General features: G+C 44.6%; 1 protein-coding gene and 1 long non-coding RNA gene across 2 annotated transcripts; both read left to right on the forward strand.

Moving 5' to 3' along the window:
- The first annotated feature begins 16748 nt into the window (after positions 1 to 16748).
- Positions 16749 to 20772, forward strand: INHBB (inhibin subunit beta B). Its single transcript, XM_050900284.1, has 2 exons — positions 16749 to 17333; positions 19986 to 20772. The coding sequence occupies exons 1-2, from the start codon at positions 16931 to 16933 to the stop codon at positions 20759 to 20761; spliced, it is 1179 nt and encodes a 392-aa protein (XP_050756241.1). The 5' UTR covers positions 16749 to 16930; the 3' UTR covers positions 20762 to 20772.
- A 6251-nt stretch (positions 20773 to 27023) lies between these two features.
- On the forward strand, positions 27024 to 53446 carry LOC127018622 (uncharacterized). The gene is made up of 3 exons (XR_007766793.1): positions 27024 to 27088; positions 51377 to 51473; positions 53038 to 53446. It is a non-coding gene; the product is annotated as an uncharacterized LOC127018622 (long non-coding RNA).
- The last annotated feature ends 18190 nt before the right edge of the window (positions 53447 to 71636 follow it).

Genomic DNA, 71636 nt, shown 5'->3' on the forward strand with positions numbered 1-71636 from the left:
TTGCGATGAACCAAACTGCAGCAGAGAAGCTGAGATGCCTCTGAGGCAGGATGGTTCAGGACAGACTCACTGCACTCTTATGCCACTTAATTTGGAGTGGCATAGAAATGGGATTCACAGTAAACTTTGGGTGCAGCTGGTGCTGCCGCTGGACAAGTTGGAAGCAGAACATCCCCTAGCTGATGACTTCTGGCCAAGGATTACAGCAATTTACATAATCTTGTTTACATGGTGCTTGCCTGGTGTTTGCCCTGTGTTTCAGATTGCCATGGTGGTTTACGTAGCTCTACTTTCCAGTGAAGTAATTTTTTAAATATTCTGCAGCAGAGAAAGGTTAGAATGAAAAGTGTTGTGTAGGAGGCAGGAAAGGGTTCTGAGCACAGCTGTATTACATAGCTGTACCCAAAGCCCAGAATGGCACATTTTCCTTCAGATATTCTGTGGATGCTTGTGAGGAACAGGCCTTCCTTAAGTTGCATCAGGATGAAACTGGAGAATGATTGCACATTCATAGCTTGGCTTCTGCCTTCATGCTTGCCTGTGTTCTGCCCCAACAAGAACACTTAACTAGTGTGGTTCTGTGTGCTAAATGCTCTGAGGATTCCTGGGATGGTACAGGCACCTCTTCCTGAGAACTGTTGGCTCCATCTTGTGGCTTTAAGAGTTAGAAGCTCTACCATGGAGAGGGGCTGTTCAGCATGCTCAGATGAGCATACAAGTAGCTGCTATTAATCTGCTACCTGAATTACACGTAGAAATCCACGGTAACTAGATTCTTCTGTTCTCGTTGCTCTGCTGTGTGATTCTCTCATGCAGTAGGAGACCTTGTTCTAAATTCAGATTTTCCTTTTGCATGCAAATGCTAATGTTAATTCTTGCCTAAACATTCTAGTATGCAGCAGAACACCCAATTTCTCATGAGGATGGTGGCTTTACGATTTCTATGGCATTAAACCAGTTTGCATTGCAAGTATAAGTTTGTTCTGCTCACTGAGCACTGATTTGCATGCCAGAAAGAATACTTATTGTTCTGTGGGACTGTGCAGTACTTCACAAAACATTTTGTTTCTAAGGGTAACTAAAGATGCTGGCTTTCTTTGAAATATAAAGCCTTAATGGCGAGGGGGGGGGAATATCTTATTTAAAAATCTCTTTCTCCCCCTGCCCCTCAGCCTCTCCTCCCCCCAAACTACTTAGTGTCTGTTGTGGGAATAGGATCTACTAGGGAAATGCCAGCAAATGGCCCCTTAAGCCTTGTAACTCTAAAGGGGGTTGGAGGTAAAATGCTGAGGTGAGACTGGGACCATATGCTCTGCACTTGCCTTCCTGATAAAGTTATTAATCTCCAGAGTTTACAGTAAGTTCCCTTCAATGAGCTTTGTTACTTGGCTTTGAGGCAGAATCATGTTTTTGATGTAATCAGAGTTTATAGAGCTTGTTTTTAAAGTCTAGCATTCAGGGTATCAGAGGCTTTATGTATGTTGGCTTCATAGGCCAAATACCAGAATTCAAGGACAAACTTGTGCATACATGTAGCATTGAGAGACAAGGAAAGTTACTCCCTACTGTTAATGGTGCTCTGCTTTTGTTTTAAAAGGAAAACACATACAACAAACTAAACTTGCTGTTTGGATGAGTTTCTCAATATGTGGTCTGTAAGAGTGCTCTGTAACATGATTTCCCTCCCCACAAGATGATGGCGTTACACTTCTATGTGTGTAAACAAGGAAAACAACTGTGGACTGGGGGAAGGAGTAATTATCTAAAAAATAACCAAATTCTTTCTTGTTTCTAAATTAAAACCATCAGGGCAACGTTGCCCAAGATAGCCTGCAGTTTTGCTCCTGAAAGTTTGTCTGGCTCTTTAGTTTTAGAAAGGCTGATGAGAACCTGTGAGAGATGGTTCTGGTCAGACACACACCTCCCAGACAGAATTATCCTTGCCCAGAATGACAGGATTCAGAAATCAGAAGTTAAAACTTCATTTCCTGCTTGGAAGGTGGAGCTATGAAAACCAAAATGTACTAGGTGGCTGAACAAATGTCTGCAGGGTGGACTAGGTGTTTGGTTTTAAATACAGCTGTTCTTCTAGTTAGTGCCCTGGTCATGGGTGTGGAAGAGCCTCTTTCACTCTGGGGTCTCCGTTTTCATTTCTTAATAGGCCTGCTTGGTTCTTTGTCCTTGGATGTTCATCTTTACCCCTAGGCTTTCAAATATTCCTGGTTCTACTCAGGTTCAGACAGCTTAACTAAACATGAACCCTTCTTTCCTTTCACTCCTGGTGACTGTACTCCAATTAGGTGCTGAGCAGTGCCACTGGATGACAGGCACTCGTGTCCCTAACTATGGTCAGCTGCCCCGTTCCAGCTCTGAAGACTGCAGGACAATGGAGGGTGAATCAGACTATGAGAAGAACAACTACCCACAGAAGGATTATGAGCACTACGAGAGCTGGACACTTCAGACTTTGCTAATGAAAGCTGCTTCCTATCTGAGGAACAGCAGCAGAGTATGTGATTCACCTATTCCTTCAGCCAGGTTAGAGCTTTCTTATGTGGTACCTTGAGTAAATTCATGTGAATGATGACGATAGTGCAGCAAACAGTTGTGGAGCAGAGGGTAACACCATGCCTGTTTGAGTTGTTTTGATTTGCCTTTTTTTTTTTTTTTTCCCCCTTCCCCTCCCTGAACAGTATGGAGGGAGGAGGGCAGGCAGAGCTGCTCCTGCGTGGGAATAAAGGCCACATTTGCAGCTTTGCCTCAGGAGCTTGAAAACCATAAGTCAGGCCTCCAAAACTACATTTGGTTTAGAAATAATGAGATGCTTTAGAAAATGAACTTGGAGTTCTCTTTCACAGTCTTTTTGTTTCCAAGCCTTTTGAGTACACTTGCTTCATGTTTGCAAGCTTTCTTCAACAATGATGGTAGAAGTATTTTTTCAATGAAAACAAAGATGTTCTTATGCTTGCTGATTCCAGCACCTGGGGCATAAATGTTAAAATATTGTGGCATTTGGAGAGGAGTGGAGGCAGGACACACAAAACACTCAACTTTAAGCCCCGTTTCCGCTGGGTCACCATCCTCCGCAGTAGGAATCTGAAGGATTGCAAAAGCTGCAGCATAAGGACCCCCTGTTGGTGGTCCCAGTGTCTGTCTTGGCTGCTTGCCAGGAGCCCAAGGGATGCACTTAATTTTCTTTATTCATTAGCATATTTTTAATCAAATCCATCAAACCACAATGTTTCCACATGTCTCTCCCATGGCAGATGAACAAAAATAGGTCAGTACTTAAATGCACCTTTAACACACTGCAGTTCTGCAGTTCAGTTGTCTATAGTTGCAGTTGGAGGACAGCGAATGACCTGTCCTCTGTACCTGGTGAAAACTTGTGATGAAGACGACTTCACTCTTCTCCTGAAAGAGGAAAGCATGTGGAGTTTGTCCATGATACAGACTGCTTTCTATCCACTGCCCAGTCAGAGGGCAGGAAGAGCTGCATCTGAATCCTCTCCAACTTAGCTTCAAGTTTACAGCATTTGTTTAATGTTAATTTCTAGTGAATAATCAAGCAGGTGCAATGTCCAGGGTTGAATTCCTTGGCCCTAATGAAGTTTCAAGGGTGCTTACACCTACTTTAATAATAGGCTTTTTACATTCTTGTCACCTGTAACCTACCTTCATATACCTCATGCTGCCAACCCATCTCTAGCCAGGCAAGGAAAATGTTGCAGTGTTGAGATCATGTTCACACTTGCAGCTGAGACGTGTCTTGCCTTGTTTCTTATCTCTGAATTGTTCATAACAAGAGCTAAGTAAAAATTACTCTTCATGTTTTTTACATGAGCTTTCAAAGTTGGTTCTGGGTGGGGTGAATATTGCATCAACACCAAGTTAAAACTTATCTTTTGTTCTTCTTTTTTGGAAAGAAATGGGGATATAAGTTCCAGGGGAACAGTCTTCCCCATGAGACAAGAATCGGGTAAAGTCGAAGGTATTAAATAGATTTGGAGTACTTGAAATGCAAGTCTATGACAAAGGGATGCATACTTTCTGTTCTCTTTCTTTCTTCCTGAAAAAAACACCCCAGGACTTTGAGTTAAACAAGTTGATGAAGACCTATCCTGAATGTAGAAATTGGAATGGGCTTGCAGCCTGTTCGAGCTGCAGAAAAGCGAAGGAAGCGAAAGGTGAAAAGCTCTGCAGCATCCAGGCCTGTTTCCAAGCAGCCCCACCTCTCCTGGTAACCCTTTCCTGCTGACAACACCGTCACCCCGGACAGGCTGCAGCAAGCGACACACACACGGAGCAACCCCTGCTTCCCTCTGCTGCTGGCAGATTCTCCCTTTCAGTTGTCACAGGCTCCTTTGCGGTTCCTCTTGTTTTGGGAGCTAACCCAAGGGGTGAGGGTAGGAAAGGTGTCCTAGCAAGATTGTTAATTTTGGCTTCCCAGTTAAAGGTGTTAGGCATTTCCTGCTAGGAAGGCCTTTTGCATGTATTCTTGTGTCAGAAGCCCAAAACCAGAATATAACCTCTAAAGCCTGGAAGTCCATAGTGAGAAGATGAAGTCTTCTCTGCTGTGTCCCAGGTGGTCTCTGCTAAATAACAAAACATCCCAGCTGTGGGGATGGGGACCTGTTTACTCCTTCCTTGTTGCATGCCTGTAATAGTTCACAGCAGCAGTTACGTTATAGGCAAATACTCTGTTTCTATCCATTTACTTTTCTATTCATTCAGCTCTTCCACTTCTGCTGTCAGAACTGTCTCCATTGACTACTATCAATCATTCGTTTACTTTCAAGTCTTAATACATACAGTTAAGTGTTTGCCTTGTTTAAATCCACCCTTACTTACACCTGTATTCTTTTATTGTTCTTTAACAGCTACTGTTAAACAAATTCAGCCCTGTTACGTAGACAGAAGATAAGTTACAGCAGGACCAATTTTGCTACAGGCTCAATCCTGCAAGTTTGTTTGTGCCTTGTCACTTAGAAAGGGGGAAGAGTCACTTGGCAACTTTAACTCGTGATCCCTCTGCTCTCCTGTAATGCCCACTCTTTGGGCAATGGCAGCCATGTTTCAGTTTGGGGGAAGCAGCCTTACAAAAGGTCTTGGGCATCACTGTGGAGTGTTGTAATGCCTGTTCTCGGCAGCCACCACAAGCTCCAGATCTTTGCCTTTCGTAGCAAAGCTTCCTGGGCCGTGCACCACCTCAAAATGGCAGCCACCAAAACCAAGAGGCTGCTTCGCTGCCTGAGCAAGCGATGGGGAACACAGCCTCTTAAATTTACCTTGCCTGGGGGCTGAGGATCCCTTGGGCTTCACAATTTAGGCTCTCTCTTGGCTTTCTTCCAGGAACAGAGCGTGGGTCCGTTCTTGCAAGGGAAAGGCAGGGTGGTTGGCAGCGCAGCGGTGTTTTGTATACACTACACTCGGCGCTCAAAAGGCTAGTGCCGAACACGGGGAATTTCACATGGCTCAATTCCCTTCTGCCCCAGGGGGTGTGTATGTCTCCTCTCTCAGCAGAGTGCACTTGCCAGGGTATGCTCCATGCCAGGGAGGGGACTGCCTCTGTCCTCTTAAAGCTGGTCTTATGGGAATTGGGTAGTTCCAGATGGTTTGGTTAGCAGGGTGGGAAGCAGGGAGGCCTGGCCTTGTGGGTCTCTGAACTGTCTACCTAGAGAGCTGTAGGATCATGTTCCCTTCAGTCATGCACTGACTCAGCTGAAGGCTTGGAGAGTGCTCCTGTCCCAGTATCACCCCACAGCCTGCTCCTTCTGAGGAGACCTGACCTGCCTTTCATGCTCCCCAGGACTCCTGTCAGACAGGGAAGTGGACAGAACCCAGCTCTTCTTTCATTAACTAAATTAAGGTACAAATAAAAATAGCCTACGCCCATCCCCTCCACCCACCTTGAGCTCTTTTAGAAAAAGGGAAGAAAAAAAATCATATTTATTGCTGCATTTTTGGGCACCTGATCTGGAAGGTGGGCAGGCTGAAAACACCTGCTGCACTGAGTCCTTAGGGAAGAAAGTCAAGGATGTTCATCTAGTCATTGTAAGGGACTGAAGTCCGAGATGGATGCTGTAAGCTTTACAAGGCTTAGAGGCTTTTGGCTTGCAACTGAAGCTAGTGACAGGCACCTGGGCATCTTGAATATGTCATTGTGGAAGTCACTACCATATCAGATGCCTGAGGTTTCTTCATATTTTGCTATGACGTAAATGATTTTAACATATAAAGTCAATTAATGAGAGGAGGAATTCAGCATCAGTTAAAACCACAGATTTTACAAACTTGAAGTTGCACCACCAGAAGTTGAATAAGGCAAAGCAGTGTCTTCTGTCTCCTTGAGCTTTTTCCTGACCTGCGTGCACAACATGGTTTGTACTGGGAGTGACAGGGAGTGGACATACAACAAATTTCCCCAAAGTGGAAACTCTGTGCGACAGCCTCATTTCTCATGAGATTTGTCCAAGTAGTTCATCATGCTGTGGTCAATTGACTTTGTTGCCATCCAGGAAATACAGGTAAGTAGCATGCAATCAGACTGGTGATATTAAACAAAATATTCCTTTCCATTGTGACTGCACACCATTGGCATCTCTAGTGTCCATTTTGTGGTAGGGGAAATGCTCTGACCCAAGGAACACCCAAGAAAATGAAGCAAGAGCCCGTAGAAATGCAGTGTAAGTCATCGTACCTAATGCTTGCTTTTTATGTCATGATGAGGAGACTGTCTTCCCCCCCCCCAATATGGGGGTACTGTGATGCCTAAATAATTGATTATCTTAAATTTCCCCTAACCCTGGCATCTGGAAAGAGCTGTGGCTGTACAAAATACCATCTATTGCTAATTCTTTATACAGCTCTAGCACCTCTCACCCTGAAGGACCAGACCCCTTGAACTCTGGACCATGACTGCCTTCCCATTCCCCCCCAAAAGGCCACAGTAAATGAGGTCTTCTTAGAGAAGTCCAGCTGCGTGATAGCAGCTGCTGCCTTATGCTCCCCTAAAGAGAAAGTGGGGCCTGTTTTGGGGTGTGATGAGACCAACTGGCTGCAAGCCTTGCATTTCCTCTGTCTCAGTGCCCTTCGTTGCTCTTGGAGAGGTGGCCCTGCAGAAGAGGGTCCCAAAGGATGTGTAGCAGCCAAATGCAGCCTCTGCTGGAGGGAAAATTCGTGCACGATTCAGAGCAAGTACCACTTTACAATAACCTCTAGTAAAGAGGAACTGTGGAGAATAAAACAACTAATTGGGTCTGCGCTGGGATGCTTTAGTACCCACGCTGAAATTTGGCCAAGGAAATGAAGCTCACACCTTTCACTGTTGCACACAAATAAACCAATATTTCCAAGCGATCTTTCACAACCAGCATTGGTGAGGATTTATCACGCATAATGTCCAAACCTGAATGCACCTGGCTCCGGTATGGGATCACTGGTGATTTTTTTTTTTTTTTTTTTAATATTCCATTTTCAGCTGGAAATTACTGATGTGACCAAAGTCCGATTCCCTTCAGCAGTTTCTCCCTTCCTCCCCCCACCTTTTCGCACTCCCTGAGGTCTGACCATCTGGAAATCCTCCTCCACCTCTTCATCATGTGTGAATTTCCACCTAGGGCTGAAAGTGTCACTGTACTAAAGTGTGATGCATTAACACATTGAGGCAGAAAGCAGAGGGGAGTTGGGGATTATAACACTTCATGACCCACTCTGCAGTCACTCTATGATTTAATCATCTTTATCAGCTTGTATCCTTTTCTTTGTATCCCTGTGTTTTCCCTGTATCCTTTATTAAAATAGTCCCATAATTAAAAAAAAAACCCTCTACAGAAACAAGTAAAGTGCAGTACCTTGTCTTGAGACTAGGATCAACTGAAAAAGGCAAATGTCTCAAGGAGAACATGCCTCACTCAAGCAAGCTGGGGAACCTAGATTGCTCTTTCACAATGAAGCTCACTAATTATCCATATCTCCTATTGTATATTGCAAACTTGGGGTTCTTTCCTGCCAACCCTCATGCGCATAATCTGAGCAACTGTAATTTTTATTTTTATACATATATATAAAAAGTATAAGCAGTAATAATGCTATCTTGTACAGAAATGAAACCAAATCTTGCAAACTATATGCCATGTTGGTTTATCCTTTTGGCAGAGCGGAATGGAAAATGCACTAGTTTGGAAGTCAGTTAGCTGCCTAGCCTCCTTCTAACTAAATACTGAGGCTTATTATGCTTCAAATAAATAAATATATATATTTCTTTTGTGGCTTGGTTGCTGTAATCATCTTGGATGTAATAATGTTACTAGCCTCAGGGCTATATTTATTAAGATTTTAATTTAAAATCTTTCTGTCCTTCAGCATTTAAACAGAGGAAAACCCCATCTGGAGTAGCCAAAAAAAAAAAAAAAAGGTTCATCCTTTTCTTTTTCATGCGTTCCCCTCCCCTAGGCCCTCTCTCTCATCTTTTAAGCAAAAAAACTAGAACAACGCACTTTCCTGTTGTAGCTCTGCACCCTACTAACACTTCAGTACCTGTGTAGGTTTTGTAGACCCAATGTCTGCTTAATGTGATCCATGTGCCCCTGTTCTTGCCTCTGGAGCAGTGGTTTGTTTTCTTGTCCTTGTATAATAGTACCAGTGTATTTCACAGTAATATTTCCACATGCTGTGATTTATTCTTCATAATGCTCTTGGTAAGGATCTAAACCACAGCAATAAATGTCAGGGGGCGAGACTATTACTCAGAAACGGCAAAGGGCTGTGGAGAAGTTTTAGGGTTATTCTTTGTTAATAAGCTGCCCCACTTCTGAGGAGATCATGGCAGGGAAATAACAGAACAAGAAGACCTGCTTGTAACCTGGGGAGTGAAAAACTCCCACAATGTTAAAACTCCTTTGAGGGGACATCTCAGTCGACATCTCAGTCAAGGGGACAGCCTGAGTCGTCACCGTGTACGTGCTTTTTCAGGTGTTTTGGAATGGCAGATGTTAGCACCCAAGTCTTAGAGAGTTTGCAATCCGTTTTGTTTTAATCCCATGGCATATTCAAGCTATTCTCTCATGAGGGGACAGGCAGTGCTGACTTATAAATGATAAATACTTAGCAGGGCAGAAGGTGATTCAGAAATTTTTGTTAATAACCCTCTCACGTGATTTAGCAGTACTGGAACATCAGCGACAGATGGTAGCGGAGGACCTTGCTTGTAGCTAACGTCGATGTAGAAATGTGGAGGGTGAGACAGCCTGAATGTACTTGCTAGAGGCCTGCAATGGCTAAATAGCACTGGGCAAATGACTGTAAATCATGCGGGCCAGCTCTCAGCTGGGATAAATTGATAGAGCTCCACTAACTGTGACAGTGCTACTGCTCTGCCCCAGTGGAAGATCCTTCTTGCTTGAACTGGCGGACTTTGGTGCTGTTACAGGAGCCCCTTGCTCCTGGCCTTAGCAGTGAGTGCATCAGTCAACCATATCACAATCATCTTTAAAAACCCACTCTGATGTTCTTGTGCAAACAGCCAAACTGCACAACAATTTTGGTGTGATATAACAAAAGACTCATGGAAACAAAACTGGGCAATTTAAGTACGGACAGATTGAAAATTCCTTTTGACATATAGCACCAAGGCCATGAAGAGGATGAATTCCTGTATGCTGCTTTTCTCCTCTTGATTTCAAAGCAACTTACAGAGGATTGAATGCTGTCATCCTCAACTTACAGCTAGTGAAAATGGGGTAAAGAGGAAGAAATTCAGGCCCAAGCACAGGTCTTCTGGCTGCAGCCTGTCCCACAGGCAGTAGGTCTTCCTCTACATTGTGCTGCTTGCTTGTAGAAAAGAGAAGGTAGCTTATGTTCAGGTACTTGTCAAGTGCTACTGATTGTCCATCATGAGATGACTCAACTTCTGTACCCCACTTCTCCCATGGCATTGCAAAGGTACCAGACATTTTTTGCTTCTGAACTCCATTTATAATTGGAGGAAAACCTCTCCATCTTGTCACCACTCTCTGATAATCACTGTTTTTCTCAGGACAGCTGATTATAACATTGCTCCATCCTACTGTTCATTTTCCTGATCTATTAGATGTATCAATCACAGCTGGATGTATAGAAGAAATGCACCAGTCAACTTCTAAATGCATTGCCTCAGTAAGTAGCATTCAAATTACAAGAAGTTAAGTTTTAACTATTTTGTTTACCACTTAAATGCAGATTTTATTTTCACTCACTTTGCAAGGCTTTTGGTGTGAACTTAAACAAACATGAAAATCATGTTCTTTAACAGTATGTTAAAAGTGCTTATATGTTAATGTTAAAAGTGCTCACCACAAAGCAGACACTTCTTTGTTGGGCAACCAGCACAGCTTTTTCATGTTGTCTGTGTGTCCTCACCCGCCCCAACCTATTTAGGTCAATACAAGCAACTTCAGAGGAAGTCACTGCCTGGTTATAAGGCTACAGCTTTGGACTGCAGAGGACAGACTGTGCGAGGAAAACAAGAGCACTTCTGGGCCGTCAACAAGCAGCAGATAGCTTTTGAATAAGACACGGGCTATCCACCCGATGGCATTCAGTCCGTTTACTTTGGAAATTGAAGCAGATCCCTGAACTCAGTCCCTTTGCCAAAGGGCACACTGCTTTGTGCGGAGACCTGCCTGAGGCGAGGTACCTGACTGCATCGCTTCATGGTGCACGAGATCCACCTGCACTTCGTTCCCCACAGCGAACCTGGGAGCTTGGATGCAAACCTTCCTGGAGTGCGAAGGGATCATTGAGGAGGATCCATCGGCCAACATGTTGCCGGTGAGGCAGCGCAAGGTAGCTGAGCTGAAGGGAGCGGGACTACAGCCGCGTTAAAGCAGGTGCTAGTGGGAGCGGGAGGCTGAGGCTGTGGGTATACCCCTGCAACCCTGTACTGCTGCCTCCCTTGTGTCCCCATCCTGCCTGAGACTTGTGCGAGGAGCTGGCATTCAATAGGTGCTCTTCAAAACCTGTTGAGGGCTCTATTTTATTTCTCTGTGACTCATCTTCCAGGTTCTCGTTGTACCTGCTTTAGATGAGGAGTTCCCAGTTTGGTGAGGTCCTTTGTTTCTGCCTGCTATACCCCCTTTTTCCAAGTGGTGTTCAGAGTAGGACCCTTTTTTTAGAGAGAGTAAGTCTCCGTTAACAGACAGTTTTCAGTTAAAGAAGCACAGGCAGGAGCAAAGGAGACAGATTAACCCCTTAGTGGTTTTTTTCATGAGTTAGGTCTACCTTTGCCAGTTCAGAAAATGTCCAGATCATTCAGTACAGCATTTACCTACTTGATTTTCAATAAGACTTTCCCTTCTACAGAATTACGGTGCTTTTGAAACATCCACTGTTTTTGTTGCAGCTGTTTAAAAAGTAATTGGGCGTAGTGAGGAATCAGTCTGATTACAGATACATAATTTCATCTGAAGCAAAAGAATGGCATGAATACAAATTCCAGATACAGCACAGCACTCCCAGCCTGCCCCGTAACCGTGCGTCTCAGTTTCTCTATATTTCCAGCAAGACAACAATGGCCACCTTGTAAAAAGCTCTTTCAGATATGAGGCAGAAGTATATACTTCAAGGTCTAGCCTTGAAACTTCTGTGGGATAGCAATGCTCTTCTGAAGTGCCATTTAAAACAGATTGTGTTTCACTATGTGCAAAAATCCCCCATATAGATGCAGCTATATGAGCAAAAAAAAGTGCTTTTGCCAGTATAGCCTATTTTATTTGGGAAATGCTTGCAGAAAAAGATGCTTGTGCTAGTAAAACTTGTATTTGCTGGTTATCAAAGGAGAAGCATTTCTAGTGCAAACCGGGCTTCTTATATATGAAGCTTTATTCAGTTCAGCCATTGGTACAGTAAAGAAAATCCTTCCTCAAAGGGATTAGTAAGGTTACCTAATAGATATTATTAATGGTTTAAGAGCATAGGAGGTGCTTTAGCAATATGTGAGGAGCTAGATCCTTTGCTAGTGTAAATTGTTTATGGTCCCGCTGAGGGCATCATGGAAACACAGAGCAGTGAGGGAGCTGCCTTGTGCCATCGCTGTCTGCTCAGTTTCTAGAGCTTCCCACCGACTCAGGAAGGTGCAGAGCTGCACTGACCGGCCTCTCCAAAAGCATGACTTCTGCATCTGCCGCCCCCTGAGAAAAATGTGCATAAGCAAATATCTAGGTTATAAAGGAAGAGTTGTAGCGGTTTGATGCCTCGGAAACATGCCAATTTACACTGGCTGAGGATCTCAGTTTATACTGATTTCATTATACTAGTAGCTTTAATAAGCATCAGCTTCCAGTCATGAGACTTGATGTTTCTACAGAAAATACCCTCCGATTCTGTACCTTCTCACAGCGGGGCTCGCTGGCTAACCATGTGCTTGCCCACTAAGCACAAATCCCAGCCATTTCCTTCCCAGTTTTCCCCTGCATTTGATGTATGGAAAAGCATGACCCTGAATCAGATGAATAGCAGCCGGTTTGAGAAGGTGTGTGTGAAAATGTATCCTCACGCAGATGAGCTCAGAACAAATAGAATAGAGGGGAGGAGGGGAGGAGAGCGGAGCGGGGGGAGTGTGAAGCTACCCTTTCCCTGACAGTTCAGCCACTATGTGTAAGCAACAAGTTTATGCCCAAGGGAAAGAACTGAAAGCTGAGGAGATCTTAAAATTAACAGAGCTTTATGGCTCAATCAATAGGCCGTGCCCCCTGAGCAAGATTAGAAATCAAATGGCACATTTCTTTCTGTTAACCCTGTTTGCTCTCCCTATAGGCTCTTCTGCCTGAAAGCATCTAAGGTTTGATTAAGTTCTTCTCTAGGAGGAAGCCAGAGAAGGTCCATTGTGTGAGAGCTGCCTCCAGAATGCTGTGTTGGACACACTTTAAATAACAATAGAGGTTATTAGTGTATTAGTTTGTTAGTAATTGCTAGAGAAGATAAGTCTTCCCAATATTTGAATATGCAAAATGGCTTTGGCTAACCAAAAAAGAGAGGGGAAAAAAAAAAGCCAAAACATGCCACTGCAGTGAGTAACGGGGATGATTAAAAATCACTGTATGTAAAAAAGAAAACCTTCTACTAGAAATACCTTCCCAGATTTGTTATCCCCCCAAAGACATGGTATTTTCCCTCTTTGGCATTTCATTCTCACTGGGGCAATGAAATAGTTGTTTTCAAAGGGAGAGGGACTGTGTTTGCACCTATTTCTTGTTTGACAGTGACCTCTATGAACCAGTCATCACTGCTCTGCCTGTTGTTTTCTTGTTAGCTCTTTGCTGTCAAATTAATTACTGTGAAGTACTAAGCTTGTTGCATTCACGTGCTCTCATTAGCTCACCGGATGTCAGAGTGATTGGATTTTTAGCATTATTTCTTTTTTTACATTCCAGGCTTTCCATTCAAAACCTGTTACTGGCAGGGAGGAAATACTGTATCTAATTCTGATCTCCCATCAGGGTAGCTCCAGTGATACTGAGTATTTGATTTACAATGCTGTATATGCAATTAGACTGTGTTTATATTAAAACCAAGATGAACAATCAGATTGGGATTGCAAGGTGATTTTGAAGCACAGCATTGTCTTTCCTTTTGCAGTACAGAACAAGAAAGAAAATATTTATGATGAGAATAGCATTTGTCCCTTCCATTTTTAAATCGCAGTAACGAGCTGATCCTCCAGTCGACCCGCTTTATGCTCCTGCGTTGCTTGTATTAGTGACAACTAACAGAGCGCGTGTATGAGCAGTCCAGGAATATATAAGAAGTTCTGTTCTTCTTCTAAAAACTGAAATGAGCGGAAGGGGCTTCTTTGCTGTCAGGCTTGAAATTTGTGTGTCCTGCATCTGCCCCTTGAAAACCACCATCTGGCTCAATGAAAGAGATGAAGGGCTTGAGATCTGCTTTCATGCTTGAAGTTAAATTTTTCTCTGTTAGAAAAAAAGAAAAAAGAAAATATAATTAGAACAGCCGGCAGCCCCGTTGCCTGGGCCCGCTCCTGGGCTGGAGGAGGCTCAGCCCAAGGTGCTCCTTCGCCCAGTTCAGAGCACAGGCTTCAGCGCGCACACCCCGCTTCCCAGCCCCAGCCCTCCGCCTCGGCGGGACCACACGCTCCGACCCGGCCAGCAGCAACCTCCGCCACCGCCTGCCACCGCCGGTGCCTCCGTGCGCCCGAGCCGCGGCCCCCGGCCCGGGGCACCTTCGCCCCGGCCCCCGCCCGTGAATTCAGCGCAGGGCTTCAGCGGCTCCCGCGGCCGCTGCCCGGGCCCGGCGGGCCGGTCTGCCCGGTCTGCCCCCGCCGCTGCCCCGCTTCCCCGGTGACCCCGCCCGGCCCCGCCGCCCGCTTCCCCGCGCGGCCCAGAGGGGGCGCCCTCTGCCCAGCCTTCCCCGCGGCGGCGGCGGCGGCGCGCAGGGCCGCGGGGCAGCGCGCAGCGGCCGCGGCTGCCGGGCACGGCGTCCGCCCGGGGCCGCCCCGGGGCCGGGGGACCGCGCAGGTGAGCTGCCGCTGCCCCGCCGTGGGTGCCCGGCCCCGGGCGTGCCCGCGCGGCGGGTGGAGGAATGTGCGTGGGGCGGCGTGCCGCGGAGCAACGCGGAGCGGGGGGCGCAGCGTGGCTCGCTATAACGCCCCGGTGCTGCGGAGGCGCGGCGATCTCCCGCTCGCCCCCGGGCTTGGCTGTTGGGGGGAGCCCGGTGGGAACCTCTCCTGACCCCTGCGGGGGGGGGGGGGGGGGAGGCGGATCACAGCCCCCCCCCCCCCCCTTCGCCTTGGAGACCCTCCCAAAGCCCGGGGCTGCCCCGCAGAGGAGCGGAGGAAAACCCATTCCCAGGGCATGGGCAGGGCCGGCACTCCTGCCGGCTCCCCGCCGCGGCTGCGGGAGCGCGGCGTTCCCGTTATCTCCCCTCTCGGCTCCCCTCGGCCGCCGCCCCGAGCCCCCCGGCGCTGCCTCCGCCAGGCTCCGCGCCCGCGTCCCTCCTGCCCCACGGAAAACACACACAATCCCCGGCACCCGCCCTGATTACCCGGCCCATTCAAACAAACAAACAAAAACCCGCCCCGTCGCAAAGCCAACCCGACGGTAAACTTTCTAATGACTTCTTCTTCTTTCAAGTGCTTAAAAGGCAAGGAACACCGAGGGGGCATCCATCTCCCGTCCGGGGCGGGGGGGGGGGGGGGGGGGGGGGGGGGGGGGGGGGGGGGGGGCTGGGGTTGCTGCCGCCGCTCGGGGTCCGTCCGTCCTGCCGGGGGACGGGACAGGGACGCGGGTCGGTGTGCGGTGGGTGTGTTTGCAGGAACCGGGAGGGAGGGAGGGGACGGGGGGAGTTAAAGAAACAGCATAGTTAATATTTCCACATCAGGAAGTTACTGTAATAGCCCAGGGGGCAAAAGACTTAACTTAATCTCCTAAATAGTGAGGAACCCATGGCGTCTCTGTTATAGGTTGGAGTTCCCACGTGGTTTTAACTCCTGTATAAAAGTTTCAGTAGAAAGTGCCACAATGTCGTGATTTTGCAGGGGGGGAAAATTAGCAGGAGGAGATCAGAGGAAGATAAGCGAGGAGCGAGCCGCTTCCCCGAGACCTTCCACTGCGGATCCGAGAGGGAACATCAGACGCGTTAAAAACAAAACAAAACAAAACACAGCGTTGAAGCCAGCACAAGGCGAGAGAAAGATCAAAAAGACGCGGAGAGAGAGGGAGACAGATTAACTGGAGCAGCAGAGCAGCAGCAGCAACAACAACAACAAAAATCACACTTAAAATAATAATAACAATAATAATAATAAAACCCAAACCACCAACAAGGGAGATATTGTTTAAAAAGAGCGAGCGAGGGAGCGAGCTGAAGAGCTGGTCTGACCGAGTGGATCCGTGCAGCTTCTCCTAGGATCGCCGGGATCGAGCCGATTCCCCGCTCCGCAGCCGCGCAGCGTGCGGTGCCGCTGCCCGCGGCGGGGGGCCGCGCCGGGCGCCGCCGCAGCATCCTCGCCGGACTCCGGACCCTCCGCGCTGCTTTGAAAATAAAAGCGTCTCGCTAATAATAAGCGGGGCGGTGGGGGGAGAAGACTCGCAACTGTGGAGCTGCCAGCCGCGTACCCCCTCCCCGCCGCCCCTGGCCCCCTCCCCAGCTATGCTCCGGGTCGACTTTGATGGCACGTTGAGAAGCAGCGGGCGCTGAAGGGGGACAACCGGGCGGCGCGGCGCGGAGCCGACCTGCTCAGAGACCTGCACCCACGGCCTGTGGATTGTTGTCTTGCGGGGGCGGAGTGGGCGGGGGGGTACAAGTGGCATTTCTCCCCCCCCCCCCCTCCTTCCAGGCTATAAATTGGATTGTATATAAATCTGCTTCGTTTATCTCCCTGACCCCCCTCAATGACGCTGGACTAAAGAGCTCCTCTCCGCGGCCCGCCCGGACCTGCCGAAGCGAGCGATGGACCAGGAGCGGCTGCGCCCGGGGATGCCCCTCTGAAGCGGCGCGGGGCACCGGGGCAGCGCGGCACCGCCTCCCCCCCCTGCTCCCCGGCTCCCCTCGCACCTCCGGCTCGCTCCCCGCTCCCCCTCCCTCCTCCCCGGGCTCCGCAGCCACCCCCTCACCTGCTGCCGTCCCCCTCCCCCGTGGAGCCGGGCTCTCCGTGCACGCCAAGCCTGCTGCCCCCCCACCCCCCCACCCCCCCAACTTCGCCCTCGGTGCCTGCGTGTGCAGCCTCCCCCCTCCGCCTCCCCGGCGGCACACGCCGCTTCCCCGGGCGCCCCCTCCCTCCGCCGCGGCTCCCCCCCTGCGCGGAGCGGTTGCGGCCCCCCAGCTTGGCTGCCACCGCCCCCTCCGCGCCGCGGAGCGCACGGAGCGGCGCTGCCTGCAGACGGGCTCCCTGCGGCGCTTCGGGGCGGCCCCCAGCTCGGCCCCCCGCTCCTCCGCCATGGACGGGGCGGCTCGCCGGGGGGTGCTGGCCGCGCTGCTGGCCTGCGGGCTGCTCCTGCTGGGCGCCGCGGCCACCCCGACCCCGCCGGCCCCCGCCGGCGGCTCCCCGCAGGACACATGCACCTCCTGCGGCTTCCGGCGGCCCGAGGAGCCGGGCAAGGTGGACGGGGATTTCCTGGAGGCGGTGAAGAGGCACATCCTGAGCCGGCTGCAGATGCGGGACCGGCCCAACATCACGCACGCCGTGCCCAAGGCGGCCATGGTCACGGCGCTGCGCAAGCTGCACGCCGGCAAGGTGCGGGAGGACGGCCGCGTGGAGATCCCCAGCCTGGACGGGCAGGCGAGCGCCGGGCCCCCGGCCCACGACCCCGTCTCCGAGATCATCAGCTTCGCCGAGACAGGTGGGCGCCGCCCGGCCCCGCGCCCCCGCCGCCCCCTCTCCCCTGCCCGGCCTGCCTCGGCCCCCTGCCCTGCCGCTCTCCCTGCCTGTCCTGCCTCACCCCTGTCAGTCTCCCTGCTCGACCCCTGTCAGTCCTCCCGCTCGCCCTGCCTGTCCTCCTGCCCACCTTCTCTGTCCCCCTGCCTGACCCCTGGCAGTTCCCCTGACTGCCCTTGCCTGGCCCTGCTGCCTGGCCCCCTGTGCGCCCCCCCCGTCCTCCTGTCTGCTGCAAGCACCTGGCTGCCGGGCTCGCCCGCATGCCCTCCGCACCATCCGATCTCCCCTCTGCCCCGCACCATCTTGCCCCGGCCCTGCCCGCTCCTTCCCGTCCTCCCTGCGTTGTGCCCCTGTGCCCGGGATTCTCGCCGGGTTGTGCCCTGCAGCTCCCCTCGCCGCATCCCTCCATCCCTCTGCAGCCTCCGTGCCCCCCGGCTTCCCTCCGGCGGTCCTTCCAGCTGCACTGTGGCTTGCCTCTGTCCCTGCGCGTCCCACTGTCCCTCCTCCGCCTGTCCCACTCCATCTCTTGCATCCTTCGCCTCGTCTGTCTGCCCTGCACATTCATCTGGTTCACTGCATGCATCTGTCTGTTGAGGCTTGCATGCGCCCGTCCTCCCTTTCCGTTCGTTTCCCATTTATTTAGCTTTCATTCGTAGTGTTGGCCTTGTCTGTTTGTCCACTGCGTGCAGCCTCCTACCAAGTGTGTCTGTCTCCTCTCTGTCCGTCAGTCCGTTTACGAACTGTGCCATCCATCCCCACGGTACCAGCCATCTCAATCCTGTCCAGCCATTGCAGTTATGTGTCACTGAATCCCTTCAGCATAGCTTTCCAGCAGTTTATCCAGGCAACCACTGTGCCTGTGAACTTTGCACATCTGGCTATAACACCATCACTCTGCAAATTAGCTCTCTCCTGTCTATCTGCCCATCTCTCCTTTCCTTCATCGCTCTGTCGCTCAGTTCATTTTTCTCTCTCTCTATCTTCCTGTGGCATCTATGTATCATTTGTCCACAAAATAAATCTCTTTCTATCCTGTGTACTGCCCACTCATCTTCTTTATCTACCCTCCCACTTACCAAAGGCATATACATTTACAGTATCTATGGGATCTGTTGCATTATACATATGCTTGTTATATTCACATACAAAATTTATGGGCACACACAATCTCACACAACACAAGTGATGTGGATCGGTGCAGCAACACCGTACTGTTCTTTTTGTGTCACTGTCACCACAGTTTATAAAGAAGTTGTGTATTTACTAACATGCGAAAGGCTTCCTTAGCGTACATTTTTGGGCTTATTATTTTTTAATAGGCTGTTGTTGGGAGATCTGGGGTGGGCTTGTACTTCCATTTGGTATTCAATCAATCACTGGCTTTTGTAACACTTCCAAAATTGACTTTATGTAAAACATAGACAAACACAGTGAAAATTTTTGTCACTGAAATATTACAAGGTACCAAACAGGCCCTGGAGGCACATTTGAAAGGCATCTAGGGTAACAAATGAAGACACCGACTACGCAAAAAATCCCATTCAGAGATTGACAAAAATAATAAAGATTGTTAGGAAAAGAAAAGGAAGAAAAATCTACATTTGGCTCTGTACAGAAAGCAGTGAAACAGATAAGGGCAGATGAGAAAATGCCTTTCCAGCAATAATTTTAAATAACGGTTGGGAGGCTTTGATTCAAGGACCAGAATTACAGTCTCCGCCATAAAGGCCAGCTTGCACATTTATCACCTATGCCGAATTTGGTTAGGACTTATAGTACAAAATTGCAGGAGGGCCACTAGTATTTCTGCAACATTTCATGCAGCAGGCTCTTTTGTTTACAAATAAGGAGTTATGTCAGACATTTGGTGACACTTGGTTTTCCGTGACAATTTTGCTCCTTTAATTCTGGTGTTATTGAAAAGCGTGTTGAGAACGGTCAGGAACGGCGTTACAGTGAGAGCGACCGCTTCATTGCCTCACCTTGTACGGGAGTTTATCATTTTGGGGGGAAAAGGCAGAGATCGAAATGATTGATAATAGCAGATATTCCACCAGACTAAGCGGGGGTTAGCTTGATCTGTTGGACAAGCAGGCACATCACTGAAATATTTTCTCCTCTGTCTCGTGAATCCTCTCGGTTAACCGCGATGAGAATATGTGAAAATTGAAACAAAATCCCTGGTTTGGCATTGGCGTTTCAGTGGTTATTGAAAGGGCTCTCCCCGTGAGAACTGGCAGGTAGCTGAAAGTTAGAACTGTTCTTAAACCGATGAGATAGCAGCGTCCGAGTGCCGGTCTTTTCAAGGTGCTGCTGTAGCGTCTTTAAAGCTGGCTGGCTGGAAAAACCCCATATTCTGGAGAGCTCTTACTGGTGTCTGTGGATCTGACACACCCGACTACAGCCCGATGATGAACGTTGCTGTGGGAAGTCCCTTTTCAATTCATTTTCATTGCAAATTGGGGATATCTGATTCAGTGCGTGCCTTCTGGCCGGCACAGCCCTGTCGCCTCTCCCTCGATCTGCTGTGCTCTAGTGTTGTCCCTGAATCCAGAATGGCACACAAGCTAACGTTTCCTTTTTAACTTAATCTTGCTGATCTCTCCTTATCTTGCAGACGATCTGGCCTCATCTAGAGTCCGCCTCTATTTCTTCATCTCGAATGAAGGGAACCAGAACTTGTTTGTCGTTCAAGCTAGCCTGTGGCTTTACTTGAAGCTGCTTCCATATGTCTTAGAGAAAGGCAGCAGGCGAAAAGTAAGAGTCAAAGTCTATTTCCAAGACCCGGACACTAGCAACAAGTGGAATGTGGTTGAAAAGAAAGTTGATCTCAAAAGAAGTGGTTGGCACACTTTTCCCATGACAGAGGCGATCCAGGCTCTGTTTGAGAGAGGAGAAAGGAGACTGAACTTGGATGTTCAATGTGAGGGCTGTGAAGAGTATTCAGTGCTGCCAATTTATGTGGACCCCGGGGAGGAATCCCACCGGCCTTTTTTAGTGGTGCAAGCCCGCCTCGCCGATAACAAACACAGGATCCGGAAAAGAGGCCTAGAGTGCGACGGCAGGACCAATCTATGTTGCAGGCAACAGTTTTACATTGACTTTAGACTCATTGGGTGGAATGACTGGATCATAGCACCATCAGGTTACTATGGGAATTACTGTGAAGGGAGCTGCCCGGCCTACTTGGCCGGCGTCCCGGGGTCGGCTTCCTCCTTTCACACCGCCGTCGTGAATCAGTACCGAATGCGGGGGCTGAACCCGGGCACCGTGAACTCCTGTTGCATTCCAACCAAACTTAGCACAATGTCAATGCTGTACTTTGATGATGAATACAACATTGTGAAAAGGGACGTTCCCAATATGATTGTGGAAGAATGTGGTTGTGCTTGATTTAAGGTGTGTTTTGGGGGGGGGGGGGGAGAGAGAGAGAGTGAGGGTGAGAGAGAGAGAGAAACATTCCCGTACGAGATGGTGTTGGAGGAAGTTTCACTGTGTATCCAGGCATCAGTGTTGGAAAGTCACTGTGGAAAAGTTTGACAAAAAAAAAAAAAAAAAAGGAAAAAAAAAATCATTTCACTTTGGTGTCAGGACAGTGGCAGTTTGTGGATCTTGGACACATGTATTCTACCACTTATAAGTTAATGCTATGAAATATCTTAAAGACACACACGCACACACAGATACACACAAGAAACGTGGGCAACATGGGCACGCACACAAACACGCGCTCATACACACACACACACACAGAGACACAAACACATACACACACACACACACAGACACACACACACACACGAGGCAGCTTGGAAAAGGGACATGAGCACAGAAAGTCAGTGACCAGTGACGATGGACCTAAATGCCTGCCAGTACGAGTGAACGGCTGAGCAGCTGTTTCCCCGCCTGCCGGTGAAGCCAGACCGAAATGAGCTCCCTTTGCTCAGGCAAAAGCACAGACTGCGAGAACACGACGTATTCTTGCACGCAGGTGTCGAAATGACCAAACTTAGAAAATAATAAAAAAAAAAAAAAAAAGAAAAAAAAAAGTCGACTGTCACCTCTTAGGTCTAACGGGAAGCTGCAGGACACCTGCCTTGGGAGGTGATCACTTCCTCTTAATTTAAATTTATCTAAATGTAAACATCACAGATACCCGCATCTTCCTACAGCACTTCCAGTAAGGAATCGCGTGGTACCATCAGAGAGAGCGAGGAAAGGGGACAGACGCTTAAGCAACTGCTGTATTTCTAACATCTGACTGTTGTGAAGTCACAAGCTGGGCTGGTGTGATCCGACGCTTTAACTGCCCACTAGCAACCCGTGGATGGCTACACCGTCCGTGTCTTGGAAAAGGAGATCCGATACCGTATCTGGACTGTGTTGACTGTTGGCATCTCTCACTGTTTGGAGAACGAAAAGTCAAAGTTGCAATCTGTGTTCTTCAATGGAGGACTCGGCAAGGACACATCACGTGGGGGACGAGCAAACAAGCAACCGCCGCCGCGGCTAAACCAATGAACCCTAAAGAGGAGTGACGGTACCAGAGTGGAGACGTTCTGAAAAATGCAGTGCGTTTAATAACAGGCGAGGAACATTTTAACAAGTCTTGGAAAGGAGGAGAGAAGAGAGTGCTTTCAATTTCCTTACCAGGAGGTGTCGAGGATGGCCATAAAGATCAGAAAATAATGATACAGCATAGCACTTGCAAACTGCTTGAATGCACGTATAATAGCACTTGCAAATTTCAATGCCTTGAAAAGTGGTACTTGATAGTGCACTTATCTTTGCTCACTATCTAGGTAAACAGGTGCCGCATGAGCTATGCAATTTAAAGTGTTGACCCATACTAGACAAAACTGGACTTATGATATGACTTTTTTATATTTTTTTATACTTGAAATTAAATCTTTTGCTTCTTTTTTAAAGCGAATGATTGCTTTTAATGTTTGCACTGATTTAGTTGCATGATTAGTCAAAAAACTGCCATTTGAAAAAAATGTTATTTTTATAGCAGCAAAAAATGAATACAGTTAAATGTATTATACATAAATTTTGGAACCAAAGAGGCCAACATATTAGTTATAATTTTTATGAGATGGCAAAGCCATCATATATCATGTAGTCATACTGAGCAATCCCTCACGAGGCCTACCAATTGTTTCAGGGTACAAAATGGATTCTGTTTGTTCTATTCAGTGTCTTTTCTATACCATACGCACATGGAACGTAGAGTGAAAAAAAATGACTATTGTAGAATACATTACAATATGTGCATCCTTTAAATCCAGTTTTTATGTTTATTTAATAAAGTTCCTTTTAGGTTCTGTTCCATAATAATTTAAACCAAACAATTTTCACTTAGATTTGCTGTTGAAGTATTTTACATTTGTGTACAGTTTAAATAAATAAAAAAGATTGAAAACTGGATGTGCTGCTTTTTTTTTTTTTTTCAGTGTGTAACATCTGGAGAAACTTGCTTACTTTCGGGACTGCATGCGGCTGCAGACGGTGAACTGTTGCATTAGACCGTAGTCGTATTAGTCATTGCAGAAAGCCTTGTCTGAGAGCTCAGCTGCGATCCTAAAAATGTTACACTCTAGTTTTATTGCCGTCTATACATGTAAGCATCTGCTTCTTTCTATCTGCATCAGTGCAGGGTCTCTGGGCGCAGGAACGGCGCTGTTCCGCATACCTGCAAGTCATTTACAGCAAGTTCCTGGTTCACCTGCTGTGTAAGAATGTAACTTCTTGTCTAGGTCACTCCCTGATTGGTTACAAGAAGTAAAAAAATAATGTGGAAATCACTTCCAGGAAAAAGAGGTCAATACTAAGTTTGATGAACCTTTTTTTTTTTTTTTAAATTACCTGGCACCAAGGAGAGGGTTTTTTGAGTAAAATACATCCCCTTTGCTAACTAAACCCCAAAATATTGACAAATACTCATAGAAAGTCTTGTCAGCTGCTCATATATCCAGATATTGATTTCATTGATCTTCACAGATAAATTCTTCCTCCTGGAGACCTGAGCAAATGCCAGCTGAAGCTGACAGAACGACCTCTTTTGACTTAGCAAACGTTAGATCTGACCCTGAGACCTGGAAAGTGTTGAAGAAGCAAGTTCATGCAACTAATGTCGGGTTCTAGTTACAATTCACATTCAGGCGTAGCTCTGCCCACCCCTCCCCAAAGCCAGACACTGGGGTTAAATGGCTTTGTTTCAGGAGACCTCTAGGAGCAATTTGCTGTGGCTGTGTCAACAACCTGCTGCGCAGAACTTTGTCCCCTAGACCAAATTTTTTGCATATTTCATAGCTTTCTCACCACTTCGAACTGCACGTTTATTGTCAAAGCCACCACTTGCTGTTCCTGCTCCATCTCTTAGCAGCCTTCTCCCCTGTCTTTGTTCCCTGGGTCAACCATGCTACTGATGAGTTCAATAAATTCCCCTTGAAATCAGTGGCAAATACACATCCCTTCAGTCTGAAGGCACATTTGACCTAATATGACACCGTCATTATGAATAAGGCTGGGCTGCACTTCTAAAAGTGGGATATATTAAGAAATTTTGCCCATTGAAATGCAAGGACCTGGAGGCTGGGTCCGGTTAGGTTTCGTTCTTAATTGAAAGTGTTTGGTTTCTGGGGTCGAAGCCAAGCCCTGCATCGGACACTGGGACTCCTGTGCTCTCCCGGGAGGAGAGCAGGGTGTCTCGGCGTGGGATTCGGACCTGCAGCCCTGGGGAGCAGGGAGCTGCTGGCAGCCAGGATGCCATGAGCTTGGGCTGGCCAGGAGTGAGGGGCAGGAATGGGCTGTGCTCGGCATCACACCGCAAAACCACAGGCAAGCCCGGGATCCTGAACTCTTTCACAGAGGCTGGCAAAGAACACCCCTTTTCTTATAAAAAAGCTTTCACAGCTTTCTTCCCCTGCCTTCCCTGCTCCCCCATTTGCAGCTACAGCCCTGACATTCATGGGGCAGAAATAGAAATACAAAGAAGAGCATGAATCAGTATGGTGTGAGGGGCATCATCTGGGAGTGGGAAGAGCTGGATCATAGTCCAGGTTCCCAGGTCCTTTTATTTTGTGTGAAATTCTCTGGAAATCAATCTGAACAGAATATGCTTTGAGTTTTCTGCAGTGTGGAGTCACTCACTGCTCTGGGTATGCTGCAGATAGTGAGGTATTCCTGAGTCCTGGTGCCGACAGCAACCTGTCACACAGACTTCTAAGGCTAAAATGAAATAAAATTTAAAAGGTCTTTGATTTTGTGGGACCAATCTGAGACAGTTTGGGCTTGATTTTTCAGAGGTGACAAGGCTACTGCTCTTGCCAGCTTTTTGCAGGGGCTGCAGGAATTCCACTTTCTGCAGCTTCCACTTCCTGCATTTTTGAAATCAGGCAAAATGAAAAATGAGATGCCCAAGCTTGATGGCTGCTTTTTGAAAATTTTGGGTTTTATTTTCCCATCTGTCATTCCCATCCTTATAAAACTGAGCATCCAGGTTCAATGTGTTATGCCAGGTTAGGTGCTGTACCTAAGAAACCAGCTGGGTCAGGTCCATACCCCTCCCTGAGGTGACTAAGTGTCTCTCTCCTCTCTCTTGTCTCTGACAGGCTTTGAATTTGGTCCTGTAAATGCTAAATCATTGTCTTCTATCATGCGGCAGAATCAGTCTCTGCAGCTGGAAAATCTTTGTCCTTTAAAATATTCTAACACAGGCAAAACCCGGGTCCCGGTGCCTGGACCTCCCACTGGCGTTAATGAGGACGGTGTGAACGGGGTGACTGTCACGATGTGGTGCAACAGAGCACTTGGTGGATTAACTCTGCATACATCATGTATTTCCACACATAATAGACACCTGCTCCAAAATTGCCAGCTCTCACCTTCTTTGCTTTGTTACTTGTGAGAGATGAAGTCAGCAGCTGAAATTAATTGCTGCACTCCCCCTGCCATGGGAGAAGAGGGAAACCCCTCACTGAATGAATCCTTCGTAAGAATAATTTTTGTTTGGAGTGGTTTCTACTGTGAAGTGTTGAAGAACATTTTGCAAAATGGATCAGAAATACAAATTTTTGTCTAAGAGGAGCGTCTGTTTCTGTTAATACTGGTGTCAGTCTGCTGTAGCTCCCCTAAAATCTGCAGATGTAATTCAGGCTAGCACCAATGTAACTAAAGACACACCTGAATCTGGTTTTCTTGAAATCCTGATTTGGCCCAGCTCATTCTCAGTATTTTAAAAAAAAAATTTTTTTTTTTTTTGCTTTAGAATCAGCAGCTGAAAGATTTAGCAAAACCCACAGAAGCTGCATGACAGATCAGAACAAGAGGAGAAGACACCTAACCTGGTCATGAGCACAGGGAGAATCTCCCTGCATATGCTGGAATTTGGCCAGGAATTAGCAATCTCCGTCAGTACAAAATACCCCAGTAGCTTTCATTTGCTTGCCCAGTCAGTACCCTTGAACCAAAAGCTGGATTTACCTGGCTGCTTGTAATGGTAGGGGCCAATTTTATTTGGGTAACTTCATTGATTTCAGGGGAATTGTTTCTGATTTGTACTAGAATAAGTGGGAGCAGATTTAGGTTCTTTAATGTTCTTCCAGTTTAGCTCTTGGAATAACTTATATTTCATTATTATGTGTTTATGTAATTAGTGCAATTATATCAAATTATATAATTGGTACAATTACTTGGACTCATGTAACCACTGCATATAGCATTCCATGCTGTAAAATCTTTTACTCTGGAAAAAAAAAAAGTCAATATTACATGGGAATCTTAATTTGTTTTTAAATTCCAGTATCAAATTTAGGGCCTGACCACATGCAAGGAACTTCTGGTTCACATGAGTGGAACCTCTCCGAGCAGGCAGCTTGCAGCCTTCATCACAGATATTGGTTTTTTAATCTGATTTGGCCAATTCTATTCAACAGAGGCCCTCCTTGAATGTGTGCAGCTCTAACCAGTCTTCCTTGTACAAAGCAGAGATGTCTTTTTACATACATGCCGTATAACCTGAGAGATCTCTGAAGCCACCAGAGACCTGAGATATGCATATAGCTTCCTTATACTTGATCAGATTTACCATCTTTGTGATCTGCCGTGGAGAATTTTAAGCTGATATTTTTATTAAATTCATAGGCTCCCTCTTTTTGATCCTTGAAACTGTTTTTTTCCCCCATTATAGTTTGCTTTCAGGGTACATTGTTGTGAAAGCTTGGAACTAGAGGGGTCAGCGTAGGAGTCTGTTGCGGACAAAGTCAAAGTAAGCATATCCAGCAAAACAGAAAAAAGGGCAAGAAGAAAACCTGAGAGGTGTATTGATTTCCCTAGGTCAGACATCACCATCAAGGAAGACCCAGGATGACAGCTGTGCTTGCTGGCCATCTGATGGACCTCTCCTAACGAAAGGATCAGCCCTCCCTGGTGCTGAGGGTTTCAAGCTCTCGCCTGGCGCAAACGCAGTCACTGAATCCGGCTGCAAAGTGCATAGACCCCAGGTGAGGCGCATCTCTACCTAATGACAGCTCTGCAGAGCCCGCCTGCTGCCTGCTCCTTCTTACTTTGGACCTGCTTTTGCAGAGGGTCCACCTCCCGGTGTGTCCTCCTGCAGACCGGCCTTCGAAATCAGGCTGGGAGAGGCAGCTGTAGTCTACTACAGCACAGCCATTTTAGGGCTGCAGCTAGTGCTGCCTTGCTGCCTTCCTCCAGCTGGTAAGTGTGCTCAGTGCCTGTTATTTTTATCTTGAGCTTTTGCTTTGTTTTTGAGGATAATTGCACATTATTGCTGCAATATGTTATAATAAGTGCTATGAAGATGACTATTGTATCCAAGGGGAAAGAAGATGTGGCTAGGGAGCGAACTTAAACCTATGTGTCAGCAAAACAAACACGCTGTGTTTGGGCTGTGTCAGTCAAGTGGTACCAAAGTGGCATTTAGGTTTTGCCCAAGCAGAGGCTGCAGGGCTGATCTCGTCCCTCTTTGCTTCGCTGGATGGAGCGGCTTGTGCCTGTTCCCGCAGAAGAGTTTGTCACAAGCTGTGGAAGAGCTGCAGTGGGCTGCGCTTTCCTGCGGCTGGAGCTTAGCTCCTTGCTTGGGTGATGGGGGAGCCGGTCCTGGGCAGCGCAGCAGGAGCGAGGTAGGAGAGGTGGATGCTGAAGTGACATCCATTTGAGGATAAAGGGTTATAAATGCTACCAGATCTGGCTCTTGTGAGCTGGAGCAGACCGGGCTCTGGGACTTTTGGACCCCCCTGTCCCATCTCCGATTCACGATGTTCTCTGTAATCAGGTTTGGTCTCTTATGGCTTGGTTTTGGGTCAGGTTTTGGAACTGACCCACAGCTGTGGGACTCCAAGCTTAAAAAAATAATTCAGGACCTTGTAAATTAAGGCCTTGGGCTCTTGTGAAAGGAAACAAACAACTCTTATCTGTCTTAATGAGAGTCGTATATGTGTATTTTGTATCCAATTGTATGAATTATCTTTAGCAGTGATACTTTGTAAGACCATGTAATTTATCAGGTGGTTATCGGTGACTCATAAGTATTTATTTATGTCTTACATGCATTGTGTATGTTTGGCTTGATCGGGGTGGCATGTTTGCATGGGTGAGCATGCATTTTACGTGTAAACACACACAGACAAGAAATGCAAGGCTTTCTCTAAGCAAATCAACTTCTGCCATGTTAATACCTCTGTAATAAAATGTATTTTGGGGGATCCTGATGATAGATTGGAGGTAATGCAGTGTAGCTACCCACTGTTTTGAGTAGATTTCTTGACTTTTGCATACCTCATCCTAAGTATGTTGTCTTGCATTAAGTATGCGGTATGTAGGTGCCCTTGTGATGGCTGAAGAGAAGGCAGCCTTTTCTCAGGTGTGGCTGTGCTCCAGCCAGCTCCACATCCAAGAGAGTGCAGCAAACCACTTCTGCTTAACCTGTGTTTTGAAATTGTTCAGAAGCCGGTTTGGTCTTTAGCACAGTTTGGAGCAACCTTAAGGCTGCCTTTAGGATAGCTGCCAGGGGTCCCCAGCGCTGCTGTAAAAGCTGAGAAAGAGCCAGAATATCGTAGTGCCACGGTCACGTGTCCTGCACTGGGCCACACTTCCTATACTGGGAGCTGCTGGGCAGCACTTGGGCAGAGTGGAGCCCATCTAAATCTCTGTGCCAAGTGTTTCTTGTTAACTATGTGATAGGCATAGAGACTTAGGATTTAAGCTGGCTCTGTTTATATTAGCTGCACACCACAGTGGTCGAATCACTACGTTAACAGTACGTGACAGTGAATCAAGCCCTATGTTTCATTTTATGGATGGGTTCCCCTCACTTTGTTCTCGTGTCTCCCCCCCTCCTCCTCGACAATTGTAGACATGTGAATCTTGGAGAACATTGCTTCCAGACCATATCCCCTTGAACTGAGTTACTGCATCAAGCAGGGAAAATAAAGCTATGTTTAAGTTTTGCCCCAAATGAAAGCTTTTTCTACTCTGTATGCCACAAATATACTTTTAATTATGGGAAGCACATGCTGTAAGTGCACCCCAGGATTTGACTCCATGCTTTGTCTGTCGAGCTTGTGAATGTGCCAGCTCTTACAGTAATCTTTTTCTTCAGCATCACCAGTTGCAGGCCACAGTTACCAGATAGAACAACAAAAGGAATGGCAAACTAGTCCATGTGCTGATGGCCACCAGTTTTCTGTCTTTGGCAGACTTTCTTGTGATGATGTTGAACGTTAAAACAATTCGGATGTGCTCTGTGACTTACTGGGCTTAAAAATCTGTTGGTGTTAATGTAGGGCCAGATTCAGTTATTCACACCTGTGGGAAGCGGATTCAAAATCCTACCAAATCGGAATTCCCCAGTCAATTACAGTCATAAAGAGGCTGCAAGACTGCACAGAACAAAGCCCATAGTACTTTTGGTGCAATATCAGAGCCTAGCTGAAGATGCTGCAACTCCATGAGCTTCTGCTCAGTTGCACCCATTTGCACCAGGTGTGAATTTATCCTGTTGGCTTGTAGACAAAACCCTTGCTTTAGATCAGTCAGCAGTTGGGCTCCCAGTATTGTGCTCTGTGTATCTCCGTAGCTGATGATAGCAGCTATTGTTCTTTTCTGCAACATGTCCACGGCATCAGGCATTATGACTCATGTCATAATACCATTGTGAGCTGTTTGTTTAATAATACAGCATCCGTATCGTGTCACTCTAGCAATGTTCTTAATTCTTTCTATTATAAACTTCTGTTTTGAAGTGTTTATACTTGTAATTTAGCTTTTCAAATTCTTACTGGATGTAAGCTGGCGTAAGAGGAAAATGTTCTTAAACACATCTGAAAGAATCTGACAAATAATTTATTGTCCATGCCTGATCAGAAAAGTGAGAAGACATGTGTTTGTTTAAGGCTTTTTTTGGTTAGCAATAAATGATAATACAGGCTTCATCAACACCTAGAAAGGAAAGTGCTGGTGCTACTTTTTTTTTTTTTTTCCCACTCTTGTAGGACTAGTTGGATTCAAATGTTAATGGTATCATTTAATTTGACAAAGCAGGATGCTGAAAAAAAAGGTAACTTGCCTTTTTCCTGTCAACCAATTTAGTAATTTGTTAGGGTGGTTGTTCTTTTAGGCAGGGGTGTATCTACCCCTATCTAGAGATCGTTGAAGCCATTTGTTCTTCCCTGGCACCGTGCAGAAAATGAAGAACCTCCTTGCGTCTTCCTTTCTGTCCACTTGCAGAAGAGAGGAGCAGGATCCAGCAAATATTTGGGCAGCAGATCTTCTGTCGAAGCTGTTGGAGTGGGAACCCTTAGCCTATAAACCATTTGGGGTCAGGGAACATCTGAAAAGTTCTTTGTTGCTGCTGTTCTGTTGTTGTTTTGGTCTCGTCCCCCCCGCCCCCCCGTCTGATCAGCTTAGCTTCTGGCAATGTTGTTACACAATGACAATCCAGAGGTGTCTTTCTGGAAAACAGAAGAGTTCTGGAACATAAATGTAGCTCTCTTCTATTCTGCTGGGATGTCTACAGTGACCCTTTATTGGGGCCCTGAGTAAATCTTGCCATAATTGATAGAAACAGCTTTAAAAGAAAAGCAAAACAGATCATGAAGGAAAGAAAGAGCTGATAAAGCTTCTAGCATCAAGAGTGTGCATGTTGAAACACTCTCTAATTATATATTTATCCAATCCAGTTAATACTACAGAGCTTGCAAAAAAAGCCCCATAATTAGGGGTTATGAAAATGTCTACATAGCAATAATATGGCACCTAAATATAGCATCTTTCCTCCTGAAGCACTTTACATCAGTTGAGAACCATGGACTCAATTCACAGCTGGCATTCACAGGTGCAACCTTATTGATTTTGATGGAATAGTGCCATTTTTACCAGGGATGAATTTTGTCATAAATGGAAGTTTTATCTATCCTACGGGCTTGTAGGGCTGCCCATCGCAATAGTATCTGCATATCTTTTACATCAAATTAGCTGGCAATAGCAAAACCTTTAGCAGACTTCACGGAGTCTCTGCCACATCTGCCTTCTCATGCTGCAGAAATCTTTACTCAGGCTAAACTTGTACTGTGTTTTTTGGGGACAGGGAGAGAAGAACAACTGATGGTAAAAAAGGTGTACGATTCTCTTTAGATGGGCAAAGATGGCTGTGGCCATGGGTTTTGTTTAACGTTTCTGCTGGAAGCTGATTTCACAATTGTAGTTTCTGGATTGCGAGTGTCAGGACTTTGGGACTTGTGTTGCTCAGAGCACACCTGGAAGCTCAGACACGTGTTCCTGAATGTAGCAGGACCCGAATTATGTACTGGTCATGGTATCCATCATTGATGGGGTGAAAGAGTAGCGCTGCGCATAATTTTATAACTGAATTTAAGACTACTTCATACAGTTTAAAAAATTGTAAGTGAACTTTGTCCAAACTGGAATTTGGCCAAGTCACCAGGGCTAAGGCTCAATATTGGAAAGTACTGCTAGACTCCCCAGTGTCGGAATAAGCCCTGGAGATTTTGGTCTACTTCTCTGTTGCTTTGTCCTTAGTTTTATAGCAAATCTGCAAACCTTTTAGCTACTTTGTACTGCCTCTAACATGGGAAACAGTGTTTCTTGAGTGTGAAGTGAAAGGGTTGTACTGCGAGCTCAGAAGGAAAAGAAAAAGAGATGGTTTATGCTTCAGCCGTATTTGCCACTACCTTGAATAGCACAAGCAGTTCTGGACTGCTCATCTCAAACACAGCAGAACCTGGAACAGTTCAGAGAAAGATAAAAATGCTGAGCTGAACGGCTTCCATGTGAGGAACTATCAATTAGGCTGAAACTCCTCAGCCTGAAGAAGAGGAGATACTGGTGGGGTAGGAGTGAATTCTGCAAGGCAGCAGCAGTCAGAAGGTGGGTAGGGATTGTTTGTTCTGCGGTAGTACATCAATTAAGGTCATTAAATGAACTAGAAGCAGCCAGGCTCACAGCAAACAAAAGGAGATGTTCTCCATGCAACTGGTAGGGGACACAAGGAATTCACTGTCAAAGGTGGCTGTGGAGGCTAAAAGCTTATTAGGGTTCAAAGGATGACGGGACAAGTTTGTGTAAAGAAATGCATGGAGGATTACTAGGTAGCTAGAAACCACATCTGGCTTAGGAAATACCTTGATCTGAAAATAGCTGGAGGCTAGCAGAAATGTGAGGGAAATAGCATAAGTGGTTGCCTTGTTTCTATGATTTTCTGGCTGCCTGACCGCTACAGAAGACGATGCTGGGCTAGATGGACCAGTATGGCCATTCTTCTGCTTGTACTCGATGTTGCAACTCTGCTATGCAGGTTGTTGCAGCAGGCGCATGCAGGTGGTTGTTCCAGAGGTGTTGTGTGCTCCAGTTCTCCTCCGGTCTCAACTGGGGAACTTGGTCTCATGTTGCCTGTGAAGGTCCGGGTTCAGATCCTCTGTGAAATGCATCTGGATGACGTTTTGTGCTGGAATACCAGCTTAGTATGAATGGAAAGGAGAGACTGTGGAATACTGAAAATCAGACCCGTTTCCTGTAATAACTGATTTTCCTTCGAGGCCTCTTCTCCAAAGCTTTACAAGACAGACCCTGCATAGCTCTGAAAGGATCGAGGAGCTGTAAAGTCTTATTGTGAAAGAGAATAAATTATATTGAGCAACTCCTACACACACACATACAGGAGAAAAAATTTCACCTCCTCCCATAATATCAGATTGTTGATATTCCCTGCATAGAACTGTAGGGAATAAACAAATGCATTCATTAACATTTACTCAGTAAGGTGAACTGAGGACAAAATATCAGTCCAGATATCCAGGCTTATCTCTGAATTTCCTGGATTTTATGTGTTTAAGTCTGACTCTGAACAGGTCTTAAGGGCATTTTCTTGGTGGATTAGAAGGGTCTGTGTTTGGACAGTCCCATCTATAGTACCTATGGGATTGTACAAAGCCCTAGTTTTACTATTTGTATCTGTTTTAAAACCCTGCTATTCATTTGTCTGAGTCAAACAGCTTTCAAACTGGAATTAGAGTTGGGCACATAGCATGAGGAGAGTACACATCTGGAAAGAGCTCGAAAGACTCAACCAGCATTTCACAGGCAATGTTGGAAAACAAACAAAAACCCCTCTGAAAATGTGGTCTGCAGATGGGTCTTTATACTCTCTTCCCCACTATTTTAATGGGGAAAATTCGTCTTTAACAGAAAGGCATTCAGCAAAATAACAGCAGGAAAATGACTCAATGGGAGTCATTTTCCAGGATATCTTTCTGTCTGGGTCAGAGCACAACTTCTTCTGTGCCAAGAGACTCTATTCTTCATGGGGCGGCTGCGGTGTCGGAAATGCCATCACCTTCATTGGTGTCTTCTGCTGAAACAGCACTGGATGAAGCTGTAAATTTACTAGGGGTATTTCTCCAGTAGCAATTGCAGATACGGGGCTCTGCCATGGGCTTGCCCAATTTGCCACAGAAAGCGTCGCGTGGCTCGGGCGGCCAATCCCAGCTCCAAAGATGGTGTGCTTGTTGCAAGCTCGTGCCAAGCCATCTGTAAGATTTGTCAGATAAATGTGACTAGCGAAGTGGCACTCGTGAGCAGATGAAGGGAAATTCCCTAGGGGATTCTTTATTCGCTTGTCATTAGCAGGAGAGGCAGTGGGAAAATTCATTGTTTAGCTGTTCAAAACACTGGCGAACATTTGATACCGAATAATCTTTAAGTGGGGGGAATGTTGAACATGTCTTGAGCAGCCCAGGCTCTGTGCTGGAGGCAGAGTATCATGTTCTGAATGTCAGGCTTACCTTGGTGAAGAAGGATAAGGATAACTGAGTTCCTCAGTTTTGTATTTCACCTCAAAACCACCTCCCCTCCCTGGGGTAGCCTTATTCGAAGTGAGCTGAGGCATGGAGCAGCCTGGAGGTGCATTGCAGCTGTTTACCTGTGTGTATCCCTGATCTTAAATGGAAAATAAAATCCGCCCTTGCTGTGAGGAAGTACTGCCCACTCGCTAAATGAAACCTCCTTGCGGGCTTTTGGGTGGCAGTTTTGCAGTGAGGACTAAATCTTACTTGCTCTAGTGATGGGGCTGACTTAGATGTGATGACTCGTGGAGCAAACTTACTGAGCTCTGCCACTGATTTTTTGGTGAGCTAAAGTGGGCCCACAGTCCATGCTGATGAGAAACAGGTCACCAGTCTCACATGTCTTCCATAGAACTCATTTGGTGCAACTCACTTTGCTGCATCAAAGAGAGTTTTTAGTCTTGGAAGTGAATAATCTAAGCTCCCATGACTGTCTCCCCCAGGCAAGACGCTTTAGGCAAAGCCCTTGTTTTTTTTTTTATTTTTGTGGTGGGACAGGGAGGTTTTATGGCATCTTGGTTTATGTGCTGACAAAGGCATGTGTGGCACAGAGTATCCTGCTCCTATTGCTATCAGCCCTATTACCCATTCAAATTCCACTTATACTTAGGTTTAAACTGGAGCTTGGAAATAATGGAAGCATCATCCTCTTGAAAGCTACAACATTCTAGTTGCACTGGTTGGGGTCTTTTCCTCCCAGGGAGGACTGGGTGAGGGGACTAAGCTGGTGACTGGGGAATAGAAGAGAGGGGCTTGCAGTACTCCCAGTTCCCCAAACTCCACTGTGGGCTGGAGAGTGGTACACGTCTTGTCTCCAGGGAGGTTGAAGCGGGTGAAGGGAACATAGGGAGAGAGGTTTTTTCATACTGAATCCCATAAAACCATTCACCCAAAAGGCTTGCTGGTGTAGGGTACTGTGAAAGATTCAGATATTATCTCCCACCACTTCTTTGCATAAGTCAAGGTGAAAACCAAACCAACTAATCCAGAAAACCATTGTCCCATAGATAGGGCCCCAAATCCACATTCAGCAGCTTCAGTATATGGGCAAAATTTCAAAAGCTGAACCCCTCTGCAGTTCCACTAAACTTGAGGGAGACATGAAGCAGCATCTGACTTCAAATGGTAGTATGTGAAACGTAAGACTTTATCAGTGAATAGGTTGTTGCCAGATGCAGCAGGTTTTGTCAGTGAAAAGGTATTTGTGAATTTGAGTTGAATGCACTGGATAGCTAGAAAAATGAGGATATTCCAACAACAGCTCCAGACCTTGCTTCAGCTTTTGTGTAAACAGATGAACTTGTGTTGACTCCAATGCAATGTTGCTTGCTCGCATGAGATCGGTCTTTTTTTATACAGGAAAAAGTCACATCACAAGAGACCTTTGATGTTTTAATGTGTCCTGGCATATCAATGGATACATCCAGTGGAGAACAACAATCTGGGACACTTGGTCTGCGTTTGTGCTTTGCTGGAGATTTGCTATGTAACCTCGAGCAAATCTATTAATCTCCCAGTACCTCAATTCCCCAAATGCAAAATGGAGATAATAAAACATAACTCCCTTAGCAGCGTAAACACATTAAAAAATGCACTTAAAAGCAGTTGGGTACTAGATTAATGGAGACCTATATCTTGTGGGGAAGATTTGTTGTATTATAAATAATAAGTCTTCACAATTATTCCATTTAGTCTGCCTTGAAGCCTTCAAAGACATAACACGCAAATGTTTACTGGCAGCATGTTTCCCCCCTTTTATTGGCCAACAACATGTTTAGACCAGACTTTGCTGTGGCAAAGTATTTCAGCGCATTGCACATGGCAAATGGCTCTCTTACTGTAAAAGTAGACTTTTTTTTTTTTCCAGAGAATAGCCCAAATAATGCTGTACTCGGCAAAAGCCTGTGTGCCTGGAATAGCTGTCTCTGAGCAGATTTTCCTTGCAAAATGTTCACTATGCTTCTGCCTAGAGCTTTCGACTGAAACGGAGAATGAGGGAGATCTGGTGGGTACCAAGGACAAACTTTTTAAGGGCGAGTTAACTTTGCAGACCACCTGAAAGAACTTGGGTATGTCTCAAGTCAACTAAGCAACGCTGGTGCCAGGATGTCCCGGACAAAAAGGCCAGTGTTGCAGAGTGCAGTTGAATTACCTAGGGTACAAAGTGGGGGTCTGGGGGACTCCCACTACAATGTTAGTGCACAGGAGCTATTCAAGCCATTAGACCACCCACTGTTTTAGCGGTGTTACTTAGCTTCCCTGGACTCTGTAATTACTCTTGTCATATTACTGAGGATAACATAGAAATATTGCAAGCATTTGCCTTGAACTTGGAGTGTTGAGGCTTATGTAAGGGGGGCAAAAGGGCTACACAGAGACTAAAATGAAGGGTGTGATTCTTATCCCACTTGTGCTTGTTTTACACTGGTTTTGCCTCTGCTGGAGTAATTCCTCTTTAATGTTGATGTAATGGGTTCAGAAGCAGGCCTGTGTGTGTTTGTGAAATCTTTGCCTGCCTAAAAGAGGTGTGTATGAGGGTATTTTGAGGAAAGTAGCAGCCTGGAATTGGCATTTGCTTCAGTTCAGATAAGAATTTTTTTCCCCCCTCATACAGTGAAAAGCCACTGTGATGTGAAAAGAGTGAAAGCTTTTTTTCTGTGATCAGGGCATCAAATAGAAAATTACATTTGCTCAGGTGCCTTTCCCATGGGGATGTTCCTCAAGAACTGACGATGGCAGAGGTGTGCTGTCACACCCTCTGCTGCAGGCCGCCAGAGATGGGGAGCTAGACTTGGTAGTGTGCGAGACCTTTCATGCTCCTGCTGCCAGGAGTAGGGGGAAAAAATATAATAAAACTGTGGTAACTCTGGTGGCAGAGATAATCCCAGATCTGTTTTTGCTGCACAGCTCAGGAGGTCTCATTCAGCCAGCTAAGAAGGGTTGAGTACCAGGAGGGTTTGCTTTTAACCTCTGCTCTGCAGCACAGGAGCTATTAATTGAGGGTTTTCTTGGTGTCTGCTTCTTTGACTGCAATGTAATGCTTTTGGGTGAAAGGCACCATGGAAGAACAACAGCGGCACAAAAATATGAAAAACCCTAAGAAGAATAGCCTAAGATGAAGATTAGCTGGGAGGAGATGTAGCCTTGCAGACGGGGCTTCCATGTGAAGCATTAGCACCTGACAATCCTCCTGATCTGATGCTAACAGAAACCACAGCAATGTTTATTTTGATCTCTGGTAAACATCTATGCGTTGGGCAAGAATGAAAAGTTGTTCTCGTGCTTGGGAGGAGCCTGGGAAGAGCGAGGACGTGCTACTCAGCTGTACTCTAGGCAGTGTCGGCCAGTCGCTCCAGTAAGTGATGCTGGGCATGGTGGGAGTGCTCCTCGTCTCTCACAGGCTGCGTGTGCTGCAGCGAGCACAGCTCTGAGCCTCTCTGCAGCCTGATCTGTGGTCTGCATGGGCTGTGTTAGAGGAACCAGTCAGAGGGCTGAGGTTTGGTTGTGTCTGACCCCCAAATGGGATGCTATCACCAAGAAGGTAGCATTAACTTGTGGGTACCCGTGTGCGCTGCTGGGGTGGCACTTCTGGTTATAGAGTTTATTAATGTTTATTCCACAGCAAAACCAAAGCAGCCTAACAATTGTTCCCTAATAAAGGAAAGAGGAATATTTGCATTATTTCCGCAGTCCATTGTGGAGAGGCCCATGGAGAGAGACTAGGTAGGAGTAGGTACTCCAGCCCTGGGGACTTATCTCCCAGTGGCAGTAAACTGGAAGTCAAATTTTTTTGTGTTGCATGACTGCTACTGTTGCTGCTATATGCCCTAGTGAAAAGCATTTCTTTTTCCTCTGTATCTTGGCTATCCCACCACATCTTGGTGTCTACAGGTTAACAAAATCTCTGTTTTGCTGGAAAATATTACAGATTACTCTAGATGTTCCTTTGACGGTATTGTGCCTGTACTTTCTATTGTGGTTCAGGTTACCTCCATTAGTAATGTCTCATGCTTTCTCCAGTCGAATTGCTTACAAATATGTGTTGGTTTTAACTGTGTTTGGGACACGAAATTACATAATGCAGGGTCGTTTATTCTTCTATCTTGTGATCATCTGTTACCTAGACTAGCAGACAAGAAAGAAAAGTGGTAGCGCCAATCTACTACGTGTCACTGTATGTATGTATAGCACCTAGCACAGTTGGGAGTATATATTATCGACACTGCTATGGTGTGAAGGGACCTTATTGCTCTAGGCACTACACAGGCAGACAACAAAATATGGTGCCTTCCCAAAGAGCTTATGAACAAAATGTAGTTAATGATCAATTGATCTTTGCAGCAGAATCCTGTAGGAGCCCAGTAGATCAAAGCTGCATACATAAAATGATGACGCATACGATAATGACACATATTTATCCTACTGACATTATAAGATGACCCATGTAACACTTGTGCAGAGGTTTGGGGAAGGCTGTATTTCAGACTATCTGGGAAGAATCTGACGGTGCTAGTTAGTGTGAATTAGCTAGACCTTAACTTCATCATTCTAGGTGCTCTTAAGGCCAATGGATCAGACAGAAAGGATGGCCCAAAGTGACTGGTAAGAGATATAGCAAGGATCACTTCAGAGAAGGCTAAAAGGGTATTTCTACCCATGCTGAGCTTCCTTACCCATAAAGACAAGCCAGCCAGAGGCTGTGACTTTTGCTTGGTGCAGCAGAGAGGCTGCTGGGGAAGTTACCCTGCTAGACCTGGGTGTACATGTTGTGCCATCACTCTGCAGCGAGGAGAGGGAGTGAAGGCCCAGGCAATCCTCCTTCCTAGAAACTGGAACCGGGGAGAGGCAGGGTAGAAAGAAGGGGATAAGAAGATGCAGTGGAAGTGATTAAAGAAGATCAGTGTCATGGGGACTGCAGGAGGACAAGGCTTCCAGAAGATAAATGCGGATCTGCTGTTCAGGTGTTGATGACTGCTCAAGGCTGAGGATGGGAAGACTGAAGTTCATGTTTCCCTAGGAAAGGTGCTCCAAGACTCAAACGTCTACCTTTCAGACCGGCAGAGTGAAGGAGAGAGTTGCAAGATGATGAAAGCACACCGCATCTTTGCCTGTTGTTTTGGCAGGGGGAAAAAAACGGTGTAGTGGCATGGAAAGAAATGCATGGAGGCAAGGTTGAAGGAGTGTCAAAAACTCATGGAAAAGACCTGAAATTGTGGGAAGTAAGGTTCATTTGCCTTGGAGGAGCAAAACTGGCCCTAGAGGAAATGGCAAAGTAAGAGAGCAAGTATGAAGACAAAAATTAAAATCCCAGTCACAATAATATGGACAGGAGGCCTTTGGAGAACATGTGGTGGAGGTGGCCAGCACCTAAGGAAAGGAGTGCAATGGAGGTGTGACTAGGGCAAAGAGATTGAGTTAAAGCAGGAAACGCAGCTTGTGACTAAATTAAAATAAATATTTGGTATTTTGCTTTTTTTACACACAGCTTTTGTAGGGACTGTGAAGTATTTTGAAAGACATTGTTGGGAAACAGTAGTAATTTCAATAGGTAAGGAAACAGTTCAACATATTTGGTGATGATTTTAACTATTTGTTTCATGGCAGAATTTGGGGAAGAGCTGTAAAACCTCAAAGTGCATTTCTCATTTTAACACGAATATGTGAATTTCTTCGTATGAATAGGACAGAGCTTAACACTTATAAGCACAGAAAGCAGGGAATGGAGACTAAAAATGCAGATTAAATAGATTCAATATGAATCAAATGGATTCAGATGTGAAATCTGCAAATGCAATCTACTGCAGTGTAAATCAGGTTTATTTCAAGTTCCCAAGTTTGAACTGCACCTGAAAAAGCTTAGCCTAAATAGAAATATGCATCTGTACAAAGCCTCTTGCCAGAGTTTAAAAATTAATTTTAAGTTAAATTAGTGCAGCTTTTAGTTATAAAGAAAAGATGTATGTTAGAGTGGAAACTGAACTCAGATTTCTGGACTTCCAGTAGAGCACATATGCCACAAACCCACTGCTTATGATATGAAAATGAGTGCAACAGTGGCAGATGCAGAGCACAGTGGCATAGGATGGTGTTAATTTTTTGATCTGTGTCATGCAATATCCTACTGTAAGACCTGCAGAAGGGGGGAGCCAAGAGAAGACTCTCTGTAGCCCTTGGAGTGCAGGTTAGTGGTGAAGTATTTGTATTGTAGTACTTCAGGGATCTGAGCTTTCAATACCTTACACATTGTTGGTCTATAAATGGACGAGTTTCCTTGTCATTCTTTCCTCTCCTCATGGTGTGGAAAATCATGACTAGAAACATCACCTGCATCTGTGAATTGCTTTTTTTTTTTTCCTCCCCTGCGGGCTGTGGAGGCTCAGATCTTTCCACTGCAAAGTCAAGAGCTGATAATCCTCTGCAGGGTCATCAGAGCTGCTGAGGTGCCAGACTTTGGCTGCTCCCTCGGTTCCCATGAGTGCAGGTGCCCATTCTTCTTGCTTTAGGGGATGCTCTATTTGCACAGCCTTAATCAGCAGCACATTATGGTTTTGGCCAGTGCAGTTTATGATGGTGACATAGTATATTTATTTTTAATGTGGAATCGGCCCGTGCCTGATTGAACAATGTACAAATAAAAGATATGGAAATCAAAACTGGTTTGGCTTGCTGGCCAGCATAGACAAGAATAAAAAAAGAACAGCTGAACAATTCCAGCAGGTAATTCTCAGTCTTTGGTGGGTGCTTAATTAAACTTCCACATGTCGGAGGGAAGAGAGAGCAAGACTTTTCCTAGTAGTATTGCATGCATTTTGGGAATGATGATTATGACTTGGAAACACTAAGTCGCATACAAGATGTTCTTTGACATTCTGGTTTTATGAATATCAAAATCTTTATCATCTGGTCAACAACTCCTGGTATTCATTTTGGAAAAAGCTGATATTTTCGTATTGTTTTGTAGATGGGGATCACAGAGAGACTGCAGGATTGTGGAACAGTGTAGAGCAAGAGCGTGAAAAAAAAAAATAGGAAGCTGGACATAGTCCTCTGCTATAATCAATCTTGCTCAAAACTTTAGGTAAAATAAAAGGACCATGATAGCCACTTTCACAGGTCTGACCCTGTTGAAAAGCCTCCGAGAAAGAATAAGTATCTTGCTATTTCTTGCTATGTGGGCAGGCTGCTTTCAGTATCTATCTCGGGGAAAGATTTCACTTGATGACAGAATTATTATTAAATCATGTATTTGGTTGCTGGGAGTTACCCCAGACTTGAAATTCAATAGATAATAGGCTTTATGTCACTGATAAAGTAACTAAATTTGCATATATTATGTCTGAAATAAATGGAACAAGCCAAGGGAATCTCTAGTAAACGTTTTAAAGACCTTTTCTACTATACTTTTGGAAACAAGCGAAAAATTAAATGTTTCCCAGTGCTTGGCTGAGTGCAATGACATCATGCTTGTTAAAGGGTTTAACTGCAGCAAAACAAATAGTGCAACTGCTCTGTCTCTGCTGGGATAGAGAAGAACTCCTTGGGTCCTAAATGTGGTTGTGGACAGTATCCATGGGATACTCTAGGGACCCTGAACTGAAAAAATGTTTGAGGCACAAATCTGGAGTAAATAAAAAAAAAAAAAAAAAGAAAAATCTCATTTCATATTTTTTTCATACCTATCTTTGTGTTTCAAAGGTACCTAATAATGCAATGTGGTTGGAGTAGTGAGATCACTCCCTCCTCTCCCTAAGAAAAAAAAAAAAAAGATGATGCAAGGATATTAATCATATTAGTTGTAGCAGAGGGCAGCTATCTTCCCCAATACTTGTTCCACGACATAAATAATTTTTCTGGATGTCTTCAAGGAGGATTAAAAAGTCTACTGTTAAAGAGTAAGGACGATATGGATATTTTGATTTTGTCTTTCCTGCTGTTACTCCCACCCAAGATAAAATGTTAGCAGCTAATTTATCTCTGTTATGTCTTCTGTCCAAGTCAGCTTGGGTCTCTGCTTCAGACTGTTCGGTATTTGATAATTCCCATTTAAGTCAAAGCTCCAGTTAGCTTCTGACTGTAATAGCTGTCAAGGTGTGAATGCAAACCTCCATGCAAGCACTGCTTAATTGTTAAGTAATTCATGGTATAGGCCTTCAGCTGTGATTGCAAATCAAACTGATAACATGAGAAAACACTACAGTGAACACTGAGCCACCATTATCTTTCAAAAATTGAGAATCTTGCAAGCAGTTTCTCTTGCTAGAGGTGGGGAAAAAAAGGCTCTGGCCAAGCTAAATCCATTGCAGAATTCAAAGGAATTCTCAGGGAAAATGATTAGATGTTTTATTTTTCCAGGCATTGGTATAATGGATTTTGTCTTGGAATAGAAAATGGAGGTCATACTGAGAAAAGGAAAAAGTTTGTTTCTTTTATGTGGTCAAAAGTGGAAGCCTTCCAAATTTGGGAAAATACAGTAATAAATCTGCAGCCACCTAGAATTATGTGGTGTTACAAGTGAAGACAGCTCCAAACTTCGTTCCTGCAGCAGGAAAAAGACTCGGTTCCCCCACCTCGAATTCACCGCTGCTTGAGCTCATCTCTATCAGCCGCTCGTACCAGCACCCCAAGGCAGAGTGGGGCTGCCTGAGCCCCTGCCTTCCAGGGCGTCGCTGCCCACAGCAGACGCTTTTGGTACAGTTACACCACGATTTTTACAAATGAGTATTGCCTGTACCGTAATTAACATCTGGGACAGTCAAATTCAGAGGTCTCACAGGACTGCGTGGCACCTCATGGGCTCCTGAATCCCTAGCTATGGCAGGCAACCACATCAGTTGACTTCAAGAGGGGAATTGACATTAAAATCGATCTGGTTTCTCACCTCTGTTGCTCTCCAGAAACTCTTCAGGTGCCTCATCTGTCTGATGGTTAAGCAATGGCTGCTTCCCTTGGTGAGGTCCCCCTCCTCGGTGCTGTGCTCAGGCCTGGGAGAGCACCTTTGCTCTCTGGCAGCTTCTCCTTTACGTTTCTCTCTTGCATGCTTAATACTGTCAATTCATTGCATTTTAATTTTTTCCTCTTGCTTGGGGATTTTCTGCCCATTTTCTCTGTGTTGCCAAGTGGTTCTGTGTTGTAGCTCGTTAACTGCCAGCGTGTTGGTGTTGCATATGGTAAAAAAGTGTAGCTGGCAATATAGTATCACCTCCGCAAAAGAAAAAGATGTGAAAGCCCACTGAATTCAGCCCTGAAGCTGCTCCTGCGGGGACCGTCCAGGGCAGGGACCCTAACGGGTACGACTAATTAGGGATGCTGCGCTGCTGGGGAGCCTGATGCACGGGGCTGAGGTCGAGCAAACTTCTGGCTGTGCTTTGAATGTCATGCTTTGCCACCAGGGATTTTAAACTCTGAAGTTAAACGTTGTCACTGGAAACTCTCGGGGAAAAGGGGGACTCCAGAGGGAGCAAAACAGGTAATGAGGGTGGAAAGCGAGCTCTGCTCTGGAGCTGGGGGGGGCGGGGGGGAGGATGGACACGACACACGATTGCTTGCTGCTTAGGAGAAAACAAGCCCCCTGAAACGGAGGTTGTTTTCTTTCCTCTGCGGGGACCAGGCACGGAGAGGAGCAGAAGCCTGCGGAGGAGAGGGGCTGGAGGAGGAGGAGGAGGAGGTGGGGTGAGCGGGGCCCAGCCTGGCAGGCGGTGGATGTGCCAGCGCCTCGGGTTGTCGTTTGCACCTCGGTCACGTGTGTGGAAAACATTGCCGCTGTTGTAGCTGGGTACCGCTCGCTGCGCGTGGGTGCAAATGGCAAGGCGAGATGTGGGACGGAGCAGAGCTGGGCTCAGCTGCTTCTGTTTATGATCTGCGGGAGGGAAGCAGACGTACAGAGCGACTGTGGCTTGCTGAAAGTCAGCTGGGGGCTGGTGTCCACAGGGAGGCTGGCGGGGACCGGAGGCAGTCCGGAGCCTTCCCACTGAGCCTGCTTGTTCTCCCCTATCTGTGGTCAGACCCTGGTGCTTGGCCGTGGGGTTCATTTCACTTGTGACTCGCTGCTCGTCCTCATCCTCAGCAGTTCAACCCTCATCCTTCCTTGCTGTGCTCTGGAGGCCCTGGCAGAGTTCAGATTCACTTTTTTTTTTCTCTTTTCCGTCTCGAAAACAATAGTAAAATTCCTGAAAAAGGGGTGAGCGTGTACATGCATGCAGGTGTGTTTGAGGAGGGAGACAACGGAAACTGAGAAGCAGTGGTGAAGGGAGGCAGCCCAGGACCTGGCGTGATGGTCTCCCGCTTGCACCGGCAGTTCTTGTGAGGCCATCAAGGCTTTGTGGAATTGCATTGCAGATCCCAATTCCACTACGTTTCTGTTTTCAAGTCTTCCTCTGTATCCCTGAGGACCATCAACCTTTAAAAAAAAAAAAAAAAAAAGAAAAAAAATCCATCCCACATGGTCAGTGGTTGCAGGAGCTGTGGTCTGAAGATGGTCTTGGTGGTGCCATGGTGGAAGCATGGTGCACCTGGAACGGATGTGTGAGGAAAGGAGAGACCAGATCTCTCTTGGTTGTGCCTCTCTCCATTTCAAATTTGAATAGGACACATGACTCCTGACACATGTTGTCTAACCAGCTTGGTTTTATGTGCTACTTCAGTCAGGAAATTAATCAGGAAAAAAGATAAGGGAACATTATGCTATTCAGAGTAAATCGCCGTGTTACACAATGCTGCTCCCATTGCCTAGGTAAAGCTGTTTAAGAAAATGGGCTCGCTTGAGGGCTTCCTTCTGATTGTCTAATTAAACTTCCAACCTTTGCAATTATGAAAATAACCATGCGGTTAGAACTACTTGTATATGCTATAGGTAACTCTTGAATTAGCTAGAAAGAGACTAAGACATTTGCCTCGAGATCTTATTCTGAGATTTCTCTTTTTTTATGCACTTTGGGTTTTTTCTAAAGATACTATTTCAACGTAGAGTAGCACAAACTCATAAATGCAACTGCTGTGATGGCTGAAACTGGAGGTCCACTTGTTGCAACTCCCATTTGCAGCAAAGCCCACTTAAAAAAACGCCTCTGAGGACAGTGTAAGAAAACTGATAACAGACACAAATGAGTTTGGTCTTTTTAGCCTCAGCAATTAGCTTCCATTTTAAAGCCTTTCATTCAATCATAGCCAAGCAATTGGAAGATAATACCTTGTGGCAGAGAGTTCCACTGGTTAACTGTGTGCTGCGTTAATGTTTTCTTTTAACTATTTTCATGTTTTCTGGCCTTCAGATGGGCTTCCTGTTCTATTATATGAGAAAGTAAAGTTGTAGATTTTTTTTTTTGAGTCTGGGAACATTATGGCTATTATTTATATTATCTACAATTTTTAATACAAGTAATTAATCTATAATTCCCAAATACTGTCCTATTTATTTCACTTCAGTCAATCAAAGTCAAAAAACTCCCTTAGGATGGGTATGTGTCCTAGTCTCATATAATCTTCTGTTTTCTCCCAGACCTATAAATATTGGAAGCAGCTGTCTTCCTGATCTCCTGGGGTACAATCCTTCTCAGGTGAAGGTGACTCCATCTTTCATAGTACACCTGTGCACTGTGCAAGCAGCATGCCCTGCCTGCCATAGCCATGAAGGTTTTCATTACAGCAAGGCTACAGTTGCAAATATTAAAAATCTGGTCTTCAAAAGAGTTGTCACTTCTCTCTTAACCCCCTGGTTCATCGCTGTGGGTGACTGTGTCAGATGAAAGACTGGTAGCAGAGGCTGTGTTGTCCTCTGGTACATCGGAAATGAACTTCCTGCCACTTCATGCCTGTCTTGTCAGGCTCTTTTAGCACCTTATCCTCAGCTTTTGTTGATATAAGTGAGCGCATCCCTTTGTTAGCTTGCTTGTGCCTTATAATGCCATCTTTTTTTCTCCTGTTTTATCTGATCCTCCTTATAAAAACAGAGCTATGTGATGCACAGCTGGATGCACTTTGAGAAATCTGCTGCTGACTGAGTGCTACCTGTTCGTGTGATCAGAGGGGAGTGCTGAGCTGAAGAATAGAATATGTCTTTTGTGATTGATCTGTCAGGCGGGTTTGATAGCGCGGAAAAAGTAGTAGGTGTTGTATGTACAGAAACGTTCGGGCTTGGACTCTGTTTTCAGTCTGAAATATGAAGTGTGGTTGAAATTTGAAGGGAGAGGGGGACTTTGCATAAGCAAGCGGTAAGCGCAGCTGAGTGGCTTGTCTGGTGCGTTCGAGTGATTTTTCGGTTTCTAATGGTGCTGGTTGCAGTGGGGACTGCAGTGTGGTAGCCTGTGGAGGTACTGACAGAAGCAGGGATCTGGTGGTGAAGGTGCGATACATGTGGTATTCAGCCATCACTCAATGCTTCACATTCTTGTGAGAAATCTGCTTTAATCTGGGTCTGGTTCCAACTGGCAGTGCATAACAACAAGGCTTTCCAGCCTTCTCCTCCCCCGGGGTTTCAGTCCTTAAAGATGCAGGTTCTGATAGCATGTTTTTCTTTCCAAGCCAAAATTTAGTTAAAAAATTGACAAGCACTTACACCCGGCAAAATATTTAACCTTACTGCCAGGCTGAAATTAGCCTTTGAGATGCTTTCTGCTATTTCATGGTTAGCAGCGCTACAGCGATCAGAAAGTGGCTTAGCTACTTCACTCTTGTTCTCTTTGCGTCCAAGAGCTCCATGAGGTCACCCCGTTGTCATCGTGCCTTTTCTGAGATCTTTTTCTCTAGTAGGATTGTTAGCTATTTCTTTTCCTTATAATTTAAAGACCACCTTCTCACAAGGTCCCAGGAAGCAATAGGTAAGGGATTGCAGCCTCTTGGGACACAGGTGTGGTCCTTGCTTTCCACTCTCAAGATGCACAACTTCCACATAGTGATGGTGGTTGCCAGGACCTGTTCTGCGGCTGAGCAGGGCTATGTATGGATCGGAATATACCTTCCCTGATTTATTTCAGAGTGACCTTTAGTATTTTGACACCATTATCTTCATTCTGCCAGATATATGAAAAATGTAGACTAGCGATTAATTGTCTAGATCCGTACTCTATTGCAAGCTGTTTATGCCCCTAGCCACTGAAATGGCCTGTTGTTAGACTATATTATGTGAAGTGTATGATACTGGGTAAAAATAAGTTTTACATGCAAAGTCAATGCCTTAGTATCTTTAAAGGAGGCTAACTCAGGGAAAACCACTTTCTTTCTAGCCATAGCAACCAAACCAGGCTCGCTTTGCTCCAAAAGGCCAATTTTTTATGTTCTTTTGCAGCTGATGCGATCTATGGTTTTTGTCCTACAAAGAAGCTTCAGCGGTTCTCTCACTGGTGTGGGGGTTTTTTTGGTTGTGTTTTTTTTTTTTTTTTTTTTTTTTTTTTGTGGCCAGTATAAAATAGCTCTTGCACTTCCCTGAAGACTTCTGAATCGTCACTGACTTTCATAAGTCCCTCTTAAGATATTTATCTGTAGCACTGTAAGAAATGCAGTCTCAGTGTCTTTAAAACCCTATCTAGTATCAAGAAGCTCTTGGTAAGCTGAATGTAGGAGCAAGGCTGTCCTGTGCTGGTAGCTCCAAGGAGACCCAGTGGCAGTAACATTGGCTGTCATGGCCCAGTCTATCCAAGGATGAAGGGATCAGGTTTTGGAAGGTTTTACAGGACCCCTTTGTTCAGAGTCTTGCATTGCAGAGCCACAGTGAGCATTGTAGTGCTCCACTTGCATTGCCTTGTGAGCGCAGGTGCTGAATATGACCCCCGATACCAAGCATCAATCTTCGTACGTTTGGGCTCTGACAGGGCAAGGATTTTGGTATCTTGCAGTTTGCAAATTACACTGATGCTCAATTCTTTGCTGGTCTGGGACCTAAAAATCAGGTGAAGTTGTAGTGGACTGAGTTTCTAGGCAGAGAGACTCCAGATGACCTCTGTACAGTCCTTGTGAGCCTCTAGATATATTATTTTTGCACACGCTGCTCAGCTTTCTCCAAAGAGAAATCGTAGGCACCGGCTGTCTAAAGCACACTTGATTTAGGTTATTTTTCCATTTACTTTAATCCTATGCTCAACCGATTTAACAAACAGACAAATGTGTAATGCTTGGGGCAGACCCAGTTCCCCTGTGGGAGAAATAGTTATTTTAAATAAAAACAGTCTGATTTTTCTGGAGGTGATGAAGACCCGCAATTCTGATTGACTAGTTCACCAATAGATAAAAATCAAAATATCATCAAACTTATCTATTTACAAATTGTCCAGGAGCAGATTGTGAAATTGTCAGGTTTGTCATGTAAAGTTATTCACTAATTTCTTCAGGGAATAATTAGATCATTAGACAAATATGCCATAGGCAATCTGTGTGGGAACTTGTGTAATTAACCAATCCAAAATGAGTGATAAATTGTATATCGGTAATTTTCACACTTAGCAATTTAAGATGTGTTAAGTAGTTTTGTCATCAAGTTAAGGAACAGAAACAATACGTTGTGACTTATATAACTAATTAGCATTCCCGATTTTACAAACACAAACAATTTGGAATTTACCTTGGGCGACAGTTTGCTCATGTGAGGTAGGAGAATATTCATGAGCGCAGAACTTTGCACTCACTTTTTGCAAATGCTTGAACGTTAAAGAGGTCATAAATCTGGTTAATCAGAAATTTGCCTTTCAATTCTAACAAATGTTCATGGTATGTTACTAAGAAAAAAAAACCCTCTTTTCTTTCCCTGATATTGGCTCAGCTTCTTGTAAAATCCTCTTGACAGCACTTACTGAATCCGAATTTTGTTGTACTAAGGAATGGGCCTGTGCACGTTTCGTAAAGTACTGGGTGATTTCTTTGTTCACTGAATTGCTGAATTTATGGTGCAATGTCAAATTATGACTTTCATAGTAAATGGACTACGGGAGCGGGTTGGAAACAGAAGAGTATAGTAATTTGGAAAGGTTAAATCAAGAATGGATGGAAGTTATCAGGAGAGGTTAAACTATGGCCACAAGTAGACAGGATGGAAGTTATCAGGAGAGGTGTCATACCCTAAAGTGGTAGAGGTTTGGGGTGAATATCAAAAAAGAAAAAAGCTCTGGATGCTGCAATCCATTTAAGACCTTGGTATAGCCACCTAAGAAGGTGGGATATGTGATGGTAAACTGGGGAAAACAAAGGATCTTGCTGAAGGTTAAACATATATGCATGCATTTTTTTATGTATATATCTGCACGTGTACCATGTGAAGGAAGACGGAGCAGATGACCTCATAGTCCTCTGAGGAGGACATCTGAGGTCCACAAACCCCACAACTCTGCAAGTGTTTCAGGCACAAAACCTAAACTTTTCTCTTGTCCTCTCCTCCTCTGCAGCATCTTTTAGGTACAGAGTGAGCTCATTGGTATAATATTAGGTCAAGCACTATGCAACACTATATATATATAACAAGGCTGTGGTGTGTGCAATCCAGGGCTACTGATGATATCAAGGTCTCTGGGAAGAACAAGCAGCTGTCTGCTTTTATACATTATGCTGATACTACAGGAACTGTGAATGGTCTCTGGTTTGCTCAGAACACATAATTAAACACAGAGACAAATCAGTGACACTGTCCAGTTGCATCAAGCCACCAAAAAAAATCCACAAACCTACCTGATTTGAACCTTTTAAAAAATCAGTGGGTTGGATTCTCATTTTCAGCTTGAAAAAGATGCATGAGAGTGCCAGGATGCTTTTAGAATGAAGAGCATTGTATATAGCCCATTAAAAATAAAATTTAAAAAAAAAAAAAATCCACTGCACCGCTGGAGAGTCAGCAGAGGGAGCGCGAGTTAGGAAGCCCCTCTCTTAATATCTGAATGGCTGCAATGCGGGAGGAGGGAAGTAAACAAAAAGACATGTGCAAGTTAGAATTGTGGGGAAGAAATAGACCTAAAATAAAATCTTGATGATAAAGTTAAGGTGACAGTAGCAACACCCCTTGATGAAAGTTGTGATACCCCTGCCCTTGGAGGCACGTGAGCGTGATTAAATACATGCTAGAAAATGCAATGAATTTCTTGAGGTTGTCTAAGCACTTCCAACTCCTGTGATTTTAATTATTATTCTTGCAATATTTTGTGCTCACACCCTCTAGCCCATCAAATCATAGTTACGTTAAAATCCTTTGCTTTTCTATATTTTTGACTCTTGAGTTTCTACTGAAATGACATGGAGTCTCAATATTACTGAGATGGTTATGGAGTCAAGCTTAAATTGTGATCTGAGTGCATTTAATGTGTGAAAAAGCCATAAGGCAAATAACAGTATTCTCAGGGCTCGAAAAGTCATGATGGTGCTTAAACGCTTCGAGCTGGCAATGCTAGTGCTACTTAAAATGACATTTAATGAGAGTGCATTTCTGGGCAACTCCACAGAATCTATTTTACCTCTGCATCTTGTAGGGTTTTTCTTTTTTTCTTTTCAGTTACAGAGAAAATATGTAATAAAAAAAGCCCAAAATGGTATTTTCGCATTTGTGTTTAATTTGTCTGTTCCAAGAATACACACTTATTCCCTAGAGTTGTACTTTATTTTTTTGGTCAGTTCAGGACTTTTCCTTCAGCCATGGCTATAGCCAACCAAGTCTGAGACCAACCATTTTCTTGACTATGTTTTAGAAGGATGACCAGGAGTGGCCTTAAAATTTAAACTAAGCTGTAGTTTTAGGGAAAAACTTCTGCTTCTCAATACTAGAGGTAAGAAGCAATGCCATAGTAGCTGAATGATATTTTAAATAATTGAATGTGGTTTTGTCTTATCTGGCGCTTCAGGAATACATAGCATGACCTTTTTTACTTCCCAACAAATCTACATCTATGTTGAAGATCAAAATGAAGATAAGTGGTTGTATAGGAGATACTTGTGGGCTACTTACATTTTGCTCAGTTTTGAATACTGTTCTTTATCTGTACAGTAATTTACTTTGAAGTACATGCTCAGAAAGAAAAGATCCTTGAGATTAAGGTGGAAATGATGCTGAAAACCTTGGGTTTGTTGTTTGTTTTTTTTTTTTTAAATCCACACAAAAAAACCCAACAAAAGTATCTAAGGTCCACTCTACTTTTGACTGCTAAAGATCGCTCTTTGTAGGACACAGAGGTGTGGCTTTTAACTCTATCTGTCTAGTGTGGGCTATTGTGCTAGTAACTCCTCATGCATTTTCAGTTTGTTTCTCTCCAGTATTATGTTACCCAGTTTATTTTCAGTGTGTGTGGTGTGTGGTTTTTTTTTTTTTCCTTCCTCCCCTCTCCCCTTCCTAAACTTCTGTCAATGTGTTATGGTAATGCAGCTCTGCTTTCCACTCATGAGGTGCCTGCATTCATTGGTGGGTGATACGAATAAGTAAAACCTGTCTCTTAGTGCGCATTCACAAGAGTGTTGAACTGAGATTACACTGACATCTGAAATTCTGGCAGTTTGTAACTCCAAGTGCTTACACTTTGTAAATCTCAATCGCGTCCTTAATGTAGATTTTGTTTCGTTTCTTGCTAAAGAGTAAAAAATGTAAATTTAGAAAGACTGTCACTCTCCCCCTTGGTCTTTGAGTGATTTAAGTCATTCCTTTGTCAACTGATCTAATGTGTTTTTGCAGCGATAATGTCTGCAACATCTGTGTGCTGGACAGAAACTAAGATTCCTAGATGTGTCTTGGGTGCACCGTTCCTTCACCGCAGCACAATGACATGCAGGTAAAACACATGGCTTTATGCAACAAGTACAAATGAGACTGACTTGAACTGAGCATTGTTTGAAAGCTATGATGAAAGAAACTAGCATCAGGCACAGGCTTATTTGATTTTATCGAAACTGTCCTCTTACTTGAAGAAACTGGAAGCGGAGTGAGTCTGCGGTGCCATAACTGGCTCTGGTGCTGCTGATTCCTGAGGAAGGTCAGATGTGGGTGAGAGTGGCATGACTCAGGGCTCTTGCTGGCATGGGCTGAGTCACAGTGCCAAGTTCATGTGCCTTTCTGTTGCTTGCAAAATCCGAGATCTGCGACTATGGCCTATCCTAAGAAGAGACTGAACCATGTCCTGGGTGAGTAGAGCAGAGACCTGTGAAGAACATTATGTTTTCTCCTGATTTATCTGAACAGACATCTCTTGATGGTGGTTGTCCCCACTGGGACTGCAAGGCACTTTAGGTTTGTTCATGGGTTGAATTTTGATACAGCTTTAGCTCTCATAACTGAGCATGATCTGTTTCCTCGCCTTCATGCCTTCTCCACAGACATCTGCCACCTTCTTGCCCGCCCCTATGTGCATGCACTTAAAGACTTTTTATCAGCTGAAGTAGCCTTGAAGTTACTGTGTGCTGCAGGCTGCCTGTGAACATGGCCTTTTTATTTAGATCGGGGGAACGAGAAAGAGTTAGCTCCGTGCGTCTGACCCTGAAAGAGCCCAGAGGCTAAGAAGGTACCTGAGATACAATTGTAACTCACAGAAGATTGGGGTTTTTTTTTCTGCCTTGTTGTTTAGTGAGGCTTGAGTTAACATTGCCGCAAGGGTCTTTCTCTGGTCTAGACCTTGGAAACAAAGACTATTCCCCAGCAAAGAGCTGATGAGCCTCAACATGTCAAACCAACGACTACCACTTGCCCTCGTACAGCATCACCTGCTAAGTATGGAAGGGAAAGTTCCAGCTACAAAATTATATGGTTATACAAATACAAAATACTTCTTACAAAATAAGAATAACATGCCAAAATAAACCACCGCTCTCTGTAGCGGAGAAATGGAGCAGCTGCTCTTGGGCAAGATGAGGGGTGTAACTGTAGATGCCAGAAATCAGCCTCCGTGCCAGAAAGCAGCGATGGAGTAAGATGGTTTCTGTTGCGCAAAGTGTATGGTCTTTAAATAAGTATAGGGCTCTGCTACCTGATCTCGTGCCTTCCTGAGAAGAGGTTGTGGGACGTGGCTGTGCTTGCTCTGCGGGCTCCCTGAGCTGGCACTGGTGTGCCCGGGGGCCCCTGGAGGGGGAAAAGGAGAGGGACTGGTGGTGGTGGGGTCCAAACTCTGCCTGCAGCGGTGGCTTGCAACAGTACGGCTGTGGGTGTCCAAGGTGGTGCAGGAGCAGAGAGCTATGACAGGCTTTGGTTGCTGGTGGCATCCAGGGCTCTCCACTCGCTGTGGTGGGGATTGGCCTCAGGCTGTGTCCAACTAGTCTCTGCTGGTGTCCCCAGTGACGGTCCAGCTTTGCTCAGTCACTTCATTGTTTTAATAACTTTTTTCCGTTTTCCCCTTTTTCACACAGGAAACAAAGTAGGTAGCAATGCCGACAATTTAAATGCAGCAGTCACAGACTCTCTGACTTCTCCATTCAGTGTCTCCCTGGGAAAGATTGCTTTGGGTTAACTGAAATGGACTTAATTCTTCTTCTTCTGAATAAAAAAATCATCACAAGCAGAAGTCACTTCTGGTCAAACCAGTGTGTCTTTCATTTCTTGTTATCTGAACCTTTATTCATTTTTATAAAAAGAAAAAGTGACATTTCAAATTAAACCCCATTTTCCTGTTTAACTTATTTGAAAACCTGGGGGAAGAAGTTTGACTTGTAGAAGTTGTTGTTCTCAGTTCTTTCAATGTACAGATCCAAGTTTGACATGCAATATCAAACCCTGTTGATCTGAAATAAATTGATAAATAAAATAGTTGTCAAGAATGTTGCCAAGTCTTTCTCATGTAGACTTCTGAGTGCCAGCTGCATTTGCTTCTTATTTTTAGGATTTCTCCATATTGTAACAGCCAGGGTCAACCCACCACAGAGCCTTAAAAATGACGGCTGACATCTTGAAGACCAACATCATCATCTCTGGAAGCCTAGGCCAAAAGACAAGAGTTACAAGATCACTGACTTGTGTAACAATACCTTTTCTTGTGTTTGAATAATAAAAATGATGCAATTACTTTTAATTAACTTAAGCAAACCAAATTTTCAAGGATGCTCTACTTTTCTTTCCCAAATGAGAGGTTAAGTGGGCCAGCAGAATTTAATTTAATCAGCAACATTTTTCCTCTAAGCTACTGCAGGTCGCCTTACTGGCTGAACCTTGTATTGTGTTTGGAGCCAATGGTGGGTGGATAATCGGATCCTCTAGACCAGGAGCTCTTGTGGTCGTGCCACCAGCACACACACAGTCCTTCCCAAGGAGACCGGGTAGGAGGAGTGTACTTGTGTGTTTTTGCAACATGCAGCCAGAGCAAAGAGCTATGAGGTGCTCTCAGTTTTGGTGTCTTTGGGTCTTACTGCCTATATTTGAAAAAATATCTGAGAGAGTGGCAAAACCTCCTGGATCTCTGTGCTGTTTTATCTTCAAGACTTGCACCTTAGCATAAATGGTTCTGTCTCCTGATCAGACCATGCAAGCTATGCCTTATAGCTTCAGGTGTGAAGTTAAACAGCGCAAGAGAAAATACCAATGGCAAAGTGCTTGGCTAGTTTGGACAAAAAAGCATTGTATTTGCTGAATACGTAGTACGAATTGTTTCTTGAGCTCTGGCCTCGGCTGATCAAGTGCAATTGTCTTTGGAAACCCCACTGGTGCCTGTAGTCACCCACAGAATTATGAATATTTCACCCGCACAATCCCTTTTTCTTCAGAAAGCTCAGAGGGGAGCCAGCACTACAATCTAGGTACGTCAGCACTCTCTGCTGCTTACACTGAAGAAAGCTGCTTGTGGTGACTGTAGCAGGCCTGATCTGTGATCTGTGGGGCAGCCAGCTGGGGGCATCTCTCTGTCAGTCTTCTTCACCCACCAGCTTGTCCTTTTCCAGGAATCCATGAGCTGTTTGTCTGTAGGTTCAGGAGGGATCAGATTGTGCTTATCCTTCCTACTGCATAGGTGCAAGTGAAATCCTAGGTATGGTATTTAGCCTGTCTGCAGTATCAGCCTCAAGGGCCATGGCAGAATTCGAAAATAGATAGAGTATGTAGCTATTTGTAGATTTAAAGACTCTTAAAAAGAAAAAGGGGAGGAAAAAACCCTACCCTTGTAAATATTTATTTTTTGGCACTTCTTTCAGTCTGAATTGGACCAGTGCTACTTCATTGATCCATGTGAAGACTGTTGAACCATATAAAGACTCTGCTGTCATATTCCTGTTGGATATTCTGTCATGTGTTCCTGCCCAACTAGTAAAATGTCATGCACAACACAGCCTTTCCTACACAGAATAGCCTTGGGCAAATGCACTCTACTAGTGCCTAACAGCCCGTGGGATCTAATCTCTGCTCCCTTACCGACTGTTTGTAACCTTTCTGTGCACTTCAAGACTCTTCAGACTAATCCTTTTGCATATAATCGTAGCAAATAAGAATTTGGGAAGGGACCACCAGCCAGGGCTGGGTCTGGGGACCCAAGTGTCTGCTATGGTAAACTTACATTTCAGATGCTTTTCCACATTATTTTCAGGAAGCAAAGTGTCTGCGATGACTGAACCACAGGGAAAGGTTTAATGTGTTGTTGCCTATTTGCCAGTAAGAATAACCCTTTAGTTTAACTTGCTATGGACCGTGGTTCCAGATTTTGGAAGACCCTCTATGTGTGATCACTGAAGGTGACAGCAATGGAGTTTTATCATACCTGGCTGTCCTCCTTGGATGACAGACTGTCCTGTGTGCTAAGATCCAAGGAGAAGCTAGCAGAGGGTTAGCTAAAGTGCTAGTAGTAGTGCATTAGTTTCCAAATAACTGTGGATTTCTGCAGTCTGCCAGTGTTGGCTGATACACCTGGAGAGCAGCATGCCTTTCCTGAGCTGCAGTGGGAGCGGCTTATTCTATGGACATGATGATTTGGCATTTCCCATGGGATGGTCCACTTGGGGTATGTTTGCCAGAAGTCCTGTGAGGTCCTGGAATAATTACTATTATGGTGATCATTTTAGAGAGAAGCAGGTGCTGCAAGGTGACATTTGAGGTTGGGTGGAGTTGAGATGCCTGATTAATTGCTATAGTTAATTAAATCCACCTCTGAAAGTGGAGAGAGGTGGAGATACTGGCTGAGGAGGCATGGGAGTGCAGCAAGTGAGCATTGCAAACTGTGCTCAGGTGAGCTCCAAAATGCTGGAGCTTGCTTGATGTTGGTGTGCCCTTCCAGAGGCAAATCTCTCCAAAATCCAATGGTTATTGGGCCTGGATACCTCATGGGATGGCATTAAGCTTCATATCTTTTTGTACATGTGAATCCAACCCAGTTTAGTAGTAGCTGTAGGGAAGTGAGTTAAGTCAATGGGTGCCTGCTCTCTGCCGGAACCTCTGTTGTGGCACCCACATTGCAAACCAAACTCACTACTGTGAGCTGTGGGACTCAGCAGAGCTGGAAGCTGCAGACAGTGAACTTCTGCTCTCATCTCCTGCGAGAAACTCAGCCCTGCAGGTCAGGGTTGGGCTGAGATGGCCTGGCAGCAAAGGCGCCCATAGATAAAAAGATTGCATTTTTCATCAGCTCTGCCAAAATTATTCCTTTCACCCTGTGATAATTCTCTGAAGTATTTTTACAGCTACACTTTAGAGAGATGCAAATTAGGTGATTTGTGTGTCTGCAACTAATGACCTTTGCACTGAGGTCGTACCAGGAACAGCACAGATACCGTCAGCTCTGCTGGTGAGCTGAATGCAGCTCCTCTGGTGGCAGAAGCCCCGGCAACCTGCCCTGCTCTCCCTCGGGCAAGGAAGAGCCACCTTGTGATTAAAGCAGGGCTGGGACCCAGGCAGTCAGCCTCTAACTCCTAGCGCTGCCCTGGATTGCTTCTGTGGCCTGGGAGTGACCGCGCAGAAGAGTGACCTGCTGGTGTGGTTGCTCCCAGACCTATTTCGGTCCAGGCGAGCTGTGCTAGCCAAAAGCGTTTGCGTGAGTGGTGTCAGTGGATGGACCAGGGGTGCTGGTGCAAGCAGCTCAGCTGGCTGAGCTGGAGAGAAGGTGGGACACAGCTGGAGGCAGGCTGAGGCACAGCTGGGTTTGGGAGGACTCAGGGTCGGTCACATTTGCAAATAGGGAGATGCTGCTTCCTTTCTTTCCCCTCCCCTCGGTAAGCAAACAAATCCCCCGAGCTGTTAGTTATTTCAGTGAATTACACCTGGGATTAACCTGTGCTGTTGGCTTCGCTTATCTTTGTGCAAGGCAAGCAGGAGCACTGAGGCTGTCCCCAGGAGCTAGGACTGAAAGATTGCTGCGCTATGTGGCATATTCCAAGGGCAATGAAAGAGAAAGACTTTGCATTATTCCCTGCATATGTAGCAACTCTGAAAGTACCAGGAAGCTCGCCCTGGTTTCTCGGTACGCTGTAATCCTGTGGTGGTGTTTGCGATATCAGCTTTGATTGTGCGGTACCTATGACCTCTACAGACTGGGGCGCTGGAACAGATTCGGCCCAGGATGGCTCCGCTTGTCAAGGGGAGAGGTCAGACAGCCTGGGGACAGAGGGAGGAAAAATGTTCACTGGGACAACAGGCGTCTGGACTGATATGCTTTCTTTAGTCTTGGAAAAGGTTCAGCAGGCTTAGATTCTCTTGAGACAAACACTCCTTAGAAAAATAAGTTCAACCACGGGAAAGTGCCCAGACATCACATTTTCAAAACAGAATGTTTCCATTTGCTTTCACGCATTCACAACGTTTTAGTCAGGCTGTCTGAAACTGTAACTGCGCTGTTGCAGCAGGACACTCGGGACTCTCTATCTTACTGAATAATCCCCATGTTTGCTCTAGGTATATCTTAGGAAACAGCCAGAGGCTGGGATCCCTTTCATGAATTGCTTACTGGTCTAAATGACAGATGTGATAAATGAAGATATAACAGACACCAGAAAAGGGCAGAGCAGGATATTACAGCTTGTGGATTCATGGTTTCTGAGTTTAGATGCACCTATATTTTATTGGGTCCTCTGTTTATACCAACACGGGAGGCCAGATTCTCATGCCGTGTGAACAACGAGCTCAGCGCAGGGCCTGCTCTTTGATGTTTGTAGGCAAAGGGATTTCTCAGGAGCAGTTTGAATGAGGTGAGGGGCTGATGTGTGCTGACTAGAGCTTGGAAAGCTGTTCCAAGCATGAGAGAAGGTGTGGGAGATGGTGCAGAAATGCCTCTCTGATGAGGGAATGAAGGGGAATGCAAGGTCAGTGCTGCAGGACTCGCTGGGGGGTGGGTCGGGTCACATGCGGGACTGTGGGCAAATCCATTAACTGCTCTGTGCTTAAGCTTTACTGCTGTAAAGCAGGGCTGGTAATGCAATATACTCGGCTCCTGTGGTAACTCACAGTTGATAAGAGAGATGTCCAGAGTAAACACAGCTAAGCCTGGATCTGGGTATGCATTTGGGTTTGTGCTGTTCTTTCTTTTCGATGCTTTTAGAAATCCTGCCAAAGTCAAGGGGCTATGAGAAACCAGGCTTTCTATCAGCATCCGGAGGCTGAAATCCCAGCAGAAGACCAGTTATTGTATTATTCTACTTCATTAAGTACCTCCTTGAGGGGTTAAAGTAGCCTGTGAAAACGTGTTATCACAAGCAGTGGAGTGTCTTACAGCCTTTTGGGAAAAGGAAAGATATGCTATCTGTACGCTTCAAGATCCATTCGTAGTGGCAGCCACGTAGATTGCACCCTCTTTCCACCAGCTCTCTGCTCTTCATAGTACCTGGGCACTTCAGATATTGCAGATAACGCTCTTTGCTCCGCAGAAGGAACGTTTCCCAAGTAATGCAAGTTTAGTACTGGCTGGAAGAGAGTCTCACATACAGCGGCTTGTACATCTTCAACCCTGGACCTACATAGGCCAAAACTCAAATACTGGTTGAACAGGAGTATAAGTTCTGTTGCCCATGTAGCCATAGAGGGAAAAATAATTTCAAAGTCTTGCATCCATGTAGAAAGCTGGTTTTTGTACTGACTGCTTTACTGCTGCTGGGATGCATATGGTTTAGTGTGTGCTGGGCTGTACGCTACCCTTTCCTGGTGGTTCCTGTCCCAAAACGAGCACTGCTTCAAGTTAACACTTTCCATGGAGTTTTGAGCAGTAAGTGCAGGGAACTTGTTTTCAGGATAATGGAAAATTTAAATGTGAGTTTAGGAGGTTGTAGGGTAATAGATCCTGTCCTGTCAGATTCAATACCAGAGGGTATAAAATATGTCAGATAATTCATCAGCTGTTGGGATTAGATAACATAATTAAGGTACAGTTTTGCTGAAAAACACACATTAAGACAGGAGTAATGCCATTACTGAATACCATGTAGCAACACGTAGATGTCTTTTAGAACAATAGAAGAATAAACAGACATCAAAATGGATAAATCTGTTCACATATTGCTAGAGATGATCAAATAATTTATGTCAAAATCTACCTTTGTTTTTTTCCACTTTTAAATCCTTCATAATCCGGTCCTTGCTTCTATTTGCAACTTCTTAGTGTTTGCCAAATTGCTTCTGAACAATTTTCAGCCAATGAGTTGCTCATGAGGCCTCTGCTCTGTAACTAGCTGGTATTTGTTCATGATGTGCTTGACTGGCTGCTGAAGTCAGTCTGCACTCTTTTTCTTTCTGAGTGAATGGCTTAAACTTTTTGAGCACAGAGGAATAATGGAGCAATACACACTTAAACTGCGTCATTTGATAATTTATATTAAAGTCATGAAATCTTTGGGTTTGGGACTGCTTTCATAGGCAATAATCCAGGCAATCCAAAAAGGGAGTAGTATGACTGGACTGGTAGCAGCAGACAGACTTCGTTGACTTTCCCTTCCCCCTTCCCCAGTTCTTTGTGTTATTTAACTTGATGAAAAAAAGTATTATTTGAGCTTCTGGTTTTTGTTCTTAGTGGGGTGCAAGGTGTCTGAGTGTGATGGCTGACCTTTCTGCTGGGTTCCTGCACGGATTTGGGTTGGTCACTGCCTTCCTGCCTGTACCGCTAGAGTGGCACTGCCTGATCCCCTCTGGCTGTAGGGCTGGTCCCCTCTTTGCAGGCTTGCCTTGGAAGGAGTAGAAGTGACCTGAAACAGATTGAACTAACAGCAGAGTACAGTGGACAATTGGGATGCTTATGCTTGAGCTTGGTCCCTGGTCTCCTTTAACACTGTATGTATAACCTATGTGACTTACCCTTGATGTACAGCTAAGGAATTGATTCTTTCCTATTTTGGAGAAGTATTACTGGAGGGGGGAGGGCAATACTCTTATTTGGGAGTAGGTTTAATAACAGACTTTTTTTCTTTTTTTTTTAATGGACAAATGCAATTAGGTAAACCAGAAAACATTATCTATGGACTAAGGGTGGCCTTCAAGATACTCAACATTACAGTGTTTCCCCAAAGTAGAGGCTGGATATGGATAAAAGGGGAGGGAAGTGCAACTTCTGGGGTAGTGAAAACCTTGAGGTGGCTCAAGGAGAAAGGATATGTAGGATCTCTTGGCCTGTGGGTCACCCCTGTGTTGTCATGAGTAACAGACTAATGCGTGTGAAGAATATGCTTATTTATATCTGTGGTTTTACCAGAGGGGGTTGTCAGATTATGCTTGATAAAGCTTGAAAATGTTTCTGCATTTATGGCACTCTTGATTTGCTGAAAGGAACAACCAAGCAAATAACTGATGACTGATTTTTGCCACCTTGTGCAAAAATATGTCTAAGTGTGTGATTTCAGCCCGTTTCCCTACCACTGCAAGCAAGATCAACATCAGTATTGCAGACTTCTGGGGTGAGGGAGAAACTTTGCTCGGAAGTAAGAGAAGAGGAAGGAGGAAAATGATCATTTAAGTATATTTTAATGGGACATAACTGTATCTGTGCATGTCTTTTATCTTGCCTCTGTATTGACTTACGTCCCTCACTTTGTTTATCTTTGTTCTTAAGATGAAACAAGGCAGTGATTCATCACCGATATGCAGGGATACCTCACTTTGCATTTGTATGGTATTGTCTGTCCAAGTGGCTCAAAGGCCTTTACAGCCTTTATGGGCTCTGTCTTCAGCTGGTATAGCAGTGTTATGCTGATGCCATCTGAAAATCTGATCCTATCTCAATTCCCTTTTTGTCTGCATATTTTAACTTGACATACCGTAATATTACAGATGCAAAACCGCTCCCCCCCCAAACCCAACAACAGCACGATTTGCTCATGGATGACTTCTCTAGCATCAGCTTTTAGAGCTGTGGAAGCACTTGATTCTCTATTCTATAGGAGTTCCTTGTTCCTATAGTTTTACATATCTGTACTGAAATGCACTGTTTGAATGAGTCCAGGTTAGCAACTGATGTGAATTATTTTGTACAACAGCTCTGCATTTACTGTTGTTTACTATCTGTCAATTCTAGGGGTGTCTCTCACGCATTTTATAATGGTTTATCTTGTACATCATAATTTTATGTCAGTGAAAGTTTCAATGCTGGATGTGCATTCAGATGTAGAGAACTGCTCAGAACTCCCTTCTGTGATTGCTTTCTGTACCATAGCTAATTATACATTAGTTGGGAAATGTGTGCTACTGATAGTTATACTGTTACAGCTTTCTGATGTCAAAATGTCACATTGGACCAAGTGCTGCAAAAATCGTACTTCTCTGCAAGTAGCTATATTGATCTTGTTACCTCTGCAAAGAATTTATGTACTTTATATATATGTGTATGTATGTGGAAAATTTTATATTTGTGTGTGTTTATATATAATTGTTTTCAATCAAGTCATTTTGACAGGTGTTGATTCAAATCATAACCTGAATTTTTTATTAACTGAACCTCTATCAGGTTTATTGGGCTTTTTGTTTGTTTTCACTCAGCCCATGTTACTGTGAACAATCTACAGATTCATTGGCTACCCTACTTGAATATTTGTCTCTTTGTGTACTTATCCTTATCTTTGGGATCTTCTGGAACCAGTCTGATGTTCCAATCTTTAAAAAATAATAACAAAAAACATTAGTAAGATACGTATTTTTCAGGTCGCTATCTTTAGTATTTTTAGTTACAAGTTGTCTGGACCTATTCACTAACAAACATTGTTTAATGGTTTTTAACGATAAATATTCTTCACTGCTAATAAAAATTGGAAATCTTTATTACTAATGGAAAGTACTTCACCTGTGTAGTTCGTGTACATAAGAACAAACTATAGGAACATTATAGGCTGGTTGCTACAGGGAGATGGTAAAATTGCCAGTAACACTGCAGAAACAGCAGAAATAGTTTTGACTTGTTTTTAGGAAGAAGCATTGGCTAGCTTTGGCTTTATGGCCTCCTACGCAGCTCCTCATAACCGCAAACTTTCCTTCATACCTTTTGCATCTAGCTCTTTTCTTCCCACTCAGCATTATCCCTGTCTTTTGAAGCAAAACGCTATTAGTACTACTGGCTGTGGAGCTGCCTGCACTGATGCTGAATGAGTTTGGGTCAAAATAGTCCTCTTGGTGACTGCCGATATGCAGTTTGGTAACTAGTTCATTTTGAACCCTCAAAAACATAGTAAACACAAAATAGAGATTCCGCATGTAAAGGTTTTCATGCATAAGTGTTGTGTTAAAAACTATCTGTAATTTTCAGAAAAGTCTCATTACAAACTGTGGGGGCTTCCAGCAAACTGCAGTCATGTGTAATGCAGTTTTTATTTCTGCATGTTAAACCAAGTGTTCAAGGATTAAATCATCCTGCTCCCTGATGTGATTTGGTGGTCTAAAACAAACATGGACTAATATTCCCCCACCTGGGCTTTTACATTTCCCTGAAGTCTTTATATAAGCCGTGTAATACAACGGGATGCTGTGTCACTTATTCCAAAGGTATCATCACCAGTGGAGACTTGCCAGGTGACTTCATCCTCCCACTCAGTTTTGCCTCTGTCTCACGGTTGTGTTTCGGGGAGGGAGCATACCAGCCTGTTGTCCTTGTGCACCTCGCTGATTTTTCTTTCCATGTTTCCTACTGTGGAGTCCTTGAGGATTACTTGCCCTTTTAGGAAAGCTGAAAGGCCTCCTTTCATAGGTGCTTAATTCCTGTCTTAAAGATATCTTTTTTCTCTGACCCCTCAATCTTTCTTTTCTGTTCCCCCTAAGAAGGATTCCTTGGTATTTGCTTTGCTAAACATTGGATATTTCTAGCTGGGTAGAAATGTCTCCTGATTCTTTTTCCTTGTGGTCACAAATCTGTTTCTTCTATCTCCAGTTCTTGTACCATCTGTCCTTCCCCCTGCAGCATGTGTGGCTGTAATTTGGGTAACTTATTGTCCAAGAAGTCTTTGTTTTCTCAGATGCTGTGCGTTCATGACGTTTGAGTTTTAGACTGTATGTATCCTTCCTTTTAATGGACCAGGAGCATATTTGGACCACTATCAGACTGGAAAACCTGAGCACAGCCAAGGCACTACTGGAAACTCTTCCCTGCTCATCTGCTGTTTTCTTACAGGAAACAGTTAGCCTCTCCTACCCAGGCTGTCCCCCAAACTGGTGGTTAACTGCAGCCCCTTCCCCAGAAACTCAAATAAGCTTCATTTCAAAGATTCAGTGACATCATTTTGCAGAAGTGCTGGGTGAAGCATAAGTTCATTTCCCTCGGCACCACTTCTTAATGCATTTTTGTTCATCAATGCGTACAACTAATGTGAAGAGGCAATTCAGTCTCAGCAGTCATTCTACTGAGGGTGAAATACTGATAGGTACTTCATTTAATAAAATAATAATGCTGTGCAGCTGTACACTGTCTCTCCCACAAGGATCTCTGGGTACCTGAAAGAGTATTAAATAATTAAGCCTGACAATACCTCTGTATTTCATTAGTTCCATTTCACAGGTGGATTAGCAGAGGTTAAGTGACTTGACCAAGGTCAGGATCAGACCTTATTCCTGTGAGGGAAGCCTGTTCGGGGCATCGTTTGTATGTGGGTGGATCAACTGGTCCTGCATCAGGTCTCTGTGACAACCTGGGGTCTATGCACGGAGGCAGAGCCAAAGCCCGTGGCAGAGCGGGGAGGGAACCGGGGAATCCTGGCTCTGTTTTCTTAATTTGTTTCCAAATGTCCAGGCCTAGGATAATCCATACTAAATGCGGTGACAGGACTGAAGGGTTTGATTTGCTGAAGTCACAGAAACATATAACCTGGTGCCCAAGAGACTTGTAAGCATTTGTTTCATATCCACTGACATCTCCTGTCCAGTCGGCTCAGCAAGTCATATTTTCGTAAAGTTATTTTGCACCATCTGTATTGAAAATGGCAACCTGGCCAATTACAATGGAGTTTAAGTTTATTCCGTGAGAGAGTTTTAAAATGGAAAGAATCCAGCAGTGAGCCAGGGGGAGGAAATACTGTATCTTTCCCAAGGAAAGTCAGGGTTTGATCCTGCAGGCAGCTGATACGTGCCAAATTAGTTGGGTGCTGAGTGTTCAGCACCTTTTCAGAGATGCTCAGGACTTTGCAGAGTCAAAGCTCTGAGCTATAAGGTTAAGCATGAACATTAATGAAATGTTATCTCTCTACCAGATGGAGCTAAGTGACAAGTACTCTGGCTGTCAAGCGCAGAAAATTGTGAATCTGTCGCACATCCCCTGACAACAGCGAGGCAATCTTCTTAAAACTGACTTATGCAATAGGAATTGCACTGTGGTGGGGTATCTCATTCACGTGGTCAGAAAGCTGACCTTTGGTGGGAACTATTCGCCCCTGCTTTTTGTTGTTTGGGGTTTTTTTTTGGTAGGATGCATCTAGCTTTCTGATCAGCTGCCACCTTGCAAATAATCCACTTAAGAGGATGTTTTTTCAATGCTAAAATAGCTACAAGCTAAGGCTCAACTTGCATAAAAATTACATGTATACTTGAAATCTTTACAACTGATGATTCCAGATAAGAGCAGATACTCCATTCTGATCAGCCTTCGGCTGAAAGGTGTAACCACTATGAGTCTTTTGCTGTCAATGAAATATCTTCCCTGTCTACCAGGATACAACAAAAACATTATGTTGCCATATCAGAGCACAGCAGAATTCTCCTGGAGCCTTAAGGGATTGCTTCATATTTTACAGACTTAACTAACTGCTGATAAATGAACAACATCATATTTTTTTATATGTGCATACTCTACATGAATGATCATGTAGTATTATCATTTCATCCACAACTGAAGTACCTTCTTTACAGAAGTGGAATGCAGAGCACAAGGGGAACGTATAGGAGAACGCTTACATATTTGAGGTGGGAATTGAGATGAAAAGTGGAGTTAGGAAAATAAAACAAGCTTTCAAAGTGATCTCAAAATCTGACTTCATCTCTTTGGTCTAACCTTGTAGCTGCAAGCTGATAGCAAATAAAATGAGGTCATTCAGAGGAAACTGAAGTTCCTCTGGAAGTTTGGCTTCTTGTGGTTTTCAGAATAAATTTACCTTTTTGCCATATAATTGACCTGCTGCTTCAATTCTCACCTGCTTTTGGAAAATGCCCTTGTCTGTTCCTTCAAGGAAGGGCTCATTTTGTCATAAAGTTTAGATGAATGGTTGGAGCAGATTTTTTTTTCTATAAAATATTCATTATGAAAAAACTGTGAACTTGTGAATATGCATGATTCCCCTTTAATCTGTTTTTTGAGAAACATTTCCTTTGGGAAAAAAAAAGGCAAAAATGGGTCTGCTCAAACTGACCAACAAGACTTAAGTATCAGTTGCCGAACAATCTGCGCACAAGCTGCCTACAGGCATGATTATTTTTCACATAAAGAATTTGCTGAGTGACTTTGAAGAAAACCACAAACGTGACTGTAGACAACTCGCAACGGACTGAAACTCGCTTAGTGAGTTATGTGTTTCACACTAACAAGAAAACAGTCTCCAACTAGTGGATGTTACATGGTTAAGATAAGAGAAAGAAGTCTGGAAAAAGAGGATTGAAAAACTTGAGGATACACCAGAAAACGCCTACCATACCCGGGAAGCATGTTCACTAGTTTCCTTACAGCAGAAGGGGAAATGGTCATTGGGTTAACGCTTGGTACAAGCGCATCTAGGTGGTAGCAGAGGTCAGCTATGTACTTGAGAGGTGAACATTTCTTCATCAGGTGGTTGCTGGGACATTTTCAGAGATTGCTACCGATTAAAATAACGGCAGCCTGCATGATTCCCCTGGTGCCATCCAGGGTGCCCACGAAGTTGTATGGAAGTGTTGTGCTGCAGCCCCTCTTGCTGTCCCCTCATCTGGGCAATGCTACTTGCTATTTGTCACTTTTGGGTGGCTAATCCTCTGCCCCAGTGGTAGATCTCCTTAGAATATTCGTGTGGGAAGTGGCTGTGGGGAAGGGGAAAAAAACCCCGAATTTCTTATGTTACGAAAGAACTCTAGGAACCACGGAGGAGGCAAGAGTCACTATATTTGGATGACCGAGCTTAAATTGATATATGTATATCTCTTTCATGCTACACAGGAATGGAGTTGGGGAGGAAATATTGGGAAACTTGTCCCGAGTTCAGCTCACAACAGTGTTTAGCCAGCATTGTTCCAGGTAGTGGTTATAACAAGGATGGCTTTTCAGGGACTTGGTTAAGACAAAACAAATGTGTTGGTGCTTTTTAGAAGGTTAAACTTCTGTCTGAGGTGGCCAAGCCTTGGAGATGTTGACCTTCGAGATACTACAGTATTTTGAGGTCCATGGCTCATAGATACATGGAAACGCTCTTTGAAAGAATAGTGGAGAGAAGATTATAATCCTCTTTCACAAATGATCTCCTTATGTTATTTAATTCTTCTCCCCTAACACATATTTTATTTTATGACGAGGGTATGGTGCTTCTCTAGATGCTGACATGCAGGAAAAGATTTCTCACTTCTTTAGGTAGTTTCAGTTGAGGCAGTGAATAAGAGTGAAATATTCTGCTTATGCAATTGCTCCTGGTAATAAAACCTATGGTTCAAATGTATGCATTTACATTAATGAAAGAAAGTTGCATTGCAAGTAGTGGCAGCTTCCGCATTGGTCATAACTCACCACAGTCCCAGTTCAGCAAGTTTTAATTGGTGAGACTTTAGCTTTCTCACAGGCAACTTCCAAACCATCTCATTAATTTCAGTAGATGTTTATGCTGTCAGGAGATACTGAGCTCTCAAGGAGGTACAACCCTGAACAAAACAGTCTTCTGAATTGATAGCTTGCAGCTTAGGTAAGCACAGGGTAAGAGATAAGTGCTCTGATGTGATAGGGCCAGAGGTGTGTGAGAACAAAGTTTTGTTTTCCTTTTCCACAGCAAATACATAATTAAAAAAGACAACCAAATCAGCTGACAAAGTCTGTGACTGTGGGCAGCATGGGTCAAGCCAATTATGTGGGAAATCAAAATGTTCCTTTGACTTCTGAGTTCTGGGCAGCCCTATCCCATTTCTGAAAGGCTCTGAAAGCTTTCTGGGATGAAGTCCTTCACAGTTAGGAAAAAAGGATCTCAGGAACAAGTCTCCATCCTGCTTGCCAGACTCAGGGTGTGCCTCTCGTCCCCACCGCACCCATGTACTCTTGCCTTAAACTTCTGTGTCATGCTTGTGATGAAGTGGGTGTCAGAGCTGGGGGAGGTAGGGATGTGCTGAAAAGCCATGCGTGTTTGTGAAGTAGATATTCAAGGGATAGAAATCTCAATTCAAATAGGAAAGGAGAAGACAGGACACCCTGAGCATGCTGTAACAAGGGGAGGAGGTTAGAGCAAAGGAAGAGTTTTACTTCCAGAGTTCATCTACTCTCTTCTCTAGAGCATGACCAGGAGCCTTGCATTCGAAAGCTGTCCAAAAGCAGAAGCTGTCAAGGACTGCTGAAGCTTCACGTTACTGGGTTTTTGAGATGGCTCCTGTTGCTTAGTTTTGAAATGCAGCCAGTGCTGGGGTAGGTCGTGCAGTTGCAACATGCACATCATTTTTGAGCAGAATATCGACTATGCGCTAGAGAAATCCAGGCAGAGTGGAAGCTGGCTTGGGCATCTGCGCTTGCATCTCTAGGCTCATGAAAGTGAAAAATGAAATATTTGACTATCGCAAACAGCTCCAACAGAGTGATCTTCAAAAACGTGTTGCAGGAGCACTGGCTGGCTGTGGGGAAAGGAGACTACACTTCTGGAAGCACCTCATCCTTTCCTTCCTCGCCCAATTGCATATTGACCCAACTTAACTCTCTCTGGCAGGGTCAGGAAGCACATAAGTTCAGAAAGGCTACCTGCCAACTTTCATTTTTCATAGTTTAGTCATTCATGGTTTTCTGTGGAAGAAACGCCCTGTTTGGTTAGGAGGTAAACTTATTTTGGCAGGGAGGTAAATTCGCAATCCTCACTGTCAAATTATGGCTAAAAAGAAAGAGAAACCATTTTTGCATTCCAAGAATTAAACTCGTTAATGTATGTAGCATTACATTTTAGCAAAGTAATCACAGCTGAGCATCCAAAATGTTGTCTTGAATGCTTGAAAAATTTACTGAAAGTAGAAACGGAAAGGGCTCTGCAATCTCCTTTATAAGAGAAGCTGCTAGTAATTCTCATATTGGGTCAGCAATTCAAGATGTTAAAATTTTTTATTTATGTATAATAGATACATGCATATGTATGTGAGTGTAAGTATAGGGGAAAAAAAAATCTCATGATGAAAATTTTCAGTAGTTTTCCGTATTTCAAGCCATACTGCTGCCTCAAATTGAGCATTTATCATATCCATTATCTGAAGTTTAGGCTTCTGAAGGGCGCATATATATACATAATGTGGTGATTCTATGATATAAATACAAAAATATACAGAAGTAATATGTAGCTTTTTAAAAAAAAGAAAAAAAAGAGGGGGGATGGGACAGAAAGCCCAGCTCCTGGTTCCTACGCTGTTCTTGGAATTCCTGTGTGACTCTGCAAGTTCTTACATTGAAAAGAGGTCTCAGCTTTTGAGCTCCTTAGTCTTTGGAAGCAAGGCACTAAATATTGTATGGGTACTTTTTTGGCTTTAAATAGAAATGTGTAATAAGCAGTATGCACAAATTGGCAAATGTGAAGTTTTGTGAGGGCTGATTTCCAAGGGGGTTTTCAGATATCAGATTGCTGGGGGAACGTTCTCATTGATACTTGGCATTTTTGAACCCGAGAAGATCTGCCTAAAAACTGCTTTTGAGCAGTTGTTTGAGTAGGGATACGTGAAAACTCCTTAGGTTTCTGTATTATGTATGTCTATATGTGTGTGAATTATTTATCAGGGAAGTTGAAATGGATGCTTCATTTTTGTTTAGTGTAATTAAGCCCCTAATATTAATATATAATCAAACATATTGCTTAGGGGTTGACTCTTCTGATTCTCAGCCTGAAGATATTGTCTCTTTCTTTCCTCCTTTTTTCTCATTAGTAGCTTAGATAGGCATGAAAAATCTTTTGAGCTTAAATAAGAGATCTTTGTTGTTGTTGTTCTTGTATAGTTCAAAAGCAGTTAATTTTTAAGACCTCAAACTTGGCACATGGCCACTCTCAGCTGGCAAATACACCCTTGTTATTTTTGCTGTGTGTGATTTTTAGTTCATCTGGAAGCTGCTGCCAAACAACTTTAGTCTAATTCTCCTGCCCCTTGCCTCTTCCTATTGCTCTCCAAGTGCTCTCATGTGCTTCCACCCAGTTAATGAACCATCTGTAAAATGAAGGAGTAGCTCAGTCCTTGATGTCTCTGCTGAATCCCCAGGCCGTAATGGCAACTGTGGCGGCTGGTGGCTCGCACAGCGATGACCGAGTCAGCTGGGCTGGCAGCACCGCTCTCACCTCTGACCCACCCAGAGCAATCACCCCATGGATAGTGAAATTATAGGCACTGCAAGGCTAGTCCGTTTTGGAGCCATGCTCCCCAGGTGTAATGTGATCCACCTCTTCACATTTCCCCTCTGATATCCATTGGTACAGGCAATGGCATCTTTACAACCGCATCATTTTGTCTGGCATTCAATCTGCAGCTTGGGAGAAGATTCTCGTAGCTTCAGGTGTGTGAAAGTAGGAGCTGGTGTGTTTTGTGAGTGGCAGGTGGGAGTTGTTCAGTGGGAAGGTTAGATGAGATGGTAATTGGGAGAGAGTGTTCAGGATAGTTAACAGCGGCAGGAAAATTTCTGTGGATTTTCTTTTCTGTTTTAGAGCAGTTTAGGAAATGAAGGCAAATACCATATCAAATTTGAAAACAAAGGGTGGGAATGAGCTATCCAGAGGTAGAGAGTAAATACAACAGAGTCTGGCTTGGACAGTATGATTAAGCAGTTATTATTCCAAAAAGTCCTCTTTTTAAAGCAAAGATTTTTTTTTTTTAATTAGATCTAGTATAATGTTATAAACTCTCTTTGCTGGAAATTTTCTAAATTAAACTTCTGCAGAAAATGTAAAAGAAGCTTGCAAATCTTTCATCTTTTCCCCTTGTCTGTCCCCTTGTTTATCAGTAACATCTGTCTGGGAAAAGATGCAAACAACATTTGTTCCATCTGTAAAAGGAAACAGTATCTCTCTGAAACACTTCAAATGGCATATCCCTCTCTTGTATCATCACACTTATTATATGTAATGTTACAATAGTATTTTTAAAATATAGTCAAATAATGTAGTGTATCACAAATGTATTGTTTGGTTTCACCAGAAGGAGTTTGGTGAGCACTTGATTAATTGCTGTGTATGAATTGCTAATGTGTCCCTTTCCAGAATTGAGTATTATCTGTGCGTGGTCCACCCACGCTTCCTGGCATGCTTGGCAGTGCTTACGGTCAAAGGTGACTGGAGGGCTGAAGTCCCTTTGAGATTGAAATACTGTGTAGGTGAGAGAAACAATAGCCAGGAAGGATAGAAAAGTAGCCATTGAGAGACAATGTACGTTTTTAAAAAATAATAAAAATCTTGGAACGGGGGAGTTGTATGTTAATATTATTTTTGATTCTTCGGAGCTGTAAAAGCCCTTGGCAGGCTAGAGGAGTATGGAAATACAGGCACTTTCATGTTACGTATGTTACATATTTCTCACAAACACAGAAGGGTGAGTTTGTACTGAACTGGTAGTAGATTGAATTAAGGAGACAGCACAGGCAGCGTAGCCATAACTTGCTGAGAGTGACAACGCTGAAATTGGCAACTGCAAATTAAACACACCAAGGTTTTTGATATGCTTTTGTTTAAGATAACAAGTGAGACATCTGCAGAAACTGATGTGAATTGTCTAGATTCCCAGACACTTTTTGCATCAGTTGAAGTTTGGGAGTGTGTCTGTCTGCACATGTGATCTTTGCTACGAGTGTCTGGCACAACGTGATCCTCAGAAGGATCCTTCACTCCATCTGCACTAGGGTCTTTGCTGATGTCATTAATTAGGAGGATTTTTTTCAGTTTTAACAGGGGATGCGGAAAGGATGGAGCTTAGTCTTGCCACGTGTAAATCCTGAAAACTGACTGCAAGTTCCTCAGTCCCTTCCCTGCATCCAAGATGGAAGGTTATGAAAATGATGTGGGTTGCAGTATCGCTGAAGCTTGGTTGATACTTGTATCTCTAATCGTCTTCTCATTGGGCCTGTGTTCCGTGGTTCCTTTGCTTCCCTAGCTCTTGGCAGAGGTGGTAACGAGCTGGTTGCAGCTCAGTGCCGAGCAGGTGATAACAATGAGGATTGTTCAGGAAGAATGGGTGGGACCTTCTGCCTGCCTCAGCTTGTATGATATATGTCCTATACTATTATATGACCTAAAGGCTTTCTCTCAGTCTTGAGGAGAGGAATCAAGCCATTTGAAATCAGCTACATAGTCAGCTACTTGCTTTTAGACAAGTGTTTATTTGTGGATCTTTATCTTTCTTGAACAGAAAATACAGACGCAAAGTAAAAATGAAGGGAGGCAAAGAAGTTCACAGCAGATCCATACATATATTATGTATTTTTTAAAGA

The sequence above is a fragment of the Gymnogyps californianus genome, chromosome 7 (assembly GCF_018139145.2).
Source record: "Gymnogyps californianus isolate 813 chromosome 7, ASM1813914v2, whole genome shotgun sequence".
Classification (NCBI taxonomy): Eukaryota; Metazoa; Chordata; class Aves; order Accipitriformes; family Cathartidae; genus Gymnogyps; species Gymnogyps californianus.

Bases quoted from the DNA above. Each gene is read 5' to 3' on its own strand.
- INHBB (XM_050900284.1), top strand. From the start codon at position 16,931: ATGGACGGGGCGGCTCGCCGGGGGGTGCTGGCCGCGCTGCTGGCCTGC. The intron at 17,334-19,985 runs GTGGGCGCCGCC...CTTATCTTGCAG, and splicing joins CATCAGCTTCGCCGAGACAG to ACGATCTGGCCTCATCTAGA.